The sequence below is a fragment of the Bactrocera tryoni genome, unplaced genomic scaffold (genome assembly GCF_016617805.1).
Source record: "Bactrocera tryoni isolate S06 unplaced genomic scaffold, CSIRO_BtryS06_freeze2 scaffold_25, whole genome shotgun sequence".
NCBI classification, from domain to species: Eukaryota; Metazoa; Arthropoda; class Insecta; order Diptera; family Tephritidae; genus Bactrocera; species Bactrocera tryoni.
Window position 1 is genome coordinate 17,946,376 of NW_024395977.1, and position 70,567 is coordinate 18,016,942.

Genomic DNA, 70,567 nt, shown 5'->3' on the forward strand with positions numbered 1-70,567 from the left:
CACCCAAAAAATTGAATGCTGGAAGACTCTAAGAAACTCCATAACGGATGCAAATATAATGAACTTCAAAAAATCGAATGCTCATTTCAAAAGGGCGGCCAAAGCAGCCAAGAGAAAGAATTTTGAAACTTTTACCTTGCATATTTCATCTTCATCAACCTCCAAAAAAATTTGGCATGACGTCAAACTTCTAACCAGTATCCCACACTCCCATATAGCAGTTATTCAATCCGTGGGAACATTTCTATGCGACTCCACAGATATTGGAACAGCTTTTGCACAACATTGGTCTCAATATTCAGTTGACGGCAACTTTTCTGAAGAATACATCCAGGAAAAACATCGTTGGCTTTCCATGCACTACGCTCCTACAAATCTTTCCTTATCGGCAATTCACTTAGACAATATGATAACATACTGTGAACTGGAATCCGCACTCGTACATGCCAAAGGCAAAACACCTGGCATCGATCGTATCGTAACGCGTTGGCGTTCACGCAGTACTGAGCCAACTTGCAGACTGGAAGGTTGGTTCAAAAGCTTTTATGATAATAAAAGCGTTTATGATCCACCGACAGTTCAGAGTTCGTGTTAACAATACTTTTTCCGAGGTAAACCCTCTTAACAACGGTATACCCCAAGGCTCCCCCCTATCCGTAGTACTATTCATTATAGCGTTTGATAAACTCACCGATATCTGCCTAAATGTAAAAAATATTAAAATAACTATGTATGCCGATGATGCTTTTATTTACACTAATTTGAAAGATCCGCATGCAACTAATGATGCTTTCAATGAAGTACTTACGAAATTCAAAAAATGGGGTTCACTTTCCGGAGCATCTATCTCAACTTCTAAATGTAAATTATTACATATTTGTAAAAAAAAAAGAGATGTTCATACCCAAATTTAATTTTTGACAATACTTTAATATCAGGTGTAAATAACTTAAAAATATTAGGAATATATTTTGACAATAAGTTTACATTTAAGAATCACTGTATTAACCTTAGAAAATCGCTTTCCAGTAGACTAAACATAATTAAGTATTTATCTAGCAAACGGTTATTTATACATACAAATACACTTATTAATATTACAAGAGCCATAATACTCTCTAAAATTGACTATGGCCTACCGATTTACGGTTGGTGCTCGAACACAAACATTAAGCAGTTGGAGGCTCCATACCACGCCGCGATTCGTCGTAGCTTAAACGCTTTTCCTACATTACCAACTAAATGTATCTTAGGAGAAAGTGGCTTACCGTCAATAAAGGAAAGAGTTTACGAAAAAACGATACAACTTCTTCCAAAAATACTTAATTTTCCAAACACTGGCATTTAGAAATGTATAACGCTTACTGCAAAACACAAAAGGAGTTTTCAACTTAAATCTACCCTCCGCCGCTGTCTTCGAGTTTGCAAAAATTTTAAACATTCCTATCCCATCTAAATTTTATACAACCAACACTCAACCTGAATGGCTGATTAGTGATGTTTCAATAGATACATCTCTACATAATTTCAAAAAATCCACCCCCAGTAACACAGTTTTTCAACAAAACTTCTTAGAACTAACCAACATCTATAAGAATAAAACGTGTAAAGAAATTTTCACAGATGCGTCCAAATTAACAAACACTGCCTATGCTGTAACCACAGCTTACGGGACAACTATTACTGGCGGAATTCTTCCATCATATTCGTCCGTATTTACCGCCGAGGCAATTGGAATATATATGGCATTAAAATATGCTATCTTACAAAAAGGCAAATTCCTTATTTGCTCCGACAGCATTTCCTGCTTGAACGCCATAAGCAACATACGAAATAATTCCATAGTAATATCTAAAATTAGAGATATTTGCATTAAACATAAACGAAAAATAGCGCTTCCGTGGGTGTCAGGTCACGTTGGCATTCCTAGGAACGAATGAATATGCGGACAACGCGGCAAGATTCTTCGAATCTGCCCCCACTTTTCTCAACGAGGTGCAAGACCAAAATGACCTCAGTAAAATGTTACGCAGACACATACATACATATATGAAAAGAAAGTTGCAGACTGGAAGAAATTTAAACACAAATACGCAATTCTAAACAAACTGCGCGAAAAGGTACGCTACCCCAACAACATCTCAAGACAGCAAGCAACAATTTTTACTCGATTAAGGATCGGACACAGGCAAATCACTCACCAACATCTTCTTGGCGGCAATCCTATACCATCCTGCCCTTTCTGCCCCAGCACATTATCCATGGAACATATACTCAATATCTGTCCAGCACTAGAGAGTATTAGGCAAAAACACTTTAATTTTAGTAAATACCAAACATTGTTAAATACTCCATCTTTCGCAAACATTGTTAATATATGCAATTTTCTAAAAGAATGTAATTTTTATAATAAAATATGAACTTTGGAACTTTATACAATTATATAGGAGGCGATGGCCACAGTAGCTTGTACTCCTTCCTTACTATTAGGTTTAATATTCTGTATATTTTTCCTAATAAAATAATAATAATAATAATAATCTTTCTTCTTCATCTTTTCGGAATTATACAGATGGCTTAAGCAAATTTGAGAAAAATAATGTATAATTGCTTTGGAAATCATTTGTTCAAAGACACTTAAATTAAAAGGAAAACGCGATGTCTTTTCCGGTTATGTAGAAGTTGATGCATTATATTGAATTTGAGAAATGAAAAAATTCTATATACTATGCAAATCATTTGGGTGCATGTTTATAGCAGGCGGGTGTAAAAAACAAACAGCTTTTTGCCATAAACTTAAATTGGCCACCCAAACTTCGGAAATTTTTTGTTTTATGTTCGTTTTTAACATCTATTACAACTCTCTATCATCGCTATTATATTTTATTATTGTTTTAAATATTTTCGTATTTCTAATAAAACTTCAACCTATTTTTTTTATATTTAAAATATTAAATAAATAAACAAATATGTACCACTTTGGTCAACCACTTTTTCCATTTTTTCGCTAGAGACATTATTCCCTCAGCGTAAAACTTTCTTCAGTGTAACTCGAAATTTCCAGAACGGAAGCGATGGAACCATTGTTGTGCTATACGAACTGATACAGCGTCATTTTCGTAAACTTCACAAATTTCATTGTGACATGTGTGGCATTTTTTCCTTTTTTATACAAAACTTTCTAAATACAGCGAATATCTTCATTATTTTCACTCATTTTTGAACAGCTGTAACTTTTTTAACTTCCTCGAATTTAATTTTTGGTTTGGCTAAATAAAGCTTAAAATCTTACCTTTCCAACACTATATGGTTGACACAATGTGATTGGTAGCATTGGAGAGATACGATATATATGGGAGTTGGGTGTAGTATTGACACGATTTTATATATTTTTTTCAATCCATGTGGGAGTGGAACCTGTGGGTCAAAGGTCCACACTTGCCTTTAAATGCACCTCTGACCAAAACCTACGATATAATAAAGGAAAACAATGTTTTGTTCTCGAAGGTAACTTTATTCATGAAGAAACAGTTCGAATAAAGGTTTACAATGAGCAAAACTTACAATTAGAATCCAAAGTGAGAGTATGGAACAATCTCCTGGTTTGTTGTTGTAATAACTTAAATCTATAATATAAAGTAATAAGCTAATAGTGAGAGAATTCGTTGTTATTGTAATTAAAGAACTTTAACTAAAATGCAATGACAAGCATGAGTTTGGTCAATGACGTGAGAGATTAACTTAAGCTTAATATAAGTTGTTGGTAGTAAGGGCAATAGTATGTGACTCCTCCACCCTTAAGATATTTACGGCCTCGTAAATTAAATTAAATTAACTAAAAAAAAAAATCTTTCGCTATGTGGACATTATTACGCATACTTATACTAGCTTAACTTATGTATTTAATTTAAAACCTATTAATTTTGAAATTTATACCGCCTTTTACATTGAGCTTTATAATATTTAGTTTTACGATTATTTGATGTATCGGTAACATAATTTCCATATTTCTTGTAGTCTAGAAGTTTTTTGTATTTAGGTTTATTTTTGCCAATTTCTCTATTACATACAATATTGTCGACCTGTTCAACAGGTTTGGTATTTTTCTTTTGATTCAATTTCTCAATTCTTTCAACTTTCTCGTTTTCGTATATTTTGCACAATTTATCAATTTCAACTTTATCAAAATTTTTAATAATAAAGTCAATAGGTCTTTTTTTGGTTGTAGAGTGGATATTGTTGTTGTAAAAGGTAAATATTTTAAAAAGTTTGTCATCTATATCTAAGTTTTTATTATCCTTATCAGCTTCTAAAAGTCTTAAATGTTCGTTTAATGTCCCGTGAAGGCGCTCTATGTCCGAGTTTCCAGTTTTGTAATATGCTGTAGTAGTGTGTGTGTCTATATTGTGTTCTTTTAAAAATAAACGTACTGCGCTGTGTAAAATGCATCGCTCGTTGTCAAAGATTATTTTGTTCATTTTTCCCAAATGTTGTATGCGTTGCTTTAAAGCTTCTAGGATGGCTACCCAATTCCTATCATTCAGCTTATGGAACGTGGCATATTTTGAAAACTTATCAATTGTAGTTAAATACATGACATTTCTGTATGGAAACCAAATATCAATATGCACTATGTCATTAAAATGTGTTGGAGTTTCAGTGACTTGATACTGAGTTTTTACGGGATGTCTATCGTATTTAGCTACTTGGCATAATGAACAATTATTAATTACATATGTTATTAGTTTGAATAACCTAGGGAAAAAGTATTTATTTTTTAGCTCGAGGAATACTTCTTGTATACCTCTATGATTATTACGCAAATATTCGCTTTCTATTATAGTAAGAACCTCATTTTTATCTGTTATTTCTTTTAAAATAACGCTTGACTTGTATATAATAAGATTATTGTTTTCAAAAAAAGTTACATATAGATATTGAAATTTTATAAACAGCTCATTATTCTCGCAAAAAAGACACATTATTCCTTTATTTATCAAAACTTTTCGCATGATTTCCTTTAAATTCGAATCTTTCGTTACCGTTACGTGGTTTTGGCACTTTTTATTTACGATTTTAATACAAATATTTTCTTTCTGGCCATAGCTAAGGTAAATCTGATTTTTGTAATAATTAATACATTTTTCTGTGACGAATATATATTTTAAATTATCTTCAACTGCACTATGCGAGGTGTCTATGGACATTGTATCTATATTTTCATGCCTTTTTGGGTACAACCCATAAAGGTGAGTTGTATGGACTATTACTTGGTACAATGATATTTTGCGCTAGCATTTCTTTTATCTGCCGGTCTACTTCAGCGCGGTGTACTACCGGATATCTATACAGCCTACTATAGACTGGTGTATCAGTGTTTGTTATTATGCGATGCTGGGTTTCATTAGTGAAAGGTAAATGATCCCCTTCTTTATAAAAAATATCTTGATAATTACTTAAAAGCGTATTTAATATTTCTCGGTCTTTCGAATTTAAATGTTTAGCAAAAATATATGTTGGCCTTTTCTCTAATTCTTCTTCACAGGTAAGTATTTCAAGGCGTTCTTTTTTAAAATATTCTTTTTCTGATAGCTCTTCTTCTTCATCAAAATACTTAGGTATCGTTGCTTCGTCTGTCTCTAATCTTCTATTTCTATAATCAATTATAGCGTTAAAATTTAATAAAATATTATTACCTATGATACAATCAAAATATTTATGAAACGAATACTCCAAAAAATTCACATAAAAATTATCTTTTTTAAATTCTTTAAACAATGGTATGGAAATTTGTTTGTTTGTAGGAATATTTCTTCCCAAAACTTTTAATGAAAAAATTGTCGGCCTCACTGCATATTTAGGATTACAAATTTCCGGGTTTATTATGCTAAACTCCGCCCCTGTATCGATGATAAATCTAAGTTTTCTAACACGTGTTTTAATTACTATATAGGGTAGTTTTCTTCGCAGCGATATTGAAAATTTTGGCAACTCTCGTTAATTCCTAATTCCATAGGTTCAACCGAGTTGTTTGGATTTTGGTTACTGGACCAGTTATTTGAGTGGAAGGGATAGTGTTGTTGTCTAAATGTTTGATCGCTGTTATTACTAGTATATCCTTGCCGTGACTGTGTTGAATACTGTGGTTGCAAATGCGGAAATGCGTTGGTGTTGTTGTAACGTTGTGTATTGTTATTATTGTTAAAAGCTTGTCCGTTCTTTTTATTGCAGTTGTAGCTTTGCTCAATACTATTGTTACGGCAAAGTTGTGTATCAGTATTGTTGTTGTAATTTTGCCAGATTCGATTGTTGTTATTAAAGCGTCTGTCAGAATTATGGTTGGAAAATTGCCTATTCATATTGTTGTTGTTTGACTGAGAATTAAGAGATCTAAAAATGTTACGTGTGCTTGACTGAGGAGGATACTCTTTGTTACTGAACTTTAAATAACCATTTGACTTTATTATATCGTAAGCTTCTTTCAAATTTCCGGATTTCTACCACGATGATACTTCTCACCGGTTCTGGTAGACTGTATTTAAAAAGAATTGAGAGCAATTCTACCATTACCTTCACTGGTAATTTCTGGGTACTGATTATCACTAAAAATATAAGGCGTTATTTAAAACGACATAAAAATTATTGTTTGATTTTAATATAAAAATTTTCTATATTTGAATCACATCGGCAAGATCGTATTTTATCGATCAGTTCATCAACTGAATTTTTCTCCCCATGATTTTCTATCAAAACTTTTTTAATTTCAGGCCATATTTCCGGGTTACCGTTAAATAATAATGACCTTCTTGCATTTCCAACGATTTTGTCTTTAATATTGCCCATGAGTAAAACTTTATAATCTAAAGGAAAAGAATCTAATATATTCACCATAGAATCTATTCGTTGCAAAAAACTTAGCAAAGCATCTCCATTCCCATCATAATTTGGTATGCTATTTAGATTTGTAGTTACTAGTTTAAACTTAGCCATATCATCTAAATTATTCATATTGAATTTTTTATTTTCTTAATATAAATGTATATATGTTTATTCACTATTTGTGTCTCTTAATAACTAACTGGCTTCCTTCTCTTACTAATTTATGTAGCTTGAAACTTTACGCTTGTTGTTATTCTCGCTTCCGTTTGCTAATGCAGTCTCTTCGTATATGAGTTTGCAACTTTATACTATGTAATTTTTCTTGTTGTGGACACAATTATGTTAAGACTCTTAAATTAAGGGACAGCAATACTAACCAGTGTCGTTTGGAGATTGATGATTGCTTTTATACGTGGAAATGTACTCTCTTTACATATGCAAGTGCAACGTTACGTTGTTGTTGTCAAAGTTTGTTTCAAGAATGCAATTACTGTACATGAGCTGGTGTGATGATTTTCTCTTCTCTTTTTATAATTTTGAAGGTGACCTTTATATGTCCGCAAGATGTCTTTGAAATGTTTTGAAGGTGACCTTTATACAATAGGTTTTACTTCTTTTAGGTAATTTTTTCAATTCGTAAAGTTTTCTTCATATAATCCACTTTCTAATTTCACATGGGCTTTTCACCACTTTTTTCTTTTATTATTTTAATTTATTAATTATTTTTTTTTTGTTTTAGTCTTCCACAGTTTGTAAATTATTTTTCATATACAAAGTCTTAGTAATTAGTTTTCATTTATTAATTTAATTTTCTTAAACTTTGCAATGTGAATTTTTCACTTTTCGTAAAAACAATCGTTCTTCTTTCCGAAGGAAAATAGCTTCACATTTATTTAAAGCTTTACTTTTTACAAAATTTTCAACTTAGGTACACTTATCGTGTATTGTTAATTAAAAATTTTCGCGTATGTAGTTCGCCGTTGACTGCGCCAATAAAGGAAAACAATGTTTTGTTCTCGAAGGTAACTTTATTCATGAAGAAACAGTTCGAATAAAGGTTTACAATGAGCAAAACTTACAATTAGAATCCAAAGTGAGAGTATGGAACAATCTCCTGGTTTGTTGTTGTAATAACTTAAATCTATAATACAAAGTAATAAGCTAATAGTGAGAGAATTCGTTGTTATTGTAATTAAAGAACTTTAACTAAAATGCAATGACAAGAATGAGTTTGGTCAATGACGTGAGAGATTAACTTAAGCTTAATATAAGTTGTTGGTAGTAAGGGCAATAGTATGTGACTATATATACTTAATTCGAACAACACTCGAACAATATTCGAACTATCGGGTGATTTTTTAAGAGCTTGATAACTTTTTTAAAAAAAAAAAACGCATAAAATTTGCAAAATCTCATCGGTTCTTTATTTGAAACGTTAGATTGGTTCATGACATTTACTTTTTGAAGATAATTTCATTTAAATGTTGACCGCGGCTGCGTCTTAGGTGGTCCATTCAGAAAGTCCAATTTTGGGCAACTTTTTCGAGCATTTCGGCCGGAATAGCCCGAATTTCTTCGGAAATGTTGTCTTCCAAAGCTGGAATAGTTGCTGGCTTATTTCTGTAGACTTTAGACTTGACGTAGCCCCACAAAAAATAGTCTAAAGGCGTTAAATCGCATGATCTTGGTGGCCAACTTACGGGTCCATTTCTTGAGATGAATTGTTCTCTCCGAAGTTTTCCCTCAAAATGGCCATAGAATCGCGAGCTGTGTGGCATGTAGCGCCATCTTGTTGAAACCACATGTCAACCAAGTTCAGTTCTTCCATTTTTGGCAACAAAAAGTTTGTTAGCATCGAACGATAGCGATCGCCATTCACCGTAACGGTTGCGTCCAACAGCATCTTTGAAAAATACGGTCCAATGATTCCACCAGCGTACAAACCACACCAAACAGTGCATTTTTCGGGATGCATGGGCAGTTCTTGAACGGCTTCTGGTTGCTCTTCACCCCAAATGCGGCAATTTTGCTTATTTACGTAGCCATTCAACCAGAAATGAGCCTCATCGCTGAACAAAATTTGTCGATAAAAAAGCGGATTTTCTGCCAACTTTTCTAGGGCCCATTCACTGAAAATTTCTCAATTGGACTTTCCGAATGGACCACCTAAGACGCAGCCGCGGTCAACATTTAAATGAAATTATCTTCAAAAAGTAAATGTCATGAACCAATCTAACGTTTCAAATAAAGAATCGATGAGATTTTGCAAATTTTATGCGTTTTTTTTTAAAAAAAAGTTATCAAGCTCTTAAAAAATCACCGATTACATATCTGTGGACATTTGGAAAACCCACTTAAGTCTAACAACCAAATTTTACAGGAGAGCGAAAAAACACATTTATCTGTTAACCAAACTTTTGTTAATACATATTAAAAAGAAATAGGACCATTACATAAAAGGGTCATGATTTCTTATGATTTTCCAGTCAACTATCTTTGACTAACCGCAACAGTTTTATTTTAAAGCAAGTTTAAAGGAAATAAGTGCTTCTTCCAAAGTGATTTTAGAAAAAAATATCCGCTTATGTCAGGTAAGAGCATTTACAAAAATCACCTGAGACGAAAAATTTCACAAAATTTTTAAGTGGATAATCTAAAATTTATTTTTATTTATAAAAGACAATATATGCAAGTTCTTTATGTAATTTACAAAGAAAACTCAAAAGTAAAGATTTAAAATAATTTGCATTTAACCAAAGAATTTTTAAACAATAAAAGAAAATTAACATCAGTAATACAATAAAATAAATAGGCACTTCAATACAGATGCATATATGAACACTAAAAAATATATATTTTTGAATTTTATTAATTAAATTTTTAGAGATTTTCTTCAATTTCATCCAAATCTGAATCTATTTCAACGACGGATTCTCCTTCAACTTTAAGATTTCGGTAAAAACTGTGCAGCTCTGGGTTGACCAACGGCAACATATCTAGCAAATCGCGTTTTTTTGTTTGCAGAAATAGGGAGAGGACCCGTATAAGATTTTGCACGCTCATAGTTTTGATCTCTTTTACGCCGTGCTTTTATGTTTAATTCCTTAAATGGATCGTCCAAGCCAAGAGAATATTTGTAGCGTATCAGTCCAGGCTCCTTTTCCACATACCGCAACCACCTTACAAACTTCTACTCAAACTTTTCACCTAAAAAATAGTAAGAAATCATAATTTTTAAATGAGAAATAAGCAAAATACTAATATTAATACTATGTATTACTTATAAGTAAAATACTTACCTTCGGTGTTATTGTTTCTCCAGGTATATTTGTTTTTCATCAATGCATTGAAATTGTAGAATTCTTCTTGCTTCATCTCCTGAGTAATATACTTTTTGATTGTCTTCTTCTTCTTCTTAATTGGCGTAGACACCGCTTACGCGATTATAGCCGAGTTAACAACAGCGCGCCAGTCGTTTCTTCTTTGCGCTACGTGGCGCCAATTGGATATTCCAAGCGAAGCCAGGTCCTTCTCCACTTGGTCCTTCCAACGGAGTGGAGGTCTTCCTTTTCCTCTGCTTCCCCCGGCGGGTACTGAGTCGAATACTTTCAGAGCTGAAGTGTTTTCGTCCATCCGGACAACATGACCTAGCCAGCGTAGCCGCTGTCTTTTAATTCGCTGAACTATGTCGATATCGTCGTATATCTCGTACAGCTCATCGTCCATCGAATGCGGTATTCGCCGTGGCCAACGCGCAAAGGACCATAAATCTTTCGCAGAACTTTTCTCTCGAAAACTCGCAACGTCGACTCATCCGTTGTTGACATCGTCCAAGACTCTGCCATATATAGCAGGACAGGAATTATGAGCGACTTATAGAGTTTGGTTTTTGTTTGTCGAGAGAGGACTTTGCTTCTCAATTGCCTACTCAGTCCGAAGTAACACCTGTTGGCAAGAATCATTCTGCGTTGGATTTCTAGGCTGACGTTGCTGGTGGTGTTTACGCTGCTTCCAAAATAGGCGAAATTATCTATAACTTCAAAGTTATGACTGTCAACAGTGACGTGAGTGTCAAGTCGCAAGCGCGACGACTGTTTGTTTGATGACAGGAGATATTTCGTCTTGCCCTTGTTCACTGCCAGACCCATTTGTTTTGCTTCCTTGTCCAGCCTGGAGAAAGCAGAACTAACGGCGCGGGTGTTGAGGCCGATGATATCAATACCATCGGCATACGCCAGCAGCTGTACACTCTTATAGAAGATGGTACCTTCTCTATTTAGTTCTACGGCTCGAACTATTTTCTCCAGAAGCAGGTTGAGGAAGTCGCACGATAGGGAGTCGCCTTGTCTGAAACCCCGTTTGGTATCGAACGGCTCGGAGAGGTCCTTCCCGATCCTGACGGAGCCTTTGGTGTTAGTTAACGTCAGTTTACACAGCCGTGTGAGTTTTTCGGGAATACCAAATTCAGACATCGCGGCATAAAGGCAGCGCCTTTTCGTGTTGTCGAAATCGACGAAGAGGTGGTGTGAAATCGACGAAGAGGTGGTGTGTGTCGATTCTCCTTTCACGGGTCTTTTCCACGATTTGGCGCATGGTGAATATCTGGTCGGTTGTTGATTTTCCAGGTCTAAAGCCACACTGATAAGGTCCAATCAGTTTGTTGACGGTGGGCTTCAATCTTTCACACAATACGCTCGATAAAACCTTATACGCGATGTTGAGGAGACTAATCCCACGGTAGTTGGCACAGATTGTGGGGTCTCCTTTTTTATGGATTGGGCATAGCACACTTAAATTCCAATCGTTGGGCATGCTTTCATCCGACCATATTTTACAAAGAAGCTGATGCATGCTCCTTATTAGTTCTTCGCCGCCATGTTTGAATAGCTCGGCCGGCAATCCGTCGGCCCCTGCCGCTTTGTTGTTCTTCAGGCAGGCAATAGCTATTCGAACTTCTTCATGGTCGGGTAAAGGAACGTCTGCTCCATCGTCATCGATTGGGGAATCAGGTTCTCCTTCTCCTGGTGTTGTGCGTTCATTGCCTTTCAGCAGGCTGGAAAAGTGTTCCCTGCATAATCTAAGTATGCTCTGTAATTAATTTTCTAACCAGTAGATACAATGTCACGCACATCGGGAATAAAAGTACCGGGTTATTTGAGTAGTATGATATAAGATATAATTTATTAGGTATTTATATGTATTTTTACAAAGTTTATTTTGTTATCAATAACTTTTCCACTATTTGGGTAACCAACATAAAACGAGCGTATGTAGATATCGCGCCAGATCGGTATTGACCAAAGCTTCCTGTAGCGCGCGGGACGGGTGTTGTCAGCGAAGAGTTGATGTTCGCAGTATATGTGACGAGTTGTTAGCGAATGTTGACCGTCGAATTATGAGGAGTGAATTATGTTGAAAGGTGTCGACGCGGCGCAGTGTAGAAACAGGAATTGTGTCAACGAATGTATCTGCTTTCCCGTTGTCAATCCTTTTTGATGAGTGGGTAGGAGCACAGGTGTGGTGAGCTGCGTAAAGTGTCATCAGCTGTGGTGAATTGCGCTGTCGTATTAGGGTGCGCCAGTTTTTTCCCAGGTTGTGTGAGAGGGAGGCTTAACTCATTTAAACACTCTGGGCATTAGTGACTAGATCACCATTGGTTGTTCTACAAGAGTATGCTCCGGTCTTGAAACCTTCTGCAAGCCGCCGCATTTTTCGTCGAATTTTCGAGCATTACCCCTGTCGGCCAGCTTATCAAGCTCTTCGTACTCACGCATTTCGGCCTCTTTCTTCTTCTGTCTGTAAATGCGTCTCGCTTCCCTCTTCAACTCTCGGTATCTATCACATCCCGCACGTGTAGTGGTCGATCGTAACGTTGCGAGGTGGGCAGCCTGTTTTCTCTCCGCTGCGACGCGGCACTCCTCATCGTACCAGCTGTTCTTTCGCACTTTCCGAAAACCGATGGTTTCGGTTGCAGCTGTACGTAAGCAGTTTGAAATGCCGTCCCACAGTTCCCTAATACCGAGTTGTTGACGAGTGCTTTCAGAGAGCACGAGTGCAAGCCGAGTAGAAAATCGTTCGGCTGTATGTTGTGATTGCAGTTTCTCGACGTCGAACCTTCCTTGTGTTTGGTGGCGTGCGTTTTTTGCTGCACAGAGGAGGGTGCGAATCTTAGCTGCAACAAGATAGTGGTCCGAGTCATTTTGGGGATGTTTCGTCGTGGAGGCTGAATTTACCGACCGTAGTGCCAAAGATACCTTCTTTGCCCATCCTGGCGTTAAAGTCGCCAAGCACGATTTTGACATAGTGGCGGGGGCAGCCTTCATAAGTGCGCTCCAAGCACTCATAAAAGGCATATTTGGTCACATCGTCCTTCTCTTCCGTCGGGGCGTGGGCGCAAATCAGCGATATATTGAAGAACCTCGCTTTGATGCGGACTGTGGCTAGACGTTTATTCACCGGAGTGAATGATAGTACTCGGCGACGGAGTTTCTCTCCCAACACGAATCCTACACCAAACTTGCGCTCCTTTATGTGGCCACCGTAGTAAATGTCACAAGGACCTACTCGTCTCTGTCCTTGTCCCGTCCATCGCATCTCTTGGACGGCGGTGATGTCAGCCTTTGCTTTTACGAGGACATCAACCAGCTGGGCAACGGCACCTTCTCAATTAAGGGACCGGACATTCCAGGTGCATGCCCTCAATTCGTAGTCCTTATTTCGTTTGCCATGTTCGTCATCAAAAGAGGGGTCTCTTATCCGAGACTGGTTATACCTATTCACTGGGGGTATTTTTTTACGTGGCGGGTCCCACACCCAGCGCACAACCCTATGCAGGGGTCGCCTTCTCACTTTAGCTCGCCTTCAAACGGATGTTCTTAGGCTACCCAGAGGATACTTGGTCAAAGACCGGAAGTTGTGAGCTGCTTGAGCCATGCGTAAAAGAATCGTTTCTGGCCACTCCCAGCAATTAAATTTTACCAGTCATGGGGATGTTGAATAGAAACAGAAGTGCATTTCTTTTTCTTTTCTATCTGTGCGTGAACTGTATCACATTCTAGATGGGTATGACCAACAACCAGAAACTTGTGATCAATTGTTTCAATTGTGGGATGATCTTCCAACACCTTTGCAAATATAGCACAAATATACGAGTTACGATTTTGACCAGTGCATGAATCACTGTATAAAATGACATGCTTTACGTCATTAGATAAGCTTGCGAGGCACTTATAAATGCAAGAGCCGATGTAATTAGCTCCGGGCTTCGCAATAGCTTCATGCCAAATGTAGCAGTTGGCCTTGTTGGTGCCACCATCAGGAATAGTTAAGTTGAAGGTCCACAAGGAACGTTTATAAAAAAACATTGAAGCTTTCAAATAAGGCGTTGGCAGACACTGCGCCAGGTCGAAAGAAAACATTTAGACAGACTTATCTTGACGGGAGAGTTCTTTGTCCCTTTTCTTACAGTCATATGCGAAATCAGCAGCATAATGGTGGTTTTTTAATTGTAAAGTAATCTCAGCTTTTTCCTCCATATTCTCAGTGTTTTCAATTTTTTCTTTCAATGTTTCGCATTGGGTACATAAATCAAGCTGGGGTCTTTTAAATTTAATATCTAAAGTTTTAAATATTTCCTGAAATTTTGATTCTGACACCGGATTAGAAACATTTTCTTTATACAATCTATAGAGTGATGCCTGATTAAGTCCTCGTTGGAAATAGATCTTGGTAGTATGACGCCGACTGTAATGGCTTTCATATTTTGGTATAGAGTTTATAAAGTTCAAAACTTCGTTATGCGTCTCAACCGTAAGCTTGTTGCTTGGAGCACTCCATCCCCGGCGGTCATTAGGAGGGACTCCGCCGTATTCCGGTTGTGTTTTGTGCATACAAATAGTTTTGATTCTCTGTTCTGTTTCGCCATACAATTGAAGGAAACATTTCTTGCAAACTTTTCTGTTTTCGGAATTAGTTTCGAAATGGTAAATAAAAACGTACTCTCTTTTGTTCGGGTTATCTAAGGTGGCAGTTTTTTTGAGCTGAACGTCAATTAGGCTTGATAGTATTTGCCGACGTGAGTTATAGTCCCTATTCCAATAACTTTTAAAGAGGATGGTTTGTTCTTCGAAGCTAATTTTTGTTTTACATTTCATTCTACATTCCCCCAGAACTTGTATATTTGTGTAATCATTGCAGTTTTTTCTAGACTTTTTGTATTCCTTGTTTAAATTTCTACCTGGCTTTTTAGTTTGTTTTTATGATTTATTAGGAGTAGAAAAAAGCTCGGCCTCATTCAAACCAGGTGAGACAAAATTATTGATGTTCGCTTCTAATACATTTGCCATAATTTGTATGCTTTCAGTGGTGACATTCAGCTCAGAATTTTCACTTGAAGGTACAAAATCTGAGTCTAAAAAATCCGTTTCATGAAAGACGTCTTCTTCAGACTCGATTTGACTTGTAAATTTATCAGAAACCTTGCATTGTTGCGACTCAGAACGAACACGTGATGTGCTAACTTCAAAGGAAAGTGGGGTTAAATCACAGTCCGTAACTCGCATTTGCTGATCTGCCACTAAACTTTCAGAGGTTATCTCTGTTGAATTGGATTTTAATATCTCTGTGTCTTTTTTTGGCAATTTTCTTGCCATATTTGCAAGAATCTGACCCCTTTTCATTGTAAAAACAACTTATCTGGCAAACTTTTTGTTATGTTTGCATTTAAAAAAACACCTAAGTTCAATTAAAATACCCGCGGACTTAGCTTTTCTGTTCGGAAGATTTCAGAAAATGCTCTTAGCAGGACATATGTCGTGTTAACATGGCGAGAGTTGATCATAAAATAATTTCTAAAATGAACTGAACTAATTTTATATTGGTATTATTTCAAGTTCTGCCCGAGGAAAAAGCACTTACACCGAGTTAAGTTCTTTTTCCAAAAGCAAAATAAAAAAAAAAAAGCGTCACATCAAGTTGACTTAAGATGGTTTTCTAAACGATAGTTAGAGGTTTATTTAGAATGTGTTTTCTCTTTTCTATCTTATCTGACTTAAGTTGTTTTCGCAAATGCACTAGGAAAAAATATCGACTTAAGATGCTTTTTCAAAATTCATATCTCCGTCGCTAATCACGCTATCAGTACGCCGATAAGACAGAAATGACCGTTATGAAAATGTGCTTTTACGATAAAGAAATTGGAAAATTTACTTATCTCGACTTAAGCGGGTTTTCCAAAAGTCCACAGATATATAGTCGAGCATAGTTGAGAATAGTTGTGTGGCATAGTAGTACTGAAATAGTCAAGAGGGGCAGACAAGCCGCTGCCTGACAATTGAAATGTAAAGTGTAATGTAATGTAAAAAAGTAATAAATTAGAATAAGTTAAGTGAGTTAATAAGTTGTGAAAAATGTGTTAAAATATTAAATGAATGAACTTAATAAACCAAAAACTACAAATGGGGACTCAACCGAAATGTGAACGTATGTGAGCCAAACCTAAAATTAAAATTTAACAAACAGAAAAGAAGTTTCAATTCAATCTATATGGACATAAACAGAAAAGTAATATTTAAGTAAACGTTTAAATTCAGCGATGAGTATTAGATACATATGTACATATGCAACATGCAAACGGATCTTGTACGAGTATGTCTGTGCATATGTGAAATGTGCAAAAATTTTCAATAGAAGTTCAACATTCCAAGAAGACGCGGTGGCAGGAACTTTGGCAAGGAAGAAAATACAATGAGGCAAAAGGGTTAGAGAAGAAAAGAAATAATGTATGTATGTATGAAATATTGAAGAAATTAAATTAGAACAAAGTAATAGAAGTAAAAAATATAAATGACAAAAATGTATGTTTGTATAAATGGATATAAGCAGAGAACGTATATTTATAGAGAAGGTTCACGATGTCGGGAATTTAGGGATATGTCCATTATGGGATATTTACTGTTTTGGATGAGCGTGTTTAACATCAGGGGACACGAAAATAGCAGAATTGAGCATTTTCGGTGTTAAATGAGAAAAATAATAATTCCAATGTTAAGGAATGTACGCTTACAGATTCGCATATTTACTATGCGCAAACGATGCTGCATATATGTACATATGTAATTTATAGATCGGTATACATATGTATGTATGTACGTATATTTGTATGAAAGCACATAAGTATGTACATATGTATATATTTTAAAATTGAGCTATTTTATGATGAATCCATAAAATCTTTGCAAATATGTATATAATTCAATAAGATTTGTATTACTAATTATGCATTTTATATAGGTTTGGTACGACATTTATATGCATAATAATATACTTAAAAAAATATTTGCTTTGGTCATTAAACTTTTCGATATCATGTTAAAAGACCAAGCGGTGGCACATTTGCCCATATATAATTATGTGAGCATGTAAACAAATATAAGAACCATACGCATAATGTTTGTAAATTTGTCAACATGCAACAAAGAGCCTTATCACACACGGCAACTTTTGTTGCGGCAACTCTTAGTTTATAGGCGAGGGGGCGACGAGGAGAGGAGAATCGCGCCGAGTTTCCAGTGTTCAGCAACTCGCTTTGTGTTCTTATTCGTAACAGTTCGCTGCGACGTTTTTCGGCATTCGTGTTCTTTCTTTCGTAGTACATAGTTGCATTTGGGTATATTTTTTTGAAATTAATATTTTGAATATATTTAAAAATTTAATTTTCATCTTTTGGTAAGTAATTTGCAAATATGTATACAAATATACATAATATAATATAAATATTTTAGAAAATGGAGTATAACGAAAAAATCGAATTAATTAAAGATATTGTGAAATGTATGGAGGAAGCCATACAAATTGATTCAGACGATAGTAAAAATGGTGATATATCTTTGTTTTAATAAATAAAATGTATTTCTTAATTGACAGAGCTGATTAATATATGTGATAGAGTGGCCCAAATACCTATAAGGAAAAAGAAGAGACAATGGGTTAAAGTAAAGTGAAAGAGAATGAGAAAAAAACTCGGGCAGAGTTGCGCAACACAAGTTGCTCGTGTGAAGGTAATGGGCGACAGCAAAAGAGAATCGCCCGAGAATTAGCAACTAAAGTTGCCCCATGTAATCGCAAACAAATGTGTGTAAATACATATATATATACATTCAATGCTTCATGCGAAATTTCCGTTGACGCAAACAACCAATGGCGAAGCTCATATTTTTTGCTTTCATGTCAAAGAGTCAAGTGCTGAACACAATGAGCGCGACAGACTGCAAACAACATCTGTCAAATATTAGAATACACATGTTGTTATGGACACAGTTATGTAGTTCTGCAGCTGCCTCAATAACTGTGTCCATAAGAACGTGTGTATTCTAATATTTGACAGATGTCGCTTGCAGTCGGTCGCGCTAATTGTGTTCAGCACTTCAATGTGCCCAAAGACTGACGCGTCACAACATTGTGTTGTTGGTAGAAAATCCGAGCTGTGCCGAAAACACAACCGAGCGATCGCCAATTGCCACTGCTTCCCTTGCCGCAGTACCAGCGTAGATATGTATGTTTGTGTGTGAGCTTGCATACATATCGACGCAGATTTTTGCGAGTTACGGAAAAATATTTTAGACAAATATTGTAAATCGACAACGGCTATGTTGGCACTTTTGTCACTTCTTTCTGTGAAGAAGCATCAGAAAGTTGTTCAATTTATGACTTTTAGCTTTTGCCACCGTCAGACGCTTGTGGGCAAAGGCATGCTCGGGGAGATGTTACGGCGTCTGTTTTTATGAATGAAGCAAGTTTGCCTGTTGAAAGTGCGCTTGCGTTCATGAATGAAAATATTGTTGTTAGGTGTTTTTCTACAAATTTGGGCATCGACTGTTTGGCTGCCATATTGTCTTGTGACGCCGCTGATGCTATTTGAACCCATTGTTGTTTTTGTAGAACAATATTCGTAATATTTGCGGGTGACACACATATGCTATTTTATATGTTGGTTTGTGTACCCGCATACATACAAGTGAAGTGAAGTGAAAGTGACGTGTTTTTCTGGTGCTCCGCATATGGCACCAACTACTAGTGGAAATACCCAAAAATTATTTTCCAAGTGCGCGAAAACACAGTGCCCACATCACCCAAGACAAATCACAGAACTGAGCAGGTGCTCTTGTGTAAAAGAAGTAAGTGATAAAACATATTTTAAATATCTATTTTTTCTTGTGCGAAGGTACAAAGAAAAGAGAATTCGCAAAGAGCGCATATTCTCTCTCTCCCTTCCACAAAAGCAACACATCCCACAACCCACGCTCCACACCAAAAGAAATTACCGAGGGACTTATTCATGAGGAATTTCCGTGACAACCAGTACTAAAGGATTGCTGTAGGCCTAGCTGAGGAAATGTCAGCTAAAGCCAAACAGGCAAATACCTTTACTGGTAATAAGGATGATGTTAGCCCATTCACGCGGAGCAACAAGACTCCCCGATCGCCGGACCGTCAGCCATCAATGCCCGTATTGCAGAGCATTAAAGTTGCTAAACCATCTGACTGCGAGGCGACTCCTGTAGACAATGGCTTAGCATCAACTAACGACTCCAGCGTAGACAACATGTCTTCACCAAACAAAATCAATAACAGTGATTTGATAGTAACAATGAGCGAAGGAGAGAACGCGCTCTCCGCTCTGGGAGTGCTAATAGATGAGCTAATCTCTCTCACGCACAGCCAGAAGCAAAGACATGTCAACCAGCACATGCGAAATTTAATAGACCATATATCGCAAATGCAAAAACAAGCAACAAAAGCAGTTAGAGAGGCGGCATCTCTCCCGATTACCCAGCCGAAAAGAGGCCGCGCAAAGAGCTCTGAAGAACCAATGACCGAGGAGCAGACTCAACAACAAACGAAACGAACATGTTTCAATTCGCCAAAAACCCGGGCGAGAACAAATCTGATTGGTCAGTTTAAACGATCAATTATAATGAAGGACAACGCCAATACCAACAATTTACAAGGCACCACAAAGTCCCTGCCAACAACTCAGTTAAGCACGCAAATATCACAAGAGGCTAACTGCTGCTCTCTAAAACCAATGGAGGAGCCGTGGAACATAGTAGCTAGGAAAGCTAACCAAAAGTCTACGAAATTGCCGAAGGCCAAACCCCAGGCCATATTGATCTCGAAAAATGGGAATCTTACCTACGCTGAAATTCTACGCAAAATTAAGACTGACTCTAATTTGAACGCATTCGGAAACATGGTAACCAAAATACGCAAAACACAAGGCGGAGAAATGCTGCTACAACTAAGCGGTACAGTGATACCAACAGACTCGCACGAAAATATGAAGAAATGCCTTGGTGACCAAGCAAACGTTAAATTGTTGACCCAGGAGATCCTACTTGAGTGTAAAGACTTGGATGAAATCACCAGTAAGGAAGAGGTTCTCTATGCTCTGCAAAGAGAGTTGGGTAACAAGGAGTTGACAATCTCAGCAATTAAGGGCATAAGAAAGGCGTACGGAGACACTCAAACTGCACTCATAAAACTCCCGGTTGAGGCAGCTAGACAGCTTCTACAAAGTAGAAAGCTGAAAGTCGGGTGGGTAATCTGCCGTATTCGGGAACATAGGCAACCGCAGCGTTGCTTCAAGTGTCTTGACTATGGACACACAGCGAAAGTGTGCGCAAACGAGGATAGGTCTAGGATCTGCAGAAGATGTGGCGAAGGTGAACATCAGGCCAAGGACTGCACCAATAAGCCGAAATGTTTACTCTGCCTGAAGGTAGGATCCAAAGAAACTGAGCATTTCACTGGAGGCAGCACAACAGGTCGTATGAGATTATTACAACTCAACCTTAATCATTGTCAAGCGGCACAGGATCTGCTAAAACAAACGATCGCTGAAAAGCAGATCGACTTGGCATTACTCAGCGAACCATACAAAACCGGGCGGAGTGTAAACTGGTTAAGTGACACAAAAAATAAGGCTGCTGTATGGAAATGTAACCCTAGTTTCCCTCAACTGGAGTCTACATGCTCTTTCAACGGCTTTGTTCGAGCTAAAGTTAGCGACATACATATATATAGTTGCTATCTACCCCCCAGCATCAATGATGAAGAATTTAAGAATATCATCGACAGCATTGTGACCGATGCCCGAGGTAGAACTAAACTGATAATAGCTGGCGATTTTAATGCCTGGGCTATTGAATGGGGATGCAAAAGAACTAATAGTAGGGGCAAAGCCTTACTAGAAGCTTTTGCTTCCCTTGATCTTGAGCTACTCAATACAAGTAACCAATGTACGTTCAACAAAGGCGGCCGACAATCAGTGATTGATCTTACTTTCGTAAACTCAAGCCTAGTTCGCAGATCGCAATGGCAAATTAGCGATCAGTACACTTTCAGCGATCACTATGCCATTATATTTGAGGTAAATGCTCCGCAAACACGGCTCCACCTACAGACCCTAACAAGAAGTTCATGGCGACCCAAAACATTTGACCCAGACCTTTTCGAAGAAGCCTTTGGACCCGCTACTTTTCCTGACAACTTGCGGTCGGTTAACCAGGCGACTGCATTGATTATGAGCCGAATAAAGAGTGCATGCGACATATCAATGTCAAAGCTTCCACGGCGTAATAATCATCCCCCCGTTTACTGGTGGAACGACTCAATTGCTAAACTGCGGAAAGAATGCCAAAAAGTAAGACGCTTATACCAAAGGTCTCGTGGCACCTGTGATTACAACACTCTACAAGCAAGTTTCAAGGCCAAGAGGAAACTTTTGAAACAGACTATAAAAAAGTAAACAGGAATGTTTTTCTCAAACTCTGTGACGATGCAGAAAACAATGCCTGGGGTCTCGCATACAAGACCGTAATGGGAAAACTACGCATTCGAGGTCAAATGCCTACTTCCTCAACAACCCTTGACAGAATTGTCTCAGTTCTTTTCCCGACCCGACCCCAACTACCTCGAGAGATCGCGGTGGTGCAACAAAGAGAGTTATTACCAGAAGTAACGAACGAAGAGGTTATAGAGGCATGCGACCGGCTTGACCCAGGTAAAGCCTCAGGACCAGATGGCATCCCTAATATAGCGCTTAAAGCAGCGATCGTTAGGAACATAGACCCTTTTAGAGCACTGTATAATTTATGCATGCAGAATGGCTGTTTCCCAAAAATCTGGAAAAGGCAACACCTAATATTACTGCCTAAACCAAACAAAGCTCTGACAGACCCGTCCCACTACCGACCACTCTGCATGTTGGACTCTGCGGGAAAAATTCTTGAGCGGATCATTTATCAACGCTTAAGTAAGGCCATTGACGACGCCGGCGGCTTATCCCCAAACCAATTTGGATTTAGGAAGGCAAGATCAACAATCGAAGCGGTGACCCTTGTGAAGACACTGGCGGAAAATGCCATTAGTGGGAAAAGATGGAAAGGTGGCACCATCAAATATTGTATGGTTGCAACCCTCGATGTCAAAAATGCCTTCAATACGGCATCTTGGCCAAGTATACTAAGTGCGCTAAAAAACTTCTCGGTACCGGCATATCTCTACAACCTGATAGTCAGTTACTTCAACGAAAGGACCCTATGCTACAACACAAACCAAGGCTACAAAAAATACAAAATCTCCGGCGGAGTGCCACAGGGATCTGTACTTTGGCCCCTCCTCTGGAATATAATGTATGATGGAGTACTACGACTCAAAGTACCGGCAAACGTACATATAATTGGGTTTGCAGACGACATTGCCGTGGTAGTAATAGCTAAGCATATAGAGGAAATAGTTTGGGTAACCAATACAACAATTTCACAAATTAACAATTGGCTCGAAACTAATGGACTATCTCTGGCAGAGAGCAAAACCGAAGCTGTACTTATTACAGGCAGAAAGGTCCGAGAAGTTGCTACATTCTGTACGAAAGGTGTAAGCATAACCACACAGCCAGCTATAAAATATTTGGGAATCGTTCTCGACGCAAGACTATCGTTTAAAGAACACGTGGCTTATGCAAGTGAAAAAGCTACGAAAATATGCAGAGCTCTAACCCGGCTAATGCTCAATACCCGTGGACCAAAACAAAATAGGAGACGACTACTAGCCGGAGTATTAAAGTCAGTTGCTCTATTTGGTGCCCAAATATGGGAGAAAGCTCTTGAAGTCAAATCATACCGACGCAGCCTATTTTCCACGTACACCATATGCGCATTGAGAGTATGCTCCGCGTTTCGTACGGTATCCGAAGACGCTGCCCTAGTGATCGCGGGCTTACACCCGCTAGACCTCTTAGCCAAAGAGCTCACATACCGTTCAAATGAGATAGTAACGCTCAGAACCCAAAAAGAGGAAGCCAGAGCAGATACGGTGAAGCGCTGGCAAAAACGATGGGAAGACAGCCGAAATGGCCGCTGGACATTCCGACTAATCCCTAAATTGGAACTATGGCTTAATAGATCGCACGGAGAAGTTGATTTTTACCTCACCCAAGTTCTCACTGGACACGGCTGTTTCAAATCATATTTGAAGCGATTCAATCATGAAGACAACGATGTATGCGACTATTGCGGAGGCGAGATCATCGAGAATGTGGAGCACACAATTTTCCTATGTGCGAAATACGACGAAGAAAGGCAATCTCTGAGAAACGCATTCGGGGTAGACCCAACCCCAGAAAACCTAGTGTCTCAAATGGTAGAATCACTAGATAAGTGGAAAGCCGTGTCCGAAGTGGCAGCAAAAATCATGAAACGACAAAGAGCTGGAGAACAACAACGTAGAAGACTACTCCAAATTCCAACGAACAACTAAGACGTGACACACAAACTATGACTGGAGCAGACAAGAAGGTTTTGGTGACAATCACTGTACTAGGGGGGTATAAGACAAACCGAGGTGGGGCCAAGTAAATGCAGCTTGTTACTGAATGCATTGGGACCATCACGTACGTATGAGTAATACTCAACCTTCCTCCCGACGTAATACTTGACGGTGGTACCGGGGGGTTTGGTACAAGACAGTAGGAGGTTTAGTTCGGATTAAAGTTCCACACTGACATGGGTTCAGGCTTTCGATGCTTCCTCCTCGTAAAAAAAAAACAAAAAAAAAAAAAAAAAAATGTTGGTTTGTGTATATATTATTTGTTCGACAATGTCGTACACATATGCATATGTACATATAGAGCAGTGCGCGCACACTTTTTACTGATAAATGATATCACGATTTGAATTTGAATTCTACTTACATATGTATGTACATATATGTACATATGTATGTGTATGTAACTATGCGCTAATATCTAGATGCGTATGAAAATTTAAGTGAAGAAATGTATTTTACATACAATATTATTGTTTTTAGGATATTATGATAGTATGTCATATATATACATATGTATGTACATACATATGTATGTATATAGCATATATACAAACATATTCACATATGAAATTATATTATAGTATCAAACAAAATAAATATTTAAAAAATAGCTATTTTTCGTACATTAACTACAATTATTGATTTGGAAATAGCATAATTTAATTAGAATATTATCAGTTTTGCATGTATTCATAAAAATACGCAAAATGATAATCATATCAATTAATATGATGGCATGCAAACGTATAAAAATATAAGCAAAAGGCCAACATACATCTGTAATAGCAATGTATATTTCTGAGCATAATTTTCATTGAATGCTCAACTCTGTTCACGCGCCACTGTTAAGATTTCTCCTTCTGATATTGCTGTGGTGAAACACGCTCATCGCATTTTGTTAGCCAAAAATATTTTTTACGCTCTCCGTGCCGTGAACCTTCTCTATAAATATTCGTTCTCTGATGTATATCTGAAGAAGTTAGTAGAAATACTTCAAAGTAAAATTTACTTTCATAAAAATGATGTAACTTAAAATGAATTGGTATTTACTTATGTACATATTTAATTGATACAATATTGTTTAAGGAATAAGTTATATTTTAAGATGTATATGTATGTATATTTCTTAGAAATTGTAATCAACGTAATAGAAAAAGACAATGGACGTGCAGGATATTTTGAGTTTGACAGTGGTAGCTTTGAAGCAAAAGTTGCGAGAAATTGGACTTAGTGTTCAAGGCAGGAATTGTGAATTAAGAGATAGGTTGCTATTACCTTTCAGACATGTTTTGGAGGATGAGGATGAAGATGAAAGTGAATTACGTTCAGTGACAATGGTAGAAGCACCAACCTCTCACCAAGCCAATATAGTGGCCAATCCGCAGTTCACACTGAGGGATGTGGAAGGAAGTATTTCATTGTTTAATGGTACAGATGTGCTGAGTATTAATATGTGGTTAGAAGAGTTTGAGGATAACGCGGTAATATTGAATTGGAGCAGTTTACAACAATTTGTTTGCCAGGCAGCTTCTTAGAGGGGCAGCTAAATTGTTTGTGCGTAGCCAGACAGGAATTAGAAATTTCAGTTCTCTAAAATTAGCGCTAAGAAGTGAGTTGGGTGTGAGACCAACGTCACTCGATATTCATTGCACATTACAAAATCGTCGCAAGAAAAATATTGAAAGTTTTCGTGAATATGTGTACACTTTGATAGAAATTTCCAAGCCAGTGAATTTAGATAAAGAGAGTCTAATTTTGTATTTTATTGAAGGAATCCCGGACTCGAAGGTAAATAAAACGGTTTTTTATCAGGCGCGAACAATTCAAGAGCTCAAAGAGCAGTTAAGAGTATATGAGAGGGTACATGATTCTCGACAGCCATCAAGCAGAGAGAAATCATGGAATGGCGCATCAACGCCGATAGAACCAAGGGTCGAAAGAAAGTGCTTTAATTGTGGAAGTGAATCTCATTTGGCTAACGGTTGTAATAATTTACAGCAGAAAAAATATTTCAAGTGTGGACAGATAGGTCATCGTCAATTTGAATGTCATGGTAGAGGTGACGCGAATATTAAAACAGAATCAAACGACAGTAGTGCTTTGGCTGTTTGGAGTAAGAGTACCATTTTAAATCCAATAAAGATGAGTGACTTGATAATTAGTGCTCTAACTGATACGGGCGCTGATGTGTATTTGATGAGATATGATATGTATATATGTTGGAGGATGGAGTCATGTGTAGAAGTTCACGCAAGTGAGGAAAGTTCTCTGATCGCCAGTCACTTGGGAGTGGCCAGAAACTATTCTTTTACACATGGCTCAAGCAGCTCACTACTTCCGGTCTTTGACCAAGTATCCTCTGGGTAGCTTAAGAACATCCGTTCGAAGGCGAGCTAAAGTGAGAAGACGAAACATCCTCTACATAGGATTGTGCGCTGGGTGTGGGACCCGCCACGTAAAAAAACACCCTCAGTGAATAGGTATAACCAGCCTCGGATGAGAGACCCCTCTTTTGATGACGACCATGGCAAACGAAATAAGGACTACGAATTGAGGGCATGCACCTGGAATGTCCGGTCCCTTAATTGGGAAGGTGCCGCCGCCCAGCTGGTTGATGTCCTCGTAAAAGCAAAGGCTGACATCACCGCCGTCCAAGAGATGCGATGGACATAATGGTCGTGCTATATTTTAAATACTTTTTCATGATCCATTTGTTTAAATAATAATAATTTACATAATTTTTTGTTAAACAATTGAAATTTTTTAAGTGTTCTTTACGCTAAAAAAAATGAAAAGTAGGTAACACAACTTAGAAAATATTCACTGTTAATAATCTGCAAAACAATTTTTGTTCATTCATACCATTTCAAAGATATTGAACTTTTTGTCCCCCTACCGCTCTTAAAACGTATGGAGCATCGCCGAAATTCGCGCTATTTTAAAGTTTTGCTTCATTAAAAAAAATCCGCTAGAGAAACTTTCCGTGAGATTAATAGTGTTTTGGGGGATGGTACTCTATTACTTCGAACTGCGGAGGAATGGTTTCGACGATTCAGACCGGGTGAAATCGACAACATGAATAAGCCATCCGGCGGAAGATCTGTGACGACGAATACCGATCAAATCATGGAAAACAACGAGTTAGACCGGCATGTGGCATCTCCCGACATCGCCCAGAAGATGGGAGTTAGTCACCAAACCTTTTTAAACCATCTGCAGAAGGCTGAATACACAAAAAAGGTTGATGTTTGGGTGCCGTATGATTTGACGAAGAAAAACCTTCTGGACCGAATCAACGCCTGCGATATGCTGCTGAAACGGAACGAACTCGACCTATTCTTGAAGCGGATGGTGGCTGTTGACAAAAAATGGATTACATTCGACAATAGCAAACAAAAACGGTGGGTGAATCGTGCCGGTGAATCGTCCCAAATATTGGCCAAGCCGGAATTGACGTCCAGGAAGATTTTCCTGGGTGTTTGGTGGGATTGGAAGGGAATCATTTACTGTGAGCTGCTCCCATATGGGAAAAACTAGACCGCTTGAAGCAGGCAATCAACCAGAAGCGTCCAGAATTGGTCAACACGAAGGGTGTAGTGTTCCTCCAGGACAACGCCAGACCACACACTTCGTTGATGATTCGTCAGAAGCTACGGGAGCTCGGATAGGAGGTTTTATCGCATCCACCATATAGCCCGGACATAGCGTCAAGTGATTAACATCACTTGAACTTGAAGTTGAACTAAAAGAGGCTTGCGAAAAGTGCCTGGCCGAGTTCTTCGCAAATAAGGAGGGGGACTTCTACGAGGGGGGTATTATGATGGAAATAGATTATCGAACGAAACGGAGTATATTTGAACTAAATCCGATCACTGTAACACTTTTTATAAAGCATTGAATAAAGAGCAAAAAAGTGGAAGGGAAAACAACTTAATATTAGCATCTTTTGATTTTGGAAGAAAAATAAACAGTCAAATTTATAAGTTTATGCAACGATCGCAGTATGATTGCCTTTTTTGAATCAGTAAATAAAAAAAAATAAAAACATCTAAAGACTTATTCGGAGGCGGATAATCCATGATACTACTAAATCAACTAAAACAATAATATTAGTTTAAGCTTGATAGTCTCAACAATTATATTCAAGTGAGAAACTATTTCAAATGTAAATCTTTTGCAATAAAAAATGTATGAAATTAATTGAACTTGAGCAACAAAATTTCCAGATACAAATATGTCATTGCGACTACCTTCGAAAATAACGTTAGCGTATAAAATATAAAATGTTTTTACTCAAAAGAAACCATAAGACCGATATTTTATGAACATGGATATTTTATTTCGAGTTTCACTGAAAACCCTCGTTTAACATCGACGTTATTCGTTTTTATGACTTTCGCCTGTAAAATTTGATTTTTGCTGGCGGCTGAGACCGATACCCAATGTTATTTTAGACATACTCTTACATAATTAAGTAAATTAGTTTTTCAGCAAACTTTAAAGCATTTTTATCTCTTAGGTTGGGGTGCAAGAAACTTCTTGTTGCTCAAATCCCCATTTCGGAAGTTGCTGTCCGCCGGTAATCTGGGCACAATTTTGGAGATAATGAACTAGCAAAAACTTTGTTGAAACAGTTTAGTACTGGTGTTTTGCTTACAATCAACGAATCGAACTTGCCAAATTTGCATCACCTTGTTCATCCTGAAGTAAAGATTGAAAAAGCGTAAGGCAGCTGAGTTGATCATACTATATATGTATACATGTAGTATGGATTTATATCATTACTACTTCTCCGTATCCAGTTATTTGCAAATGCCTTTTAGCCAGTTGGTTGGTGAGCTGGTTCACCATGTGAGTGTAAATTACGCCATGCGAATCATATTTTATGTTATCAATTGAATCCCTGTTGTAGGGTTTTATAAGCCATTTATTGTTATCATAAATGGTTTGTATCAGCATTTTTTTATTTAAGAGAACCAAACTCAAGAAACCCTCAGAAATTCCATATAGTAAAAAAATAAAATATTGTTGCAACATAAGAAATCTGTAAATTGGAAATGTACCTAATTATAAATAAAAGAGGGTGACAGCATCATATGCGGCCATGTTGTGGACAGAGTAAAACGAGTGCGTAATCATTTAAAGAGCGTACAATCGGCCCTGTAGTAGAATCCAACTTGGAATTGGTTTTTGCCGGAAATGAAAACCGATGTCGGTTTCATTTGGTGTAGCGAAATTCTATCGGAATAAGCTTTTTTCGAACATGAGCAAAACCGATATTCGAATCAGCTGTTCCATTGATGTGTTAAATTAAATTTACGCTTATTTGTAAACAATAGAGCATTTTTATAATATTTGAACTGTTTTGTGAAAATTCAAAGAAAATAACTGAAATATATTATGGCAGCTGCATTTGCCATATTACTTATGATGGAGGAGGAGCAGCAACACAGTTTAAAGCGGCGAATATTACGAGATAAGAGCAACCCTCTCGGGCTGCCGGAGCCAACGTATACAAAACTTTACTTCAATGGCTATGTGTTTATAACTCACTTATTTGCAGATTTATTGCTCAATATCGCTTAAACAAAGAAGCTTTTGTTATGGTATTGGAAAAAATTCAGCCACACTTACGTTCATCGACGATTCCCGCAGTGCTTCAACTTGCTGCAACGCTTCGTTTTGTGGCCGAAGGCCCATATCAGCGATCAGTGGGAAATGATGCAAACATAAGTATGGCAAGAAGCACTATATCTGAAGTGCTAACACGTGTGATAAAAACATTAGAACATTCTATATGTCATCAATGGATACAACTTGCAATGGTTGCCAGTGAAAAACAACACTCCAAAGACTATTTTTATAACAAATATAGAACTCCTGGCATCATTGGCTGCATCGATGGAACACATATTAAAGTTATAAAGCCTTCCACTGATGAACACCTCTACTTTAATAGAAAAGGATTCTTCAGTATGAACGCTATGATTGTAAGAAATAGAACAAGTTTATGCACCAAGTTACATACTACTAAATGTATATGTGTTTACTTTCAAAGGTTTGCGACAGTAATATGACGATTCGTGCAGTAGATGCAAGGTATCCTGGATCCAGTCATGATGCGTTTGTTTGGAGCATGAGCACCGTTCGACAGCACTTCCTTAGGGAGTACGAAATTGTCGATCGAACTTCTAGGTTACTAGGAGACAGTGGATATGGTATTGAACCGTTCTTGTTAACTCCATACAGAGATCCTGAGTACGGCTCACTGCAAAATACTTTTAACAGGGCTCATTCTTCGGCACGCAATGTGATTGAAAGAACGATAGGCCTTTTAAACAGTCGCTTTCGATGCTTACAAGGTACATTGCAATATAACCCACAAAAGGTGGTTAAAATTGTCAATGTTTGTTGCGCACTGCACAACATCTGTCGGTGCTATAACATTGAATGCCCCAATGTAGAAACTATCACCGTTTCCACAGTAGTTTATGAGGAAAATTCTGAAATTTTATCACATGGTAGAGTGCAAAATGAGGGCCAACGGATCCGAAACGAAATAGCAAACGCTCTTTAAATCTATTGTTGTTTTGTTAAGGCACACAACAGGAAATTGTATATTTAAATACGTGAATCCTTAAATTATTTAAATTATAGAATTCATTGTACATATGTAAATAGTTTTATTTTAACGTATTTTAAATCAGTCATACTCTTCCAAGGAATCATACTCCTCCTCCTCATGTTTGCGTAATACTTCAAGCATTTTTTGCTGGATTTTTTAAATTCCTGTGTTAGGTTATTAACCGCGCTGACTCAAGCCTTGTCTATCTCCCTCCCAATTTTTTGATATTCGAGGATAGCATCCATTTTGTTAGATATGTCCTGCTTCCATTCTTTGTCGTACTCAAGAAACTTTTTTAGCCGCTCATTTGTTGTTTCTTTTGGCGTAGGTTTTTGAGCGATAGAGGTGTCAAGACGAGGACGTTTTGCAGAAGTTGAAGGGATATCGTCATCGCTTGATATTAAATATTCTTCCTCGAGACCAAATGATAGTCCCGAAACCCCTCCAACACTCTGAGCCATTCCACAAATGCGTACAATGGTTTCCTCCGTTTGGTTCAATGTATACTTAGAAAATGGACCTCCACCAGTGGCTCTGGCTTCGATTTTATTCTGCGCCAACTTCTTTTTCACTTCGCTTTTCCAGTCCGTCCATATCTAAAAATAGGAGAAAAGAATTAGAAAATGGAATAGGATTTCCACTAGCATGAGTATGAAAGCATTGTTTATTACCTTCTTCCAACCGTTCACATCCTTTATTGGCGGGCCTGCGCTGTTAAGCGACTCTGCTAATTGTTGCCAAAGGGAGTCCACAAGCGCCTTTTCGCGTTTGGCAAACCCTCTGGCGATGTCGGGATACTTCTCCATAAACTACAACAGTACATCATTTTGTCCTCTATTTTTATGTTTTCCCCTGGAAATGTGGAAATAGTATCAATGGTATGTTAATATTCAAATGTGAATTACATTTTACACTTTGGACAAAATATATGTATGTACCTACATTTTATAAGAAATACTAGCTACATCGTGTAAATATGGCACATAAAATAAAAACGTTAGCGATCGTCTGACCGTTTTGTTTCCGATAAGAAAACCTACAAACCCGGAATTCGCGACACCTTAAACCTATAAAAATGCGTTTCGAACATGAAAATCGATAAGATCGGATTGTGCGACACCCTTCGAAAAAAACTGTCGGATTGAAATCCGATACCGAGAAAATCGGATTCTACGACAGGGCCGAATATAACAAAATTGTTTAAAATATCAGAAGTGGTTGTATTATACCCAAACTGTCGTCAAGTGACGATTTGTTTAGTTTATGCACCGTCGAACAACTAAAATGATGGTTGCGTTTGCTCGGGCATAAAACAGAAGGTAATAAAGCCGAAGTGATGCAAACGAGTGGTGCAAACGAGTGGTGTCTTTTAAAAATTGAACTAGAATTGCGAATTTGAACTAAAAAAAAATATTCAAAGTATTTACCAACTTGATGATAAAAATATAAGAGCACTAAGTAATTGCAAATAAACTAAAAGGCAATGCGCTAAAGTTGCATTCTCGAGGTGATTTGATTGCAATGCCTATTAGCAAGTTTTTAATGAAAATGAGCTCTCTCTTTGAAAAAATTTGAAACCAGGCAGTGGCTGACTACCGAACTTTCGAAAATATTTCCATTAAAAGTTGATTCTGGCAAATAAAATTCTAATTGGAGAAGATGAACTGGTTGAATATCTAATTGAGGGTATTCCGGATAACACTTTACGATCGCAAGCTAAAATGCCACGAATTCATAACAAATATGAATTGTTAGAAATATTTCGAAACATTCAATTGTCACGGTATATACCGTGTGATATACTTAAATGACAGCAGATAATTAATATGTGCAGTCGAGTTATGGACAACAGGCAGCGGGAGTCGTGAGATGCTACAATTGTAACTTCTTCGGACATTTAACAAATGTATGCCGAAAATCCAAACGGGAGCTTGGTGCGTGCCATGTACGCGCAGAAATTGGCCATTTTGCACCAAATTGTCCTCAAAGAAAGTGCCGACCTGTACAACATGTTACCAAATTGACGGAAGGCGATGAATTTGTAAGGTGTTTCATTTATTTATTTATTAATTTCAAATTTAGTTATAAAACTTTATTAGGATCGTCAACTGATACGGGAGGCCCCATTAGTTTTGTTCGCCAACAGTTCGTACCAGATGCAGTAATAAATGGAAACAACAATGTATTCTTAAAATACAGTGGTATAAACAAAAGTCAAAAATAAGTGTCTATGCAAAAATAAAATTTGTGCAAATATTTCAAGATTATTATATGTGTTGTAAGCGCCCCGATACGCCAAAAATGAGAGATGAAACTGATGTTGAGTAGAAAAAAGCCTTTTAATTGTTCTCCGAGAAGGCCCTCATTGTTTTAGTAAGGAAAATACAGGTGATATAGGGCTATGTGTGGGTTTTCGTAGTTTAAATAAGTTAACATTGAAAGATAAGTATCCTCTGCGTCTTATTGATAATAACAGCAAATAAATGTATTTTTTCATTATTCGATCTAAAGAGTACGATCTATCACCAAAAATGCCCCTTCAACTTTCCAGTGGTTTGTTAGCAATGTGTTCGATGATCTGATTCGAGCAGAAAAAATTGCTATTTATTTAGACGATATCATGATAGCTACAAGTAATGAAGAAGAGTATTTAGACATTTTGCAGGAAATTTTTGATAAGTTAGTACAAAACAAATTAGAATTGAGATTAGATAAATGCCACTTTATGGAGTCAGAAATACCCTATTTAGGATATAACCTTTCGAGTAAAGTTATTCGACCGGATGAAAAGAATGTAGAAGCTATAGTGAACTTTCCTATACATAGCAACACAAACGCTGTACAAAGCAGTTTCTCACGAGAAGCTCAGCCTCTATACAAACTTATACAAAAAAGCTTTAAATTTACATTTGGAGAAGACAAGTTACAGAGTTTTGAGAAACTTAAAAATAAATTAATAGAGTCTCCTACCTTAGCGATTTACGACCCAAGGGGTCCCAAGGAACTTTGTGCAATATTATTACAAAAAAAGAGCGACCACTAATTTCACAAAGTCTTTTTTTCGAAACCTACTAGCGAGCCCGAATCTAAATACCAGAGCTTTGAGCTGGAAATACTTGCAATTGTTTATGCACTCCGGAGATTTTGGGTATATCTGCAAGGATTGAAGTTTAAGATAGTCACTGACTGCAATTCACTCACTGAGAATAGCGAGATGGGCACTTGAATTGCAAAATTTTCTATATGTTCTCGAACATCGTAATGGAAACAGAATGCTCCATGTGGTCACACTTAGTCGCACTTCAAATATCCTAGTTCTTGAAAAAAAAAACACGTTTGAGCAAAATTTGTCAATTTGCCAAAATCAGGATAGAAAAATTATTGGGATCCGGCAGAGCCGGAACTAGCTGCTTCAGCGCCTGTGGCAACAACCTTGCTTGCGCCCTTACCATATAGTATAATGGAAACCGATGTTGCCCAAATCAAAAATCATATATTTACAAGTGAAAGAACGTACATCTTATTTTCAATAATAATTTATACAAGGATCGCTTATATCGTTCAGAATAATACTTTTCTGGATTTCGCCTCTGCAAATAAATCGATTATTTTATCGAAATTGAGACGTGTTGTAGTATCCTTCTCAATCGACAAAATAGAAATATTCGCCAACCGTTCCTGTCCTAAAGAGGAACGAAGATAAGATTTGATGAGTTTTAGCTTACTAAAAGAACGCTCGCAAGTAGCCGTCGTAACAGGCATGCATAAGAATATTCTCAGTGCTGTTGTTATGTTCGGATATACATCCTCGAGCGACAAATCGAATATTTTTTCTAATACATTCAAATGGTTCATGTCTTTGGCTTCACTCTTCAGCGTCGTTGCTTGAAATTTGAAACTCTCAATTTCTGATGAAAATTCATGCGGATCCAAGTCATCAGGATATTTGATAGCGAGATCTGCCGCTATTTTGGTTAGTTGAGTAACACTGGTGTTCACAATTGCTTGACCGCTCAAAAATGCGAAATCATCGGCAACTTCATTTAAAGCGATGAACCGGGTATTCATTTGGGCAATCATAAGATCAAGAACTTGGATCAATCCTGCTTTGAAATGAGTTTGGGCACTTATAGATGGAGATTCATCTTTCGCTTTTTCTCCCGGCATCATTTTCTTTGGTCGTTTTCGAGTATCTTGGAAATCTGGTGTTACTTGCAATTGTTCAGCTGTCACAATTGATGGTTGCAAAATTTTTGTGAAGAAAGTCTCTCGGTATATGGTTAATTGTGACAGCAATCTATTTATTATTACATTTACATTTTGCAATCTCTCCGTCACTATTCATCTGTGCTCGACCTGAGTGAGTTGCGCTTTGACCGGAAATACTACCAATTTTTGTTTTTCAAATGGCACCTACATATTTTTCCCTTGATTTTGGAATAGGAACTAATTATCCTATACAATAACGTAAAACGACTAATGGCAAGTTTCCATGGATATTATAAATAGGAACCTTGATGTGTAGTTGATATTGCTAGATTAGGATACAATTTTCAAATACTATTTTCTTGGAATTTATGCACATTGTATATTATTCTAGAGGGGAATGAATGTTTATTCCAAAACTGAAGAAAAAACATGTATGTGTCGTTTGAAAGACAAAAATTGACAGTATTTCCGGCTAAACCGGAAGTTATACCGAAAATCAGAAAGCACCTTCCGATAGTCCTCATTGTCTATGGAAAACAAAATCTACAATTTGCACAATTTTACATCATTGCATCATATGTTATTGAAAAAAGCATGCGTTTTGTCACCTGGATCACAGATGAACACAGATTGTGGCCGACTGGCCTATAGCACAACACACGGGACGGCCGGCAGTGGGCACAGAAACAGGACTGACAGACTCGCACTAATAGCGTGGCGCCCCCGATTTCTGGAATAGCACGTCCACGGGTGCCCTTGCTTTGTGCGCGCCTCGCGACGATTACATTCGCACTGGCACGTGTGGTACTGCCGCATTGCTGCCCACTGCACTGGCTCTGGCGCTGCATTTTTTTCGGTCCGTTCGCGCCCTATGTTTATTCCAAAACTGAAGAAAAAATTGTTTAAAATCTTTAGACAGGCCAGATAATATACTACATATGGAATTGGCGAAGTTTTGATAAGGTATACTAGTAGCACTGGTAGACACATAATTTGTGACATGAAAATTCTTAGGTGTTTCTAATGTAGTTTGATAACTTGAAGTCAAATCTGAAAACAGAATTCTTCTATCACCCACAGATATTCTGTAACCTGCGGCTTTAGATTTCACAATACATAGCATTTCATTATATTGCATCATCTCATATTTTCATACGATCAGGGATTTATCCGGTTTAGACCGGTTCTGCCAGCTTGTTTGAAGTAAACAGTGTATTTTACGATCATTTTATTTTACAAAATTTATCAGTAGACTAACGGTGTTGGAAACGGTTACGTGTTCTATGTTTGAATACCAAAACGTTTTTGAGTTCACATTCTTTTACGTTTTTGAAAGTAGGGGAAGGTGGGGTGGGCACGGGGGGAATATTTTTTTCCCTAGTATAGGTTGACAGCTGCAACCAACTGTCATCGGCTCGTCTCATACTAAGCTCAGTTTCTATATAGCACTCGAGCTGTGAACACTCTGCGACAACAAAAAGAAATTCGACACTCCGAAAGTTTTTTTTCAACTCTGTGTACAGTTGATTTTTTTCACATTTTCCAATAAATTCATCCAGGTAAATATGTTTATAATATTAGTTGAGCCTTTAGCCTTCGACACACTAAAGAAATTTTGCACGAATTTACATTGTGTTCATTATCCACCGCCATTTTGCAAATATGAGCGTTTGGGGAATCTCGGGGAAAGTCGGGCCACATAGTTTTTTACATTTGACATGCTAACTTCATATATTTGACGTGTATAAGTGATTTTTCGTGCAGAATTTCAACAACACAATAGTTTTTCAACATTTCCTGATAGTTTCGTGCTCCGAAAAATTTTTTTTAGTCATTATGCCGCGGTACTATCCCAAACAAGAGAAAATTGTTGATTTCGACAACATTTTGGAGGCGATCAAGTCGGTGAAAATACATCACAACAGCGTTCGACAATCTGCGACGGCACTCAAAATTCCGAGGACCAACCTGATGCGTTATATTGCAGCATTTGATGGTGCGAGCATCGAAGTTACTACTGCCAACGACGATGGGCACAAAAACAGTGAGTTCTGCTGGTTTCTTTCTTTTTCTTTCATCGAATAATAAATAATTTTTTTTTATTTCAGATCTTCAACATCGAACAAGAGAAGGCGCTGATAAGCTACATTCTCCAGGCCAGCGACATCAACTATGGAATTAGTTTGATGGAGCTTCGTCGGCTCGCGTATGAATTTGCTCGGAAAGTTGGCGCGTCGTATCCGGATCCATGGAACGACAATCAACAGGCGAGTAAGAATTGGCAGTTGGCGTTCATGAAACGCCACAAAAATTTGTCACTGCGAACACCAGAGCAAGTAAGCCAGAGCCGTGCGAAGCGATTATTAATAAGCAATGCCAAAAATGATGTAATAAAACAAAACTGCGAAGCGATTCAAAAAAGAGAATGTCGATGCATTCTTTGCCAACCTTTCATCCGTTCTCGGTAAGATGCCGTTTGAACCTCACTGAATATGGAACATGGATGAAACCGGGTGCCCGACCGTGCCAACCAGACCTGTCAAAACCATCGCGCGCAAAGGACAAAAGCAGGTCGGCTCATCAACATCTGCCGAAAAAGGCACCAATGTGTCTTTGGCTTTAGCCGTCAGCGCTAGTGGCCAGTCTATACCGCCATTCTTCCTCTTTCCCCGAGTCAACATGAAAGAGATTTTTATGACTCATGCGAGTCATGGCGCTGTTGGTGTTGCGAACGGTTCTGGTTACATGAACCCTGACGTATTCCCTCAATTCATGCGTCCTTTCATCAAGCACACCGGTGCTAATGCCGATTCGCCAACCATGTTGCTGCTGGACAACCACGGTTCGCATTTATCGATCGAGGCGATAGATTTGGCGTTGGATCATGGCATCACGTTGCTGTCTTTTCCGCCGAAATGCACGCACAAAATGCAGCCGCTAGATGTTGCGGTATTTGCACCATTTAAAGGCATGATGACCGTGAAGCATGATGCATGGAAAAAGTCCAACATTGGTGTCACTTTCGATATGCATCATGTGCCGCTCCTTGTCGATCAGTGCCTGGATGTTATGTTAACGCCGAAAACCATCAAATCCGGCTTCCGAACAACTGGCATTTACCCGTTCGACCCGCAAATTTTCACTGAAGTTGACTTTGTCGCTTCGGAACTGAGCGGCGAAAATTTGTTCGGTGACGAAGAGAAAGACGCCGACAATCAACGTCGAGTTCTTGCCTCTGGTGATGCCATTGTGACTGCTGCGAAATGAGGAGGGGTGTCAACGTCGGAGGCATCGACAAGTGCCCCAGCTTCAACAAGTGGTGCTGCATCATCGTCGTTGTCTCTTGTTTCAGCTCCACAGCTCCGTGATGCATTGAAATCGGTTGGCCCGTTGAAATGGGCACACCTGCGCCGAAATCAAAACGTGGCCGCAAGACAATGGAGTCAACGATTTTGACATCGCCTGAGGTTGTCGCAGATCTGCGTGACAAGGCCGAAAAAAGCGGCAAAAATTGACGAAGGCAGCCGATGAACCAGCAGCCAAGAAGCAAAAAGGCCGTGGCAAATCGAAGACGCCACGGAAGAGAAGCCCGTCTCCGACCGAAACCGACATCGAAGAGAACTTCGATTTTTGCACGATTTGCAAGAAAAAGATGCCGAATCGTAAAAACACGGCCCATTGCATCGTTTGTGATCGAGGGGTTCACTTGAAATGTGCCGGACCAAACCCGAACACTTACACCTGCATCCACTGCGAGTCGGAATAATTATTTTCGCCAATTCCTATTTTTCTTATTATTTATGAATCTCAATTTCATTTCCATTGATAAATAAACGTTTTTCATCGGTAACAATCATGTTTTAATCGATTTACAGACTGGCCCGACAAAATCGCAAAATCAGGTTTTTTGCGCCAATGGCTATAACTTTTAAAGGAAAAGAAGGAAGGTTACGACTCGCACTACAATACATCCATGCTTTGGAATTTTCACAAAAAATAACTTTTATGTGACTTTTTAACCGAAATCAAAACGTGGCCTAACATTCCTACTGTGTTTAAGATTTTTAGGTACAATGCCTAGGCAGTGCGTAAATAGTGCCAACAGTTTTTGTTACGTGTGCGGAGAACTAACTTTTAAATCGCAAAAACATTATTTTACTCCACTTGTGCTAAAAGCTTACGAAATTGGTGTTAAAGTGACGGATCAAGATGGGCCCCTCTATCTGTCGTAAAATTGTTAACAGCTTCGTTAAAAGGTTCAAATCGCCCTTTACAGTGCCAATGGTGCTCACATCTGTTGTAAAATTGTTAACAGCTTGGTTAAAAGGTTCAAATCGTCCTTTACAGTGCCAATGGTTTGGAGAGAAACTAAAGACCCTGTTACATACTGCTATTTTTGCCTCACGAATATTAAAGGCATTGGACCGAAGTCTTAACATTTGGTAAAGTACTGTAATTCACCATCAGCTTTAAGACCTGTCACAGTGAACAAACACACAGTGAACAACTTCGTATTCCAAAATCAGCAGAATCTTGGAGTCTCGATGAAGAACTATAATCGAATAACTCTTCAAGTGATGTTACGGAAACCGCAAAGGAAATGACAACCGATCCTTTATTTGATTTACCAGGATTTTCAACAGCGCCGCATCTAATTTCACAGGGTGAACTTAATGACTTAGTCCGAGATCTAAACCTTTCAAAATTGCAGTCCGAACTTTTAGCATCCAGACTAAAAAGTTGGAACCTTTTCCAAACCTTTTCTTAAGTAGGGAATCTCGTATACTATTCAGAAGTCAACCTTTTGTTTACTGCACTAGTACAGAAACATGATTAACGTAAATACCAAACAAAATTATGGCCTGAGAACTTACTCTGATCAGAGAGAATTATTTACACGGAATAGGAAAGAGAAAATTTTTGCACAGTTATTAAATAAAACGACCGCAAAATGGAAAGTAAAAAGAGAGAACCAAACATCTACATCTGTTTCAAAAATTTGGCGTGCGGTGAAACGAAATTCTAACATTGTACATGAGCAAATGCAGAAAGCGCCACTCTTGAAACAACACTTTACTATTGGTCCTAGGTGATTTTTTTGGAAGAGAAAAAGTTCAACTTGATGGTCCAAACGGTTTTTTGGTTTTAACGAAAAGAACCAAGATATTTTTCGAAGCGTAACTTCGGCGGAGGCTCCCTTATGGTATGGGCGCATTTTCAAATTCTGGGACAGTACCGTTGGCATTCCCTTCTTTCTGAATAAATAGTTTCGAATACCAGGAAGTATTAGAAACAAATCTGCAAAAATTCATACGACCAAGTACACGAAAATGTGGCTTACGTTGAAGCGTTGAAGTATCGATGTTTTAGAATGGCCAGCTTGTTCTACCTTCTTATTACACCAATGCTAAATCGAATATTCGCATTTATTAATAATAAAGAAAACACAATTATTAGGAGAAAAATTTGTTTCTTATCTTTCGTGGTGAAACACCGGTTTCTGTGCATTCCCCTTACTACCCACAATAGTAGAAAGAGTACCGTTAGAAAAAAATGTTTTTTTTACAATTTTGAGAGTTACGATAGAGCTTTAAATTAACAGCAATATTTCACAGAAATATAATGTCTTTATAGCAATGAAACAAAACGTATATTTCTTAATGATCATACGACCCTTTTCTCGACCCTCTTAAATATTTTGTACCATCTTACTTTTTTCAAAAGTAGCTTGATTATATGTCACGATCGGCACTCGGAACATGTCGGCTTAACTTTATTTTTCACACAAAATTTTATACAGTTTCCTTGATCCATTTTTTGAAGTAAGCAGAAATCGAAGACGTACCAAAACGAGTCCAAGCAAAAGCTGTCAAAAATTAACTAAGTACATGCAAAATGGCCGAGCTTGCCAACTAGATATACTTTTGTACAAACCTCATATAAGAAACTGCCGATTAGTAGTACTTTGGGAGCTAGGCTAATTTGTGGGACGGATCTAATTAAACTGCGTGCACAAACAAAATCCATAAACAAATTTTCGTAGACACCTTTTTATCTTCATGTGAACTTTGATATCCATATATCAATTCATGTGTGTTTGGCACCTTAGACTACAGAAGCATTTAAAAATGATAAAGAAAAAGAAATTCGTAGTGGATTGAAGCCCATCGGAAACAAAAGACAAAATCACAAAGATTAGGAGAAAAGTAATTTACGGCCAATCGGAAGCCGCGAAAATGAAGAGGAGGAGCGGGGTTGAATTTTTAAGTGTTAGGAACGATGTTTTTAAGTTGCATAGACATTATAGACTTTTTTCACATAACCTCAAAATGTATGTGAACAATACTCTTTCACGAAATTTTATAGAAATTTATCTTTTTATGTCAATGTCTTACTGAATGCTTAAACTTAAAATATTTATTTATTTATATTGACGTAAAATCGAAAAAATCCTAACTAAAAAAATGACAAGTTAAAATATCAATTTTTGTTTAAGTGAGTATGTTTTATGTTAATGGAAATCTCTACTTTCTATAGTATAAAATTTAAAGACATTAATATGGTAGATTTGCTAAGTAAACACAAAAAAGAGCCCACTAAACGATTCTTTTAATATCATCAACAGGGTATATAAATTTTGCCAAGATGTTTGGAATACCCAGAAGGCAACGTCGAAGACCCTTTAACATATGTAAGTATAGTATATAAGTCAATTAAGCCCTGTCAATCTGTGTGTCTGTCTGCAGGTTGCCTTTTATTATTCGGGATTTGGCAATCTAAGTGTTGCAATATGGCAACTATAACTCTATCATAAAGTTTGAAAAATTTTATGTTATACGTACTCAGAACGTTTTGACATAAGAGCGCTATTTGTGTTGTTTGCAGTTACTTAAAATATTCATATCGGCCAAAAAAATGGAATTATCTCGCGAACATTTTCGCAAGATTATGTTTTACAACTTTCGACGTGGATTATCTGATGATATTGTGAATCCAATCGAGATCGTAGATCACCCTTAGTGCGCGGCCACGCACTGAGCGATGAGCGGCTGAGCGATGAGCGACGAAATTAAAACATATGAAATGCCATTGAAGTGGCCACGCAGTAAGCGATGAGCGATTGAGCGACTGAGCGATTTCTCTGCGACTGAGCGACGTCGCTTAACAATTAAAACATGTTCTAATTTTCAGTTGACTGCTGAGCGACGAACAGAAAGAATGGACAAATTTAACATTGAAATGCTTATTTCTGAGGTGCAAAGCTACCCGGTTTTGTGGCAGGATAGCTACAAAGACTTCAAAAATAAAAATATCACTGACAACATATGGAAAAAACTGGGAGAAATATGTGGTTGTTCTGGTGAGTGTTTTTTTATTCATAAAAAAAATTGATTGTTAACATATTAACATGAACATCAAGCAATATATCAAAAGATTGTATAGACATACGTAGATATTGAAAGAATCTATCTGGAAATTTAGGTAGATTTTGATATAAATGATTAAATTCACCGAACTTCCATCTTGTTTGGTTTATAGGATGAACCCCATACTTTCTCTTTTTATACGTAGCAAGATTCTATAAACATGATGTCTTTTTTCAAGCAGTAATATACGCTGTACAGCCCTTGACAACGGCATTTTAGCAACTAATCGCTCAGTAAAAAGCCATACGTCGCTCAGCCGATCAGCCGCTCATCGCTCAGTCGTTTACTGTGTTGCCGCGGCCTAAGACGAATATCATGGCGGTCGTCCAAAATAAGTTGTTGTTTGGAAACTATTGGTGCTGCGCGCAAACTGATATTACAAGACAACTATAGGCATTAGTGGGAGCATACATTCAATATTGCATGAACATTTGATCGTGAACGATTTTTTTCACTTGGTATCCCACACAATTAGTCAATCGGTCAAAAAAAGAATAGGGCTCGGTGCTTGAAAATACGTCTATGAAATTATGACAGATGATAAATCTTGGATTTATACGAGGACTGGACAAAGAAGCAAAACAAATGGATCTAGCAGTGAACGAGAACAAGACGAAATATCTCTTGTCATCAAACAAACAGTCGTCGCACTAGCGACTTGGCACTCATGTCACTGTTGACAGTCATAATTTTGAAGTCGTAGATAATTTCGTCTATCTTGGAACCAGCGTAAACACCACCAACAATGTCTGGCTGGAAATCCAACGCAGGATAACTCTTGTCAACAATAAAAACCAATCTCTATAAGTCGCTCATAATTCCCGTCCTGCTATATGGTGCAGAGGCTTGGACGATGACAACAACTGATGAGTCGACGGTTCGAGTTTTCGAGAGAAAAGTTCTGCGAAAGATGTATGGTTCTTTGCGCGTTGACCACGGCGAATATCACATTGGATGGAACGATGAACTGTACGAGATATATGACGACATTGACATAGTTCAGCGATTAAAAGACACCGGCTACAATGGCTAGGTCATGTTGTCCAAATGGACGAAAACACTCCAGCTCTAAAGTATTCGACGCAGTACCCGCCGGGGGAAGCAGGTGAAGAGGTAGACTCCGTTGGAAGGACCAAGTGGAGGAGGACACGACTTCGATTGGAATATCCAATTGGCGCCACGTAGCGAAAAGAAGAAACGGCAATAATCGCGTAAGCGGTGTCTACGCCAGTAAAGAAGAAAAAGTATATCACGAGTGTAGAATGCATGTTTTTCGATGATTAAAATCTGTTTTTGTTCTATAACATAAAACACAAACTACGCATGATGCATAGATGCGCGATCTAGCCCTTCAGTTTTAAAGATATCGATCTGAAATTTTGCACACATTCTCTTTTCCCCAAGCTGCTCGTCGAAACCGCGGGTACCGGACCACTGCCATACAAACTAAGCTTTTTCATTTGACGAGATATCTTCAAATTTTGCAAGAGTTATTGCCTAAGGCAATAATACAATATTTTAAATTTAAATTGTTAAGATTGGATAACTATTCCATATATCTGCAAGACAAACTGAACGATCGGAATCAATTTCCTCTGGGGAATTTTTGTATTTTGTATTTGTTAGGTGTAATAAATAATAGGTAGATGAAACAAAGAAAAACAGATTAGAATCGTTTTTAGCTGTTTTTGCATTTTATGAGCAAATTTATTATAGTAAAATGTAATAATTTTACACCATTAGATAGTAGATATTTCAGCGAACCTAAGGCCTACTAACTTTTTGTCACCCTAAAGGTAAAAAATAATATTTTGGATAAAAGAAATGCATCGAGTTTGTGACAATAAATTTTCACCAAATTTTTAAAAAGAAAAAAGAAATTCAAAAAGAAATTCGTAATTAAAATAAAAATACCCCTCTTGGTTATGTGAATGTTACACATAAATTTTGTGATTATATTTTTCTATAAGGCTCGTAGTTTTTAACCCTATAACATATACTTATATTTATCATACTTAACCAAGGGGAGGCCCTTGGATTCATTCTTGCCGTTGACGCTTGAGCATATATAATTGTTAAAGTATGATAAATATAGTATTTACGAATTGAGTGGAGATATTTTCTTGAGAACAGTGTACGTTGTCGCTGAAAATAGATTCTGATATTCTGATTTCATATCAATGATTATTACTAAAACCATTCAATTTATCCAGAAAACCATTTAAATTATTCCAGCTGACTTAATATAACGAGTGTATTTACGTGGTGTATATCATAAGACATTATGGTACAAAAAATGAAAAATCTGTTCCTAAATGTGTCTAAAAACGGGTAATAAATATTACCTAATCGTTTTTAGTTATTTATAACATCTGAAACTTTTCGAGATTTATATATTCTTTATTTATGAATCATTAGAATAATGAGACTAATAGCCCTGACAGACGACAGCGCTAATTTGCATTAGCGGGCTTAATTTACATTTACTTGCGCATTTGACGCATGTTAATGCAAATTTGTACAGTGGCGGATCCAGAGACGATTCTTGGGGGAGGGGAAATTGAATTTATCCTTCGATTTGGGTTTCAAACTTATTACTGCGAGAGAAATACAGTACAAATTATGAAACAAAAATTATCAATTCCAATTTTTAGGTAAACTAAGTGGTTATAATCGAAAAGTCAACCGTATACATGCATTACATAGTGGCTCATTTTATTAAAAATTCAAACAGAAAAATCCTTTTACATTGCGTGTTTCATAACGCAAAACGATGACTGCCAAGTTTTGCGAATCTTTCGATGACTTCTTCGGCGGTAATTTCGATGTCATGATGCATATGAAGCAAAGCTAATCCAACTAGTCTTTCTTGGATCATGGTCGTCCTAAGCCATGTTTTGATGCGTCGAAGATAAGAGAAAGAACGTTCAGAGCTCGCGTTTGTTACGGGAAGAGTACAGAATACTCGGAGATAGGTGTGGATTGTTCGGAATATGTCGACATCACATTTTCTTAATGTTTCCAGTGCAGAAGTTGGAATTTCGCTGCCTTTAATTTTTTGTTGCTGCTGCCAGTGACATTGCCAGTAGCTTAATTCACCTTTGAATTTCAATTTTTGTACGCTTTTTTCATCATCCAGAAGATTCCCGAATCTTTCTATCAAGCATCCGATTAGATCATCGATTTCGTTTTCTTTTAAAAGACTTGCTTTTTCTGGGAGCAACACACTCAATTGGTAACCATCCAAAACTTCTTGTGAAAAACGAGCTTTTAAATCTTCTTTGATGGTATCCAGCAGAGTTATGTAGACAGAGACCCTGTAGTAATCTTCGCAAGTTTTCACGTCGTAATATTCGCGTTTCGTTTGTCGGCCACATGTTCTCGGTTTCGCTTGCACAAAGCCGATATGAGAATTGTTGCTTTGCCTGCTGTTTCTCTGTTCTTCCACTCACTGAGTTTTGACAGAGCTTCGATGATCAACGGTAACTTCGCAACAAATTGAAGGACAGCATCGTGACTCTCTACCCATCTTGTTTCACACAACTGGACAATTTTTTCACCAAGTATCTTTGCTAATACAGTCACACGTTTTGGAAATGAGTTCTTGAAGAAACACGGAGTCATGACAGCATTTTTTGTTTCTCTCGGAATTTCGTTGACTGCTCCGATATCTGACAGCATGACCGCACATCCATCAGCCCCTATCGTAGTGCATTTCTCCATTGGGAGATTCATTTTCTTCATTGTCTGTCAAACCGATTTAACAGCTTAGCGAAGGTCTATCATATTTGAGATCTACATTTCAAAGTCGCCCGTGGCGTAGTGGTTAAGCTGGCAGGTCACTTGCGCAGCCTAGGGTTCGAACCCGGCAGAATATTTTTTTTCTACAAAATGTGAATAAAAATCGGGAACGTTTCCCGACAGAGCCAGGAAAATTTCCGTGCCTGATTTCCAGGCGTTTCCGGACCAGCTGTTATCGTCGGGAATCGCCGGGTGCCGAGGACGAGGGCAAATTAAAACTCGGGTTCTATATGCAAAATTGGCCACTACTATTGTTGAATAAACAAACCTAACCTAAATTTTTATGTAAACACTCGTTTGAATGTAAGTGAAATTTCACCACGCACAAAAGTGAACAGTAAAATCGAAACAACATCGATATTTACCATTTAAGATATTCAAAATTGGGCACTTTATTTTCCAGAATAAGGTATAACTTCACAGAAATTGACGAAAATGAAATGGGTAACTTCGGCAACTTATAGTTACTATATAGATGATTCCGCTCAGTTGGGCATACCGTGATTCTATTGGACAGTCAAGTTGAGGCATTTTTGGCGAGATAAACGGATTTAAATGAAACGTCACCATGCGTCGAATGTTTTTACAATCCATAGTACCAATTGTACAGTATGAGACATATACGAGGTGTGTTCAAAAAGTATCGCGACAGTTTTCTGACAGTTTTCTTCGGTTGCAGGGGCGTGGTGCATCATGAGTTCTTGTCACAGGGAAGAACGGTCAATAAGGACTATTACCTGCAAGTTATGCGCAATTTGCGCGAAGCAATCCGCCAGAAACGCCCGGATTTGTGGAAGAACAAAAATTGGCTTTTGCACCACGATAATGCCCCTGCTCACACATCGTTGCTTGTGCGCGACTTTTTGGCCAAAAACAACACCCTAATGATGCCGCAGCCACCGTATTCCCCAGATCTGGCCCCTGTGACTTTTTCTTGTTCCCTAAACTGAAGAGTCCCATGAAAGGACGACGTTACGCTTCTCTTGACGAGATAAAGACGGCATCGAAGGAGGAGCTGAAGAAGATAAAAAAAAATGATTTTTTGAAGTGCTTCGAAGATTGGAAAAACCGTTGGCACAAGTGTATAATATCTCATGGGGATTACTTTGAAGGGGATAAAACAGATATTCATGAATAAATAAATAATTTTTGAAAAAACACAAAATTCGCGATACTTTTTGAACACACCTCGTATGCCCGCAGAGATATCGAACCTATGGGGCATTCGATAGTCGCAAGCGGCATCATGTCTTTATGTTTTTTGTGGTTCATGGTGTCAACTGACGCTAGCTGACACCAGGAACTACGAAAAACATATAGACACGATTCCGTTTGCGACTATCAAACGCCTCATTAATTCTATATATCTTTGGGGCATATATGTCTCATACTGTACTCAAGACTTCGACTCTTTCTCAATTCAGAATTTAGTACTTCCGCTGTGAGTCGCCCAGAAAAGGGTTGAATAAGTTTAGACAGGTCATATAATGCAATTTATGATAGTATCTTGTTGTTGTCATTTCCATAGTGTATTTGGTGAGAAGAGTGTCACTGTTGTACTTTCATTTTTTTATTGCTGAGAATATTTTTCTAGCAAACAAGTGAAACTTTCAGGTTCAAAAGTTTGCTTGCGATTCCAAGGGGGGCAAATTTCCCAATCAGCTGTCCAAATGCACAAATCTGCCGACTGTTACCACAAAATTTTAATGCGCATTAGCGTTGCTTAATGCGTATTAATTTTGCTCGTCTGTCAGGGTATAAATGCACAAATCTGTCATCTGTCACCATAAAACTTCGATGCGTATTAGCGTTGCTTAATGCACATTAATTATGCTCGTCTGTCAGGGCTATAATAGCCTTGACATACGAGAGCCCTAATTTGCATTAGCGGGCTTAATATGCATTAACTTGTGCATTTGATCCATGTTAAAGCAAATTAGTAATGCACAAAAATTTCGTGCATTCACGGCCCAAAATTGGCCGATTTTTGCTATTGTTTGAAAGATGTCGCTTGAAGTCTGCCGCCTCCTTTGTGTTAACAGCTTCAGAGGTCATCAGTTTCTACATTTCTAATTTAATTATGTGCAAGTATATTAACAAAATAAAAATTTATATTTTTAGATGGCAGAAATAAACGACGCACAGTTTGCAAGAATGGATAGAAATATTCTTACTTTCTCGCACACTTTTTTCGCGTTACAATGAAGTAATGGTTTCAATTGCTCTTTGTTTTATTTTAAAGTATTTAATAAATCATTAAATTTATATTGACATTCCAAAAATACCAAAATTGCCATTAATAATTTCCTCTTATTAATTTTTACTTCACTTTTTTTTAATAAATAAGCAAATTTAACAATCAGCTGTCTAAATGCACAATTCTGCCGTTTGTCATAAATATATATAAAATTTTATTCCGTATGAGCAATATCATAGGATATCCAAGTGGATGTGACAAATAGATTGAATTGCAATTTGTAGTAACTGATAAAGTATAGGCAAAAACAACAAATAAAAAGTCCTAACACCCAAATGACAGAAAAGTAAACATAACAAGTAAGAAAGGACTACTTCGCGCATTCTAATAACATACTAATAAAATTTGTCCATTTTTTCATTGAGAAACCTCACAAACCCTCACCAATCTATATCTAGTAGTGTCAGCCGGATGCTTGAAAAACCTAGTATTCGTAATATGTGGTCTGGGTCAAGTTTTTGCCCAATTAGGCACAAAGATACAACGCTATGAACAAAGACGCCTTTCATTTCTATTTGATCACGTATGAAAACATATGTATGCGGTATACAGTCACCCGAAAGTTCGAAAATCTTTTTATAAGAAATATTGGGTTAATGGAAGTACTGATCCGATATACAAAACTCATTTTTTACATACAAACATACTACATCAGAAAAGGATTCTCTCAGCATTTAAATTTTATATCTCACACATTGGCCGACATTTTCGGTCAAAAGTATTGGAGTAATTTCTAGCCTAGACAGGCTGCCAAAGTTTAAAAAAACTATTCGTGCAAGGTTTTATATCGTTATATTAATAGCGTAAACGACTAAACGATATTGGCTATTTTTTTAGTGCAGATGTACCAATGCGATCTTTTTGATTAAATTACAGTTCCATATCTTATTTTAGTGATTAGTTATGGCACTTCGTAGATTTTCGTCTAATGCGGTTTTGTGGGCGTGTCGTCCGTCATACTTTTTAGCCAAAGAACGCGCATATTCAAGATATCTAAATTTTTACTCAAGTTACAGCTTGCACGGACAGTCGGACAGACTAATAGTCAAACGAAATTCAACTTGTTTCAGCATCCTGATCATTTGTGTATATTAAACCCTATATATACTTATATCGCTTGGTTTTAGGTGATACATACAACCGTTAAGTGAACAAACTATTATACTCTGTACCAAAATTTTTCAAGGGTATAACATCAAAAAAAACAAAGTAACGAATGGATAAGTTTGGGTGCAAACGAACATTTGATACTCTTACAACTTGGAAGAATCAAAGCCAGGGAAATAATTTAAGGTGTAAAACGTCAACCAGAGGATTGAAAGCCAATTTAATATATACATACATATATACCATTTATAACTTATGCACTGACAGCCACATAAGGTTTGTTAGAAAAACGAAAATCATTGTATGTAGTATATGGGAGTTGGGGTGGTATCGACCTGATTTTATTTTTTTTTTTTTCAATACCACCTAGTAATACCCGCCTCATACTAAATAACCAACCACATAGAGTAAAGTACCCGGATCTTCGAATATCCTGGCATTAGTTATATTGGGTTTGGTCAAGTTTTCGCTCAAATTTTTCTATTTCTCTCTATCATTGTCTTTGAGATAACTTACATATTGGCCGATATATGCGGTACAAAGTCACTGGATTTTCGAAAACATTCAAGTATATGGGGGCTAAGGGAAGTATTGGTCCGATTCAACCCCTTTTTGACATATAGATATGCCATTGTGAGAAAGTGGTTATTAATGAATTTAAATTATATATTTCATACATTGACCCATATCTAAGATCAAAAGTCTATAGGTACAGCGGTCCAAATATTCGATACCTAAGGGCTTTAACAGTTTTTGTTGGATATGAGTAATTTTTGGTCAAAAGTTGCAACTCTATTGGTTTAGGAGATATGTACATTGAACTTATTCGATGGCGCGGCCACCCTCAGCTTTTCGATTTTTTGCCCACAAGTGCTCCATGCTACTGAGATCCCGTTCCGCTTGAATGGCAACTTTATGCTATAGTGAGCCGCTCTGAACAATTTCTTTCGATATTACATTATTTCTATGAACAATAACTCATACCAAATTTCGTGAAGATATATCGTTAAATGAGGAAGTTTCCCATGCAATCATTTGGTTCCGATCGTTCAGTTTGTATAGCAGCTATATGCTATAGTAAGCCGATCTTAACAATTTCTTCGTATATTACATTATTATGTTATAGTGGTTCTATATCGGTAGTACCGACAAAAGAGCAGCTTCTTGAAGAGAAAATGACGTTTACAAAATTTCAAAATGATATCTTAAAAACTGAGGGACTAGTTCGTATACAAATATGTATACTGGGGTCAACATATTCGGTACAAAGTGTTTTGAACAGTTTCGGTTGGATTTGGACAATTTTTGGTCAAAAGGTGACATACTTTAAGGGAACTATTACTGAAAAATTGTATTCCGTTATGTTACCTACTTTTTGATTTGCGTACAGGAAAGTGAAAGAATCAAATGGAATTTTAAATTGTGTTATATGGGAAGTAGGCGTGGTTGTATGTCGATTTGGTTTATACATGACAAAGGAATGCGAAAAGAAGACTACGTACTAAATTTAGTCGAAATTGGTTGGTCGGGACACAAGATATGGGAGTTCATCAAAAAATGGGCGGGGTCACGCCCGTGGTCAAATTTTCACAGCGGCTCTCATAAAGCTTTTTCATACCATATCGGAGGTAAAATTCAAAGGTCTGGCGTAATTATTTATTGCGCTGTTAGTAGTTTTGACCAGTACCGTTAAATGGAGAGTGAGCGTGATTATACATATTAGAGGGCGGGCCACACCCACTTCCCAAAATTTTTTGCCCACAGGTGCCCCTACTGCAATCCACTCGATGTGTTTTCGGTTAATGGCGTTTTGTGGACGTGGCAGTGGTCCGATTACCCCCATCTTTGATCTCGTAAATTTCTTAGAATCAAGAAACCCGTATACCAAGTTTCATCGATATACCTCAATTTTTACTCAAATTATAGCTTCCACGGACGCACTGACAGACAGACAGTCACCTGGATTTCAACTTTTCTCGTCATCCCTATCATTATTATATATATAGCACTATATCTATCTCGATTAGTTTCGGGTTATACGTACAACTCTTAGGTGAACAAAACTATAATACTCTCTAGCAACTGGTTTCAAGAGTATAAAAAGTGCGGTAGCAGTAGCAGCAAGCAACAGTAGCAGTAAAGGCCACAACAACAACAACAACAACAGCAAGGTACAGACAAAGCCACTAATACATACATATATACAAGTATAATAGGCGCTTACATCAATACAATAAAAATAGATGTTAAACTAATAAACCTCAGATTCATTACACAAAAGCATTTGTGCCGAAAATAATAATTTAAAACGGTAGTTTGAACTACAAACTTAAGAAAAATTTAAGGAAACAACTAACTAAGGGCTTAGATCGAGTGCAACCGAAGACTCTACTCTTGCAACTTGTAAGAATCGAAGGCCGGGAAATATTTTAAGTTTTAAAACCAATCATATAGAGAAAAGTCAGCCGCATGTTCGAAAATCCTGATATTAGTAATATAGGGGCTAGTCCAAGTTTCCGCGCAAATTTATCTATTTTAGGCACAAGGATACACTGTTATGAATAAAACACGCTCTCTTATTTTCATTGAGATAACTTACTTATTGGCCGATATATGCGGTACAAAGTCACCCGGAATTTAGATAATCTTTATATTAGATACATATATGGGGACTATGGGAAGTATTGGTCCGATTCAACCCATTTTTGACACACAGACTGTTTACATAAAGACCCAATTTACTGGGGAATACCAGGCACTAAATTTAGGTTCTTTAATATGCCCTCACACTCGCGCAAGTGTGTAAAATGAAAAAAACTAGCGTATTTAAAAGATTCAAGTTATTTAAAGATGTCTTTGTTTATATAATTATGGTTTTGCAAAATATTCTATTGCATCGAATTGAGGTTCACTGTGTTTGATCGCTGTAGGTCAGCGCGGGATGTAGATCGAAGCAAAAGATGTGGTATATGCGGCGCAGTGTCGAAAAATCTAAAGCGAATGTTGGTGGTCGAATTATGTGTGACGAATGGCGTCTGCTTTCCATCCTTTTTGTTTAGTGGGATGGTGTATACTCGATGCGATGGTGTGGTATGTTGTCCTGTGTGGTGAAGTATAAGTGTGGTGTCATCGGTTATGGGGTATGGTGGTGTACAGTGGGGAGAGGCTTAACTCATTTATACATCCTGGGCCCGCTAGGCGAATATTTTGCCTGGTATTACACGTATGTACTATATGTATATGCGATTGCATGTATTTCGGAGTACTTCTGATAGAGTACCTGAAGGCGCAAAATACCCGTTAATGCTAAAAACGGCCTTGGTTTTAAACATATTTGGTATATATTTGCTTTCGTTTCCTTGATAGAATTATTATTTGTGGTTTCACTTAAAATTTCTTTATCATTTGCCTTTTCTGTGTTATCGGCTTATAAAGGATAGTAACTTCACGCCTGGCTCAGAAGGGATCTTGCGAGAGAATGGCCGAGAATGGAGAACGGCTTTGATTCGTAAAGTAGAAAATTCTTTATAATTAATTAATGCTTTGTATAGCTGATTCCCAATAACCACCAATTTGTGGAGCGCTTACGTAGATGCTTATATTATTCGACTTTTTGGATAATGTTATTATAGGTAATATTTAATTGTGATTTAGGGACTGTCTGTAGACTGTAATTCTGACTTTATTGTTTATGCCAATTTGTGGAGTAATGAAAAATTGTGGCTCTAGTGGTAGTCGTACGACGTACCGACCAATATTTAATCGAGTAGTTGTGGCTTTTGAGAAGTCTTCACAGTACTGATCTTCAAGAGTTTTGTTTGTTATAGGGGGAAGTTTCCTTAACTTTTGAAATTTCCTTAATTGTGAATTAAGGTATTTGTTTAATACAAACTTAGTTAACTTGAGTTGGTATGGTGGTCACTAGTATTATAACTAGTCCATTTTGTTTCGTTGTGCAACGTTTGAGCTTTTTGTGCCTTTGAGAAACATGGTGACTCTTGGCAATTTTTAGAATTTTGGTTTTCGGGATTTGCTTTTGCAATTATACTCGTGGTTCTATTTGTGCAAATGCTTCTTTGAAATGAGATAGAATAGTAATAATAAGCAATTAAATATGCTTCTTCAATTTGTATATGTATGTGCATGTGTCAGGAAATTTTTTGCAAAGTCTTTTTGACCTGACAAAATTATTTCGTTCGTTAATCTTTAAGTTTTTAAACTTCTCGCAAGATATAAGTTTATGCCCTCTTTTGCATAGCAGAGATCTGCAATTATTCCCTTTTTTAAGTTATTGGTTGAATAACACAAAAAAGGGTTTTTGTGAATATAAATCAAAATTCAACATACACAAATATCCACAAAAACACATTTACGCAAGGCACACATAGCAAGAGTATGAACAATGAGTAAGTTTCTTTTCATACGACCCGTTATTGTGCTCATTCTCTCATGAATCAACAATTCAATCAAGACAAATGAAATGATTCAAAGCGCCAATAGACATCAACAGTTTTTTTGAATGACTTAAGTGACTTGAGTATTTTCAGTTTAGCTTCATTGTGTTTGCTCCTTTTTAATTTTTTTTTTTAATTTCTATGTTGGTAATTTATTTCACTACTTATTTATAATGTTTTCATACAGTTTTATACGCAACAAAGAAAATTTTTCGTATGACTTTAAAAGTTACTACTAAGAAATCAACAGGTCGATTTTATTTTTTTAATAGTTTTTATTTGAAAATAACAAAATGAGATCATCCATATTTTAAAAATAACCTATGTACGTTAACAAAATTCATAAATCTTTATATTAATAAATGCACTTGAAAAAAAGGACTAAATTTACTCATTCAAAGGTACATATACAAGCAAATAAGTTTTGTTAAAAAAATTTATAATTTTTTGTTGTAAACTGAATTTAGAAAAAGAATGCTGTCTACTGTCTTTGGCGTTATTCTGTTGCGCTTTTATGTAATGACATTACCGGCAAACGAAAACACTCGCTCTGATGCTGCACTGCTAGAATGGAATGGCAAGAATTTTAAGTGCTAACTTGGACAATCTCGGATATCGTTTGCCATTTTCTCTAGAAGGGCGACATAGTTCATCTGACACATGTTTGCAGCATGTGTTGCTACCCGATTTCTTAAAATATTTTACAAGCTTCTTACAGGATATATATTTAATCTCATCTGTAGATTCAACACTGGATTCTAATAGGTTTGAGAAAAGATGACTTGAACAGTTAAGCCTTTGGTTATTTTCTAATGTCATTTTCACAGTGATTCCTCTGTCTGTGATAAACATAATGCTGTCTAAACTACTTACGCCGAACTCTGCAAATATATCCTGCAGCTTTCTCCTAATATTAAGACCTGTAGCTTGCGAATAATCCATGGACTTCATTCCAAGGACAATATCGTATAATTTGAAGTCCTTCGCAAACTGCAGTGTGGCACATAAACAATCGCGTTTAACATATTCGTCTTTCCGTAAATCAATTGTAGCAAAAACGTAGCCGGATTGTACATTTTCTGTTATTTCAACAGAAAGTTCTTCTTTTTTTCTTTCGCCTTTTTTCCTATGTTGAGCGAAATGGTTGTTGGATCCGGAAGTAAATCGTCAACATCAACATTTTTTCAATACTTTGTGACTATAGCCACCAAAAATTGGACTATTTTTTTAAATCCGGAGCCCTCCACAGAAGAAAACGGACGACAGTCTTCAACCACACAATCAGCGCAAGCTTCTAAAGCTAATTTTTTATCCTCTTCTCTTACTTTCTGTCTGGGCAGTTTAGTTGTATGTGAGGTAAAGTATGTATTTATGTCTATTGAGATTAGAAGTCTGCATGCCATGGCATTTATACACATTTTTACAATTACGACAACATACCATGCCAAGTAATTTACTACGTCATCTTTATCTATTTCTGCAAACATATCCCAAATAGCACTTCTGCCCTTCTGTTTTTTGCTGACCTTATGAATACCCATAGCAATTTTCCCCACTAAGTCTTCCTTTGACTTCATTGTGTAATATCAAATTGAAATAAATTATAATATATAAATATCAGTATATTTACCTTTACAAAAAACCATTAGTACTAAAACAAAACATAACAGACAATAACGAAACAGTTTTTCAGCGCACGATAAGAAATTTACACTTTTATTCTGTAAATTATTTAAATTATTTTTATTCTTTCCTTCAAAAAAGTGAGTAAAGTTAAATTATTTGTCTACTATTGAGAGAATCATAAATTGTTGTCCCTCATATGTGACACTGTGTACTTTGAGGTTTTTTTCTTTTGGTTTTTTTCTTTTCTTAGTAATTTTTTATATTATTATGAGTACTCATTTGCAGCAATTTTTATGTCTCATGACTTAAGTGCACTAATTTTATTGGTACCAATTGCAGATCTCTGGTGTGCACGTAAACAAATTTGAAAGAATCATACGCGTACTGTTTGTAAATTCATCTACACAAATGTATGTAAATATACGCATACATTCATTGTTTCATACGAAAACTCTGTTGTCACGGAAAACCGATGGTCGAACTTCACGTTTTGCCAAAAAGTCAATGTATAAAAGGACTGATGCGATGACAAAGCCTCACAGCATTGTGTTGTGGATAGAAAATCCGGTTATGTGCCACAGAAACAGATTTTTGTGGTTTGTTAAAAGTAAATATCTAATAAGGTACATGAGCGACTACGGATACTTAAGCGAGTCGTACTTAAAACAATAGTTTCTATGTATTTCAAAAAAAAAAACGTGAGATGCAGCAAGATACAGGAAGTTAAGAGGAATTAGCACCTTACCGGAGTACTACTTAACCGGGATTAACTGTACACATAAATCAGAGGAATATTGAATATTTTCTTTGAAACATTTCTTGACTTGAAAATCGACAAATGAACTATGTTGTCAATTTTATTCTAATATATGTGAATACTTACATTTGCAGGGTTGTCACATTTCCCTTCTCATACAAATTTCGGAAATATATTCAATTTGTGATTTTTAGCTTTTGCCATCGTCGGGAAAAGACGCTTGTAGGCAAAGGCATGCTCGAGCAGATGTAATTGCATTTGCTTTTATGAATAAATCGAATTCATGAACATTTGTTGTTGTGTAATTTATTATATTGGTTGTCAAAAAAGTCTTGCGGTATTTTCGTTTTAGTTTTATTCGTCGCATCGGGTCATGCTATACCTTTTTGGAAAGCTCATTTCACGCTAATACGTGTTTCATTGATTGTCGTTCCTTTTAAGTCGTTCGTGAGTTATAGCGTCGCAAACATGGAGCAAAATAAAGAGAAAATACGGCATATTTTACAGTACTACTACGATAAAGGCAAAAATGCATCTCAAGCGGCCAATAAAATTTGTGCAGTTTATGGACCCGGTATAGTTTCCATTTCCACCGCACAACGATGGTTTCAACGTTTGTGTTCTGGTGTAGAGGTGGTCGAAGATGCGCCACGCTCAGGAAGGCCAGTCGTCGAAAATTGCGATAAAATCACTGAATTGGCCGAAAAAGACCGACATAGTAGCAGCCGTAGCATCGGTCAAGAGCTGGGCATGAGTCATCAAAAATTCTTGATTTGAAATTGAATATCTGCAGGATAGATGCGTATGAAAGTTTTAAATGATAAAAGGTGTGATTTATTTTTTATTTTTTTTTTATAGAAATATTTTAAGTTTTTTAGGTAATTATATATCATATATACAAGCATATGAATATATATGATATTATCAAAGATAAGAAATATTTAAAAAGTAGCTTTTATTTGCGCGTAAACTACAAATATTAATTCGAAAGTTGCAGAATTTAATTATAATATTATCATTTGTATGTACGTCTGTAATAGCAATGTAAATTTCTGAGCATAATTTTCAATGAATGCTCAACTCTTTTCACTCATCGCTTTTAAAATTCCTCCTTACGAGCCGATAGTGGTGAAATCCACTAATAGGATTTTGTTAGCTCTGACAGTTCGAACGCCTGTCCAACTGAACCTTCTCTATGTTATACATTCTCTGGTGCCACCATATGACCAAAAATTGTTCAATTCCAACAAAAATCTGAAAAGTAGGCGTGGTTTTGTTACGTCAAATTAAGTTGAAATCGGTTGGTCGGGTTCCGAGGTATGTGATCTCACTAAAGGGTGGGCGGAGCCATGCCCCTTTTCTAATTTCCACACCGGCTCACATAAAGCCCTCTAGTACTATCTCTGAGGTAAAATTGAATGTCTCTGGCGTATTTAGTTACTGATTATTGCGCTATTAGAATATTAGAACAGTACCGTTATATGGAGCAGGGTTATCTCATATTTGGGAGTTTTAGTATTTTAGGAAATGTGTGCATTGAATTTGTTAGAGGGCTAGGCCATGCCCACCTTTCAATTGTTTTTGCACGTGTGTCCTGTGCTACTTCGATCCCTGTACTAACTATATCTTAATTTAGTGCTTAGTTTTCGGTTAATTACGATTTATCGGCGTGGCTGTGGTCCGATTACGCCCATCTACGCATTCGTAATTTTTTCTGTACTAAAGAACTCGCATACCATTATCATATCATGTTTCATCAAGATATCTCAATTTTTACTAAAGTTACAGCTTGCACAGACGGACCGACAGACAATCAACCGGATTTTAACTTTTCTCGTCATCCTATACTTTATTTTTATATATATATAACCTATGTATGTATATAGGTGATACGTAAAGCCGTTAGGTGAACAAAACTATTATACTCTATAGCAACAAGAGTATAAAAATACCAAAACGCAGGACGAACATCAGTTTTTATGGGAAAATTAAATTGTCGTGTTTAATATTTTCGTCGCAATTTTTGAATATTATCTCACCACCTTCCTGGACTTCCACGAATATTTTAAGACTCAAATTAGTCGAATCGGTGCAGCCATTCTCGAGTTGTAGCGAGACACCAATTTATTTATATATACATTTGTGCAGATATACGTATACATACATATGAATACAAGTATGAATGAGGCGAAACCCTTACTAACCATATAGCCCTACAATTTACAATTTCTCAAAACAATAACAGCACTTATTTAATCGAAATTCTCTCAATAATAAATACAGAGAGTCATATGTCATCAACAATTTGGCTTAAATCAATATATGTAAAATACAATAATTTCTGTAAAGCTCTGAAGAATATGCTACATATTTCAAGTTAATCGCTTAATTGTAATCTATAGTATGTTTTAAAAGCAGCAAAAACAAAAATTTTTTCTGGCAATATAATACTAACCCACAAATTGCTTTCACATGAAATTAGCTCGTGTTTTCTGATGCGAATAGCAAGTTTAACAGACCGTGATATAAATTCAAGTAACTTATTCCTTCTTTGATAAATGGTAAACTTAAACAGTAATCATTTCGTTTTTGAATACTTTGAACATAGAACATTTCACTTGCTCAGAAAGATGGGTTTTTTATTGTTAAGCTATTTTTTAATACATGGATTTTGTAGTATTAACATATCTGGTAACTACTACATAGTAATAAATTCATTAAATTAAGTAACGTGTAAAATATTTTCAGAAGGAAGTTGTTTTCTACTGCATAAAGAAAAATGTTCCAGAACAATGCAATCCAGAAACGCTGGGGAAATAATTCCGAGCACATATTCACAAGCAACCGAATTAATGGATTTTCACAGGTTAAATTCATCAAATTATTTTTTTATTTATTTAACTGAAATATTTTATTTAGACGAATGCATCACAATTTTATGGTACTGAATTATGTTGCCAAAAATATGATTTATTTTTACAAAGGAACAATTTCTAATGAAGTCAACCGAGACAACTTCTGGCGTGATGGATATGATGGAATGAAAAATTCGGTTGAAGGCACATTAAATAATGTAGCTATGTTAAAATATAAATTATGGCTATTAAGGTATGTTGATCAACATAAGCAATCATCTTAAGTAAGACAAATTCCTTTTTATAAAGCAATTATAATAATCGCACTGGAAGATTTCGGCGATTTTCTAATGACTTTCATAACAGGCATCAGGAATTAGATACAATCAACATTACAGGCTACGCTTTATATCAACACCCACACAAATTTGTAAGTTATCAGAATACTAATAAATTTGATTTATTTTTTAATTTTTTCTTTATATATGCATATTAGAACAGGAGTGTATATTTAGTTCCAAAGCATACAGCGAGACATATTTTCTTAGATCCTGACGCAAAAACAAGAACCAGTAAGTTTTCTTTTTAGATATTAATTATGGACTACTAAAAAAATTAAGAAATATTCAACACATACAAGTATGTACATATGTATCAAATTATATTACAGAAATATTTATACCTGAGCGCAACATGTTACACAAGATAGTTTTTATTGTTTTCAACAACATAAATAATAGGGAGAAATATATTAAGAACATTTTAAGTAAGGAATTACTCAGAGCGGATGTCTGAAAAATTGTATTCGTTATTAAACAAAATAACCCATATTATAGCACAATCGTCGTAGCCCATTACCCTCTAGGTATATGAATGTTTCACACGTTTTTGAAACTGTTATTTCATAATACGAAACTCTCCAATTTTTCTTTCAAACACCTTTCCTGAATTGTACTGACTGAGATTGGTGTTCTTTTTGGTTTTTAAAACACCCCCTAACTCAGAGAAAAATATATGTTTGTTGATATGGGTTTGGAATGAGGTTATTGATAAAAAAATCACATCAAATTATAAGCAATTATAATAAGTTACAAGATTTTTGTTGTTATTCATATAAGTCGAACTTTCTCTACATTTGTACAAGAAGTATCGCTGAAGCTCAGTGATTAATTGAGGATTACACGGGATCTCACATTGAATGTTATATTTTCCTTGGTTTTTGAAAGAATTCTTCTATTATTTCATCAACTGACAGATTAATATTCCTATGAATATTCATTGATGCTAGACCATTAAGTCTATCTTGACCTGTCGTATTTCGTAAATAGGTTTTAATTCTCTTTAAACTTGCAAAACTTCTTTCCGGTGATGCTATTGAAACAGGCAATAACGCCAATATGCGTAAAATCTTGAAAACATTCCCAAAAGACGTTTTGTTCACTGCTTCTAAAGCTTCGAAAGCATTCCGAAAATGCTTGCCTGAAGTTCGCTGTTTCCACATTTTCACCTCCGCAAGATAGTTTTGTTTTGATCAGTTGATCACCCTTTCAGAAAAAGAAAATATTTCTCGAGCTTTTTTAGCGTCAAATTCGTACTTTGGGAAAAATACACAAAAATTTTCTAACACTGATCTGTGGTCAAGAAAGCGGCTTTTCAAGTGAGCAATGTAAGTATCAAGAAAGGGAATATAAAAAGCAATGCGATAGTATGCCTTAGCGTCGTTGTACCTTTATTTCTGTAAATAGTTTGGTGCATACTTCTTCAACGTTATTAATAATCAAAAAAAAGCTTTTTTCGGCATTTTGTCGCATTTCTTCGAACTCTTTTAAAGCGTCGTAATTGCCGGCTGAGAGGTAGAACGACTGCATTTACGGATTGCATTATGAAGCAGGAAATTTGTAATTCTGCAGCAGAAATCGCAGCGACGAGCTGAGAGGCCGTAGTTGAAGTCTCCGGATCCTTCCAAGTTCCGATTCTTTCTAATGATTTCATCACGAATGGATGCAATTCGATATATGTCTACACGGCTTCATGGCTTTCAGCCCATCTTTTTGGGCATACAGATTTGACAACGAAGCGCGCTGATTAAATTTGAATTTGAAAATTTTTACAAGTGTAGGGCAATGTTTTGCTCTTTGCGATTATTCAGTTCCATTTTTGTAAATTAATTAATTTTTGTGTCTTTGAAAATAGCAAATATGTTGCCGAGGGTCAATTGTGCAAATAATTCGCAGTATGTAATTACTATAAATTGGTACTTTACAGTGTCAGTAAACATCTTGTAAGAAAATCATGGTTTTCCTTATATGTGCTTTAAATGAAGAAGTTATTTTTTCGTTGCAGTTAATTAGCATCGAATTAAAGTTGTATTTGTAAGTAACGTTTCATCTTTCATAATCTTCCATATTTTAGTCAAGTTGCTAAAAATACGATATTAGATAAAAATAAAGTAAATGAACACTCTCGACTGTTTGTTGTCGAGAGTTTTCATTTACTTTAATACGACAAGGCCAGTGGATATACAAACATAATAATTGGATAAAAATAGTTTAACGACGTTTGAAATAATATTACGAAAGAAACTTGGTTGCGAAAATATTCATCAACAAGTTCTTTTTTAGTAATATATCATGCGCATTATTATACACCCGTGCGCACTATAACCTGCCCCTGCACACCATTTTACGTAGTACATGGTCAACATTACAAGCTCTTCATTATCACGTGCATAATTATTTGTCAAGTTGCATAATTAACTCATTCATTTCAACAGTATAATATGATTTTTCGCAATTCAACTATCCGTATACCCATTTTTGTGCACAAGACAAAACGTGTCCTATAAAAAATAAGTTGAGTAATAAAACTTTTCGTAAAATACGCCAACCTCCCCCCTCCCAAAAAATTTTTCTGGATCCGCCACTGTTCCTTGGCACCTATGGCTGCTATTACAGGTGGGTGGAACTGGATCATTTTCATGCACACGGAACGCCATTAAATGAAAACAAAAAAATTGCCTTAACTACGCGACATAGTAAGATACGAGAGAGTTAGTTAGTTAAGCGAACTGAATTAGAGAGGGATACCTGTGGTTGATCTATAGATCGAACTTGCACATCTTCGTATTTTTTGTTACTAATAGACCTTTAAAAGTGGATCGAGAGTTCCTCATAAATCGGCAGTCTTTTAACCCTTTCACCCCTGAGTTTTTTTTTCGAAATCAGGCGGGGTTTTCATCATTACAACAGCAAATAATGTAGTATGACTAAAATATAAGATGTTTGGCATACCTGAAAAATCGGATATCCTTACGGTTATCCTGGGATATATAATCCCAATAACATTTATAGGTGGGACGCATAAGTCCCAATAATACCAAAAGGAACAAAAAATTAAATATCAACTTCTAATAAAAAATAATGGATTTCACTGTTTATTCATTTTTCCTTTTACAAATTTAAGTCACTTGTGAAAAGAAGCAAAACATTTAAAACATAAAGCGTTGTTGCATCCAGAACAGACGTATTTGGTTCTGGTTTCCTTATTTTGTGAAGTGCAATGAACGCATCGGCGACGAGAAGGCTGTTCAATAGGAAGATGATCGCCAATATTTAGACGTTCAGTTCGTGATCGCTTTGCTGGTCTTCCCCCACATTTTTGTGTTGTGAGCTTTTTGTGCTTTATTCCTTCAGCTGAATGAGCGAAATTTTACGGCGTTGACGTTGTGTATATATAATCCAAGCGTTAACCACAGCTAGCATAAAAATCTTGTAAAATAACTTTTTCCACCATTTTTGCGACTTACGATTCATGTCGTATATTGCAGCCTTCTGATCTGATAAGTCTACGCCCCCCATTATACGATTGTAGTCTGCAATAGCTAGTGGACAATCAACTTCTAATTTAGAACCATCTTTTTGTTTTCGGCTAACGTTAGATGAAAAACCTATAAAACGCTAAAACAACATTTTGCTCAAGAATGTCTGCTGTCAAGTTTTCTACAACTCGTTCTCCCAGAGTTCCTTTCAGATTAGAGGATGTGTCTTTTCCAGTATATACATTCAAGTCATAAGTGTAGCCTGTTTTGGCATCACAGCGCAGCCATAATTTTATCCCTCTCTTTATTGGCTTCAAAGGCATATACTGTTTCAAACTTGAGCGACACTTGAATTTTGCCATACACTCGTCTATGGATTGCGCACCACTTTCACTTCGCGTTGCTGGGAATGTTTTTTTATGCATGATACAACTTCTAAAACTTGACCGTCATCGTCATCCAACTCCGATTCAGAAGAAGACTCATCACCTGATTTGCTTACATATTTAGCGTTTGCTACAGGAACTTCCGCATCTTCGTCATCGTCATCCGATGGTTCATAGCTAGACTCAGAGGCACTAAAATCATCGGCCATATCGTCGCTATCCTCTTGTAAAAAATAATCAGCAATTTCGTTCTCACCCAATTTTTTCCTTGTAGACATCTAATGGTATAAACAAATATTGGGATATTATTATCCCACACAAATGCATTATTGGGATTATATGTCCCAATGTAGTTACAAATATAAAAAACTTACCTTTTTCAATCCAATTTGTTTCCAATTTCGAAGGAATTATCTTTATTCACACCTAAACCGTAAAGCAAGCGGAATATTACGAATAAAAACTGAACCAGATAGACGTTTCACATTGAAATACAACGCGTGACTGATAAAATTTCGCGAAATGTCTGTGCAAAATATTCGGTAACGAGAAATTGATGTCAATAATAACGGAATGCGGTTACTGATCATCAAAGAAGTCTTCAAGGCTTTATTGGGTACATTTCAATGCGTAATTGGATCAAAATTAAAAGTTATACACATGTTTGAAGTTTGCTGGGACATATTGTCCCAGTAGGGGCGAAAGGGTTAAGCTAACCACAAATTTACTAAGGTAGTTAAACTCAATCTTAGTAATTTCGCTATCTTCGACAAAAGCTTGTCCATCGAGATATTTTAATCTCACTCTGTCAATAGCTGGGGTGAGGTGATTCCACCTCGCATCCCTCCATACAGCTTTGGCAAAAAGCCTCCAATAGAATATTTGGAAGCACCGCGTGTAAACCTATTGTATACTCGTAGTATATTGTTCAGACAGAACACCAACATATGCGGAGAAATTGGCTTTGCTAAGAGCCAGTAGTTCGGCCAATGCTTGCTGAGCTCACTGGAGGTTAAAAGGTTCAGCGTCAGAACGCAATATGAAAACCAACTACGCACGATATTACTAATTTTGAGCGCGTAGTGAAAAAGCTCACAGCATCCCTTCTTCAGCGACTACACGCCGTCTAAAACTCCCACACAGGAGGAGGTGCTAAGAAGGAACCGCCAGGTTCTGCGATGCAGTGACCTATATTGTTGGGAATACAATAGAAGTGTTGAGGGACTACAGCGTGTACCTGTACGGAAAACTCCATGTCCTTAGCGTCCCTAAATCGAAAAGAAGTCTTTACCGCCAAGGACGACCTCTTCTTTTCCTTAACTGGCGTAGACAACGATTACGAGGTTATAGCCGAGTTAACAAAAGCGCCAGTCGACTTTCCACCTTGGTTTTCCTACGGAGTAAACGTTTTCCTCTTCCTCTGCTTCCCTCGGTGGGTACTGCGTATAATACTTTCTGAGCTGGAGCGCTTTCGTCCAATCGGACGACATGACACACTTTCCGCCGTCTTTTAATTCGCAGAATTATGACATGCTCGTCGTATATCTCATAGAGTTCGTCGTTCCATCGAATACGATACTCGTCGTGGCCAATGCGCACAGGTCCATAAATCTTCCACCAAACCTTTCTCTCCAAAGCAGCACCTGCTACCAAAATTTATTCTGCGTTGGATTTCGAGGTTGACGTTGTTGTTGCTATTAATGCTGGTTCCGAGATAGACGAAATTATCTATGACTTCGAAATAATGACTCTCAACGCCAGCAGCTGTATACATCGTGTATATATCGTGCTGCCGTTGATTTTCCGAAAACCAATGGTTTCGGTGGCAGCTGTACGTAAAGAGCTTTAAATGTCGTCCCACAGTTTCTTTATACCGAGTTGCTGACGAGAGCTCTCAGAGAGCAGAAGTGCAAGTCGAGTAGGAAATCGTTCGGTAGTCTGTTGTCGTTGCAGCTTCTTGATGTCAACCCTTCCTTATGTTTGTTGACGTGCCTTCTTTGTTGCACAAAGGCAGGTGCGTCATTTTTAGGAAAAGCACGATTTCAACATCGTGGCGGGGGCAGCTCTCATATGTGCGCTCCAAGCGTTCATACAAGGCATCTTTGATCACATCGTTCTTCGAACTTTGCTTTGATGCGGATTGCAGCTAGCCGTTCATCTATCGGGGTGAATGCCAGGGTTCGCCAACGGAGCGTTTCTCCCACCACGAATCCCACATTGAATTTGCGATCCTCTGTATGGCCACTGTAGCAAATATCACAAGGGCCTACTCGTCTCAGTCCTTGTCCCGTCCTTCACATTTCTTGGAGGGCTTTGATGTCAGCCTTTATTTTCACGAGGACATCAACCAGCTGGGCAGCGGCACCTTCCCAGTTATGGGACCATACATTCGAGGTGCATGCCCTTTCGTTTGCCATTGTCGTCATCAAAAGGAGGGTTTCTCCTTCAAGGCTGATGTTTTCTTTTCATAGGGGGCGTTTTTTAGGTGGCGAGTCCCACACCCAGCGCGGAACCATGCGGAGGGATGGTTCACGCAAGTGAGGAAAGTTCTGTGATCGCCATTCACTTTGGAGTGGCCAGAAACGATTCTTTTACACATGGCTCAAGCAGCTCACAACTTCCGGTCTTTGACCAAGTATCCTCTGAGTAGCCTTAGAACATCCGTTCGAAGGCGAGCTAAAGCGAGAAGGCGAAACATCCCCTGCATAGGATTGTTCGCTGGGTTTGGGACCCGCCACGTAAAAAGCCCCCCCAATGAAATTTAAACGACAGCTGATTGACTTCGCCGGGGCCCGAAATATGGTTATCTGTAGTACTAGATTCCAGCATAAGACGATTCATCAAGCTACCTAGCTGTCTCCGGATCGAAAAACTACCAACCAGATCGATCATGTTGTGATAGACGGAAGACACGTCTCCAGTGTTTTAGATGTGCGTGCGCTCCGAGGTCCTAACATCGACTCGGACCGCTATCTTGTTGCAGCCAAGATTCGCACCCGCCTCTGTGCAGTAAAAAACGCATGCCAACAAACACACGGAAGGTTTGACGTCGAGAAGCTGCAATCACAACAGACAGCCGAACGATTTTCTACTCGGCTTGCACTCCTGCTCTCTGAGAGCACTAGTCAACAACTCGGTATAAGGGAACTGTGGGACGGCATTTCAAATTCCTTACGTACAGCTGCAACTGAAACCATTGGTTTTCGGAAAGAGCAAAAGAACAGCTGGTACGACGAGGAGTGCCGTGTCGCAGCGGAGAGAAAACAGGCTGCCTACCTCGCAACGTTACGATCGACCACGACACGTGCGGGATGGGATAGATACCGAGAGTTGAAGAGGGACGCGAGACGCATTTGCAGACAGAAGAAGAAAGAGGCCGAAATGCGTGAGTACGAAGAGCTTGATAAGCTGGCCGACAGGGGTAATGCTCGAAAATTCTCCGAAAAAATGCGGCAGCTTACAGAAAGTTTAAAAACCAGATGATACTCTTGTAGAACCCCCAAAGGTGATATAGTCACCGATGTCCAGAGCATGCTTAAATTATGGAGGGAACACTTCTCCAGCCTGCTGAATGGCAGTGAACGCACAACGCCAGGAGAAGGCGAACCCGATTCCCCAATCGATGACGATGGAGCAGACGTTCCATTACCCGACCATGAAGAAGTTCGAATAGCAATTACCCGCCTGAAGAACAACAAAGCGGCGGAGGCCGATGGATTACCGGCCGAGCTATTCAAACACGGCGGCGAAGAACTGATAAGGAGCATGCATCAGCTTCTTTGTAAAATATGGTCGGACGAAAGCATGCCCAACGATTGGAATTTAAGTGTGCTATGCCCAATCCATAAAAAAGGAGACCCCACACTCTGCGCCAACTACCGTGGGATTAGCCTCCTCAACATCGCATATAAGGTTCTATCGAGCGTATTGTGTGAAAGATTAAAGCCCACCGTCAACAAACTGATTGGACCTTATCAGTGTGGCTTCAGACCTGGAAAATCAACAACTGACCAGATATTCACCATGCGCAAAATCTTGAAAAGACCCGTGAAAGGAGAATCGACACACTCCACCGCTTTGTCGATTTCAAAGCTGCTTTCGACAGCACGAAAAGGCGCTGCCTTTATGCCGCGATGTCTGAATTTGGTATCTCCGTTAAACTAATACGGCTGTGTAAACTGACGTTGAGTAACACCAAAAGCTCCATTAGGATCGGGAAGGACCTCTCCGAGCCGTTCGATATCAAACGAGTTTTCAGACAAGGTGACTCCCTATCGTGCGACTTCTTCAATCTGCTTCTGGAGAAAATAGTTCGAGCTGCAGAACTAAATAGAGAAGGTACAATCTTTTATAAAAGTGTTCAGCTTCTGGCGTATGCCGATGATATTGACATCATTGGCCTCAACACCCGCGCCGTTAGTTCTGCTTTTTCCAGGCTGGACAAGGAAGCAAAACAAATGGGTCTGGCAGTAAACCAGGGCAAAACGAAATATCTCCTGTCATCAAACAAACAGTCGTCGCCTCCGCGACTTGTCTCTCGCGTCACGGTTGACAGTCATAACTTTGAAGTTGTAAACACCACCAACAATGTCAGCCTGGAAATCCAACGCTGGATTGCTCTTGCCAACAGGTGCTACTTCGGACTGAGTAGGCAATTGAAACGTTAAATTCTCCCTCGACGAACGAAAACCAAACTCTATAAGTCGCTCATAATTCCCGTCCTGCTTTATGGTGCAGAGGCTTGGACGATGACAGTAACCGATGAGTCGACGTTACGAGTTTTCGAGAGAAAAGTTCTGCGAAATAATTATGGTCCTTTGCGCGTTGGCCACGGCGAATATCGCATTCGATGGAGCTATGAGCTGTACGAGATATACGACGACATTGACATAGTTCAGCGAATTAAAAGACAGCGGCCACGCTGGCTAGGTCATGTAGTCCGGATGGACAAAAACACTCCAGCTCTGAAAGTATTCGACACAGTACTCGCCGGGGGTAGCAGAGGAAGAGGAAGACCTCCACTCCGTTGGAGGGACCAAGTGGAAAAGGACCTGGCTTCGCTTGGAATATCCAATTGGCACTACATAGCGAAAGGAAAACCGACTGGCGCGCTGTTGTTAACTCGGCTATAATCGCGTAAGCGGTGTCTACGCCAATTAAGAAGAAGAAGAGTATATTGGAATTATCTGTTAGGGTGTATTCAAGGGTTTCTAAAGTTTGCTTAGGTAGTTTCGAACTACAAAGATATATCAATATCAGGCTCTTTCTTGGGTAACTTGGTTAACTTGCCTTAAGTTGCAATTGAGTTTTCATACGCATTTTTTAATTTTTATAGTGACCGACCCAAATGTCACATTAAAATAGTCATTAGTATTACTTATACGCTTGCCTTTCTGAAGTACATAAAGTATGCTAAGCGTTTTTACGATGAGTGAAATTTTTCAACAAAACACATAGTTCCGATGAGTGCATTTCACCACAGCTAGCTAAGAAGGAGAAATCTTAACAGTGGCGGGTGAACAGAGCTGAGCATTTAATGAAAATTATGCTCAGAAACATGCATTGCTATTACAGACGTATGTTGGCCTTTTGCTTATATTTATACTCTCGCAACAATGTTGCTAAGGAGAGTATTATAGTTTTGTTCACATAACGGTTGTTTGTAAGTCCTAAAACTAAAAGAGTCAGATAGAGGGTTATATATACCAAAGTGATCAGGGTGACGAGTAGAGTCGAAATCCAGATGTCTGTCTGTCCGTCCGTCCGTGCAAGCTGTAACTTGAGTAAAAATTGAGATATCATGATGAAACTTGGTACACGTATTTCTTGGTTCCATAAGAAGGTTAAGTTCGAAGATGGGCAAAATCGGCTCACTGCCACGCCCACAAAATGGCGAAAACCGAAAACCTATAAAGTGTCATAACTAAGCCATAAATTAAGATATTAAAGTGACCTTTGGCACAAAGGATCGCATTAGGAAGGGGCATATTTTGACGTAATTGTTTTGGAAAAGTGGGCGTGGCCCCGCCCCCTAATAAGTTTTTTGTACATATCTCGGAAACTACTATAGCTTTGGCAACCAAACTCTATCGGGTCGTTTCCTTCAGGCATTTCCATATACAGTTCAAAAATGGAAGAAATCGGATAATAACCACGCCCACCTCTCATACAAAGGTTGTGTTGAAAATCACTAAAAGTGCGTTAACTGACTAACAAAAAACGTCAGAAGCACTAAATTTTGCGGAAGAAATGGCAGAAGGAAGCCGCATCCAGGCCTTTTCTAAAAATTGAAAATGGGCGTGGCGTCGCCCACTTATGGACAAAAAACCATATATCAGGAACTACTAGACCGATTTCAATGAAATTCGGTATATAATATTTTCTTAACACCCTGATGACATGTACGACATATGGGTGAAATCGGTTAACAACCACGCCCTCTTCCAATATAACGCTATTTTGAATTCCATCTGATGCCTTTTCTGTATAATACGAGTATATACATTAGGAACCAATGATGATAGCGGAATAAAACTTTACAAAAATACGGTATTTGAAAAATATGTAAATGACGTATAATGAAATCTCGGTTATCACTTTATCATGCGAGAGTATAAAATGTTCGGTGACACCCGAACTTAGCCCTTCCTTACTTGTTTTCTCTCCAAGAAGTTGCTCATTTGTCGGAATCAAATGCTTGTATGGGAAACTTCCTAATTTGACAAGATATATTTTCACGAAATTTGGTATATAATATATTTATTTTTCATAAAAATAATTAATATCGGAAGAAATTTTTCAGATCGGCTCACTATAGCATATAGTTGCCATACAATCTGAACGATCGGAATCAAGTTCTTGATGGAAAACTTTCACATTTGACAAGATATATTCATGAAATGTGGTATAGATTATTTTCTAAGGTAACAATGTAATCTCCGAAGAAATTGTTAAGATCACTTAACTATAGCATATATCTGCCATACAATCTGAACGATCGGAATCAAGTTCTTGTATGGAAAACTTTCACATTTGACAAGATATATTCTTGAAATTTTATACAGATTATTTTCTAAAGCAAAAATGTAATCTCCAAAGAAATGGTGCCGATCGGTTAACTATAGCATATAGCTGCCATACAAACTGAACGATCGGAATCAAGTTCTTGTATGGAAAACTTCCACAATTGACAAGATATATTCATGAAATTTGGTATAGATGATTTCTAAAGCAAAAATGTTATATCGGAAGAAATTGTGCAGATCGGAATCGAAATCGGAATCAAGAGCTTGTATGGAAAACTTTTGCATTTGACGTGGTATCTTCACGAAATTTGACATGGATTGCTGCTTAAGGTAATAACATTCATCACGTCACCCAAAAGCTCAACACCTTAAACAATAAGAACTACCTTTTTTCGCTTTCCAACGAAGGAATAAACCGTGTATATTTATTAGGCACAAGAAAAATCACAATTTTT

General features: G+C 37.5%; 3 protein-coding genes across 3 annotated transcripts; 1 reads left to right on the forward strand and 2 right to left on the reverse strand.

The window, feature by feature from the left end:
• Positions 1-30,582: 30,582 nt before the first annotated feature.
• Positions 30,583-31,236, reverse strand: LOC120780768. Its single transcript, XM_040113021.1, has 2 exons — positions 31,063-31,236; positions 30,583-30,987 (listed from the first exon to the last, which is right to left on the reverse strand). The coding sequence occupies exons 1-2, from the start codon at positions 31,195-31,197 to the stop codon at positions 30,583-30,585; spliced, it is 540 nt and encodes a 179-aa protein (XP_039968955.1). The 5' UTR covers positions 31,198-31,236.
• Positions 31,237-33,952: 2,716 nt separating this feature from the next.
• LOC120780769 lies at positions 33,953-34,561 on the reverse strand. Its single transcript, XM_040113022.1, has 2 exons — positions 34,117-34,561; positions 33,953-34,074 (listed from the first exon to the last, which is right to left on the reverse strand). Exons 1-2 carry the CDS (start codon positions 34,559-34,561, stop codon positions 33,953-33,955), a joined length of 567 nt encoding a protein of 188 aa, XP_039968956.1.
• Positions 34,562-41,218: 6,657 nt separating this feature from the next.
• On the forward strand, positions 41,219-59,473 carry LOC120780770. Its single transcript, XM_040113024.1, has 5 exons — positions 41,219-41,291; positions 58,778-58,895; positions 58,949-59,137; positions 59,194-59,314; positions 59,381-59,473. The coding sequence occupies exons 2-5, from the start codon at positions 58,822-58,824 to the stop codon at positions 59,471-59,473; spliced, it is 477 nt and encodes a 158-aa protein (XP_039968958.1). The 5' UTR covers positions 41,219-41,291; positions 58,778-58,821.
• The last annotated feature ends 11,094 nt before the right edge of the window (positions 59,474-70,567 follow it).

Excerpts from the sequence above, each read along its gene's own strand:
- LOC120780768 (XM_040113021.1), bottom strand. The coding sequence starts at position 31,197 with ATGGAGAAGTATCCCGACATCGCCAGAGGGTTTGCCAAACGCGAAAAG. Across the intron at positions 30,988-31,062 it reads ATGTGAACGGTTGGAAGAAG|ATATGGACGGACTGGAAAAG; the intron begins GTAATAAACAAT and ends TCCTATTTTTAG.
- LOC120780769 (XM_040113022.1), bottom strand. The coding sequence starts at position 34,561 with ATGATGCCGGGAGAAAAAGCGAAAGATGAATCTCCATCTATAAGTGCC. Across the intron at positions 34,075-34,116 it reads TACTTGCGAGCGTTCTTTTA|GACAGGAACGGTTGGCGAAT; the intron begins GTAAGCTAAAAC and ends GTTCCTCTTTAG.
- LOC120780770 (XM_040113024.1), top strand. The coding sequence starts at position 58,822 with ATGCAATCCAGAAACGCTGGGGAAATAATTCCGAGCACATATTCACAA. Across the intron at positions 58,896-58,948 it reads GAATTAATGGATTTTCACAG|ACGAATGCATCACAATTTTA; the intron begins GTTAAATTCATC and ends TATTTTATTTAG. Across the intron at positions 59,315-59,380 it reads ATCAACACCCACACAAATTT|AACAGGAGTGTATATTTAGT; the intron begins GTAAGTTATCAG and ends TATGCATATTAG.